The sequence below is a fragment of the Hydractinia symbiolongicarpus genome, chromosome 2 (assembly GCF_029227915.1).
Source record: "Hydractinia symbiolongicarpus strain clone_291-10 chromosome 2, HSymV2.1, whole genome shotgun sequence".
Taxonomy (NCBI): domain Eukaryota; kingdom Metazoa; phylum Cnidaria; class Hydrozoa; order Anthoathecata; family Hydractiniidae; genus Hydractinia; species Hydractinia symbiolongicarpus.
In genome coordinates this window covers 31058356-31120703 of record NC_079876.1, presented here as the reverse complement: position 1 = coordinate 31120703, position 62348 = coordinate 31058356, and the positions used below count along the sequence as shown (strand labels likewise).

The 62348-nt window shown below is 33.7% G+C and overlaps 7 protein-coding genes across 9 annotated transcripts in view; 2 read left to right on the top strand and 5 right to left on the bottom strand.

The window, feature by feature from the left end:
• Positions 1-2783: 2783 nt before the first annotated feature.
• On the bottom strand, positions 2784-14066 carry LOC130630657 (uncharacterized). Of its 2 annotated transcripts, XM_057444233.1 has the most exons (4): positions 13907-13922; positions 13378-13462; positions 10623-10828; positions 2784-4177 (listed from the first exon to the last, which is right to left on the bottom strand). In XM_057444233.1, the coding sequence occupies exons 3-4, from the start codon at positions 10778-10780 to the stop codon at positions 3166-3168; spliced, it is 1170 nt and encodes a 389-aa protein (XP_057300216.1). In that variant the 5' UTR covers positions 10781-10828; positions 13378-13462; positions 13907-13922; the 3' UTR covers positions 2784-3165. The 2 variants fall into 2 exon arrangements, with proteins under 2 accessions (XP_057300216.1, XP_057300215.1); XM_057444232.1 differs by lacking the exon at positions 13378-13462 and having other exon boundaries at positions 13907-14066.
• A 6235-nt stretch (positions 14067-20301) lies between these two features.
• Positions 20302-24834, bottom strand: LOC130630655 (transmembrane protease serine 11B-like protein). The gene is made up of 6 exons (XM_057444229.1): positions 23815-24834; positions 22785-22934; positions 22502-22681; positions 21741-21923; positions 21089-21406; positions 20302-20494 (listed from the first exon to the last, which is right to left on the bottom strand). The coding sequence occupies exons 1-6, from the start codon at positions 23846-23848 to the stop codon at positions 20364-20366; spliced, it is 996 nt and encodes a 331-aa protein (XP_057300212.1). The 5' UTR covers positions 23849-24834; the 3' UTR covers positions 20302-20363.
• A 2389-nt stretch (positions 24835-27223) lies between these two features.
• Positions 27224-30062, bottom strand: LOC130630654 (bifunctional peptidase and (3S)-lysyl hydroxylase JMJD7-like). Its single transcript, XM_057444228.1, has 3 exons — positions 29798-30062; positions 28774-28980; positions 27224-28217 (listed from the first exon to the last, which is right to left on the bottom strand). Exons 1-3 carry the CDS (start codon positions 30060-30062, stop codon positions 27397-27399), a joined length of 1293 nt encoding a protein of 430 aa, XP_057300211.1. The 3' UTR covers positions 27224-27396.
• On the bottom strand, positions 29796-35608 carry LOC130630652 (general transcription factor IIF subunit 1-like). Its single transcript, XM_057444227.1, has 10 exons — positions 35450-35608; positions 34936-35008; positions 34165-34364; positions 33612-33882; positions 33172-33256; positions 32781-32912; positions 32260-32520; positions 32026-32160; positions 31718-31855; positions 29796-31331 (listed from the first exon to the last, which is right to left on the bottom strand). The coding sequence occupies exons 1-10, from the start codon at positions 35530-35532 to the stop codon at positions 30970-30972; spliced, it is 1740 nt and encodes a 579-aa protein (XP_057300210.1). The 5' UTR covers positions 35533-35608; the 3' UTR covers positions 29796-30969.
• Positions 35609-35752: 144 nt separating this feature from the next.
• LOC130630656 (uncharacterized) lies at positions 35753-37887 on the bottom strand. The gene is made up of 2 exons (XM_057444230.1): positions 37775-37887; positions 35753-37372 (listed from the first exon to the last, which is right to left on the bottom strand). The coding sequence occupies exons 1-2, from the start codon at positions 37799-37801 to the stop codon at positions 36725-36727; spliced, it is 675 nt and encodes a 224-aa protein (XP_057300213.1). The 5' UTR covers positions 37802-37887; the 3' UTR covers positions 35753-36724.
• A 14697-nt stretch (positions 37888-52584) lies between these two features.
• LOC130630651 (uncharacterized) lies at positions 52585-56708 on the top strand. Its single transcript, XM_057444226.1, has 2 exons — positions 52585-52774; positions 55457-56708. Exon 2 carries the CDS (start codon positions 55458-55460, stop codon positions 56439-56441), a length of 984 nt encoding a protein of 327 aa, XP_057300209.1. The 5' UTR covers positions 52585-52774; position 55457; the 3' UTR covers positions 56442-56708.
• A 4844-nt stretch (positions 56709-61552) lies between these two features.
• Positions 61553-62348, top strand: part of LOC130630650 (uncharacterized) — a 1713-nt gene continuing 917 nt past the window's right edge. Inside the window, exons 1-2 of one of the 2 annotated variants that reach the window (XM_057444225.1) lie at positions 61553-61930; positions 62119-62348. The exon at positions 62119-62348 is cut by the window's right edge and continues 917 nt beyond it. In XM_057444225.1, the coding sequence (XP_057300208.1) occupies positions 61893-61930; positions 62119-62348 (268 nt within the window). In that variant the 5' untranslated portion in view covers positions 61553-61892. Of the gene's footprint in view, positions 61931-62109 lie in introns of both variants that reach the window. The other variant, XM_057444224.1, reaches the window with a different exon arrangement.

Sequence of the window (62348 nt, the reverse complement as noted above, 5' to 3'; positions counted from 1 at the left end):
TAGAGTCTGCAAGAAAGTTTTTTTCAAAAGGGTATTATCCCTTATACACCTGTTTAACACCGTTTAACTGTACTAAGCGCTCAGTCCGGTGTCACGATTATTTTTGTAACATTGCAAAAACTTATTCCGCAAAATAAAATAATATTGACCGATTGATTTTGCTATGACAGAGTCACAACGGTTGTAAACTGTGTTTTTATTACAGCCTTTGTTGCGGGAAAGTTATTTTTTGAACAATATGTTACAGTCGCAACACTATAATGGTGTGTGCGCTTTACTTGATTTACGACATACTGCATACCTGTACTAAAGCGCTCCACCTGACTGTGTCGCACAGTTTGCAGTTCTTTTTAAGCGCTCCTTAGGGCGTTCAACAACAGTTACTTGTGGCTCATCCCGGCGATTCGACGCCGGGTTTCCCGGCTAGTTCATTTTAATGCTTAAACTGTGAACTGCCATGGATAACGTGAATAACGTCAATACATTTGCATCAACGTTTCGATCATTAGCATATCGAAGACGAATATCTACCCAGTGCACTAGGTAACTGGGAGAAACCCAGTTCTTGAATTCACCTTGTCCCGTTATGCACAAGCTATTTCCTAATCTATTATGACTGCGTGAAAATACCCTAATCAGAATGGAGTCGGTTAAAATTACCCAATTGCATCAGCGAAAAATTCTGGACACACTCACCCTACTAACTTTTGTAATAATTGGATCAATTCATTTCCTTTGAAAGAGTAGACAAGCCAGGCTAGCACGTGCAAATTCTCTCTGCCAAAACATCAACGCGGGGTAAACTAGCTGTGTTCCTAATTCTTTTTCGACTACTCTATTTTGTTTCAGTCCTGCTAGCTAAACCTAGGTACAGTGCTTTTGTTATTTATTATTTGCAGTGTTTTGTTATTATTTTGTTATAGAGTTTTTGTTCTAGTCAACATTTACATTTCCCACTTACATTGCGATTGTATATTATTAAACGTGTTTGGAAATAAATATTTTTCGCAAAATAGAATGATGTTTCACCGTTATAAATACTTTTAGGGTATAAGACAACATTTTACCCCTTGGAAAGAATAAGTATTAGCTATAGCTACATCATATATTAAAATTTATTTTGAAGTTTTTTCCTGTTATTTTTCTATCAAAACATCTTGAAAAACAACAGGTGCTTTCTTTAAATTGCTAGATTTGAAAACAAAATTTCAAATAATTATGCGCAACGAAGTGTAATGAAGTGATGTTTAGTTAGCAAAACAAAACAAACACAGTCTCAAAGTTCGTCTCTGTTTACATGCTCTAGCTTGCTGTTAAATTCTTGAAAATTATTTTTTTTACGGTGATCTTGTCGCACTGGAATTTAGCTTGTTTTCACCATTTCAATCACCATAGGATAGTCCAAGAAGTAAGTGAATCTTCACAAGTTCTGTTGAGCTATGAACGCCGTCTGACGTCACAAATCAACAGAAAATGTACGCTCCAAGTTTGGTTTTGTGCGATAATGGTGGCGACCGTCAATGTAATTATCGCTTTTGGGGGACAAAATTTGCATATAAAAAATGTAAATAATGAAAAAATTTAATGCAAAGTTGTTTTCAAGATATTTAAGTTTTTCGTTAGTTCTCCTTTAAAACAAAACAAGAGATGAGCACGATTACCATAAATCCTCGACGCTTTTTTAAAACTCAAGATTTTTAGTGCAGGACTTCACCGAGGGAGGCGCTTATTGAAAAAAAAATTTCAACAAATCTTTTCTCTTTTGTTAAGATGGCCATATATTACAGAAATAACTATAATTAAAGCATATATTTCTCTAGCCTAATGTCCTCGATTAAGCCGTGCATTTCTTCGATTAATCGCCGTATTTCAGTGTAGGATCTCGAACTAATCTTCTGGTCCCGTCAAAATCCCTTCACAAACTCTCGTGACTCACTTCCCCTAATTCGAACCTCCATAATTCGAATACCTCTATATTTCGAACCATATTTCCGGTCCTTTTGGATCATTTCACCCCGTAAATCGAACTTTTAAAGATCGAATTACGTAAAATAGGCATTTTATTTCACTCTGCTAATCTTTCATCGAGTGTAAACAGGGTTTTACATGTTCGATTTTAAAATCGAAGGATTCTTTTCAAACTACAAAGGATATATCGTTGTTATTAATCAACAAGATGGCGACTCTTCCAGCAAAACGTCGCCACAGTGAAAAATTTATAAAAACAAAATGCAAGGCACTCCAAAAAATTTATGAACTTCCCCTAATTTGAACTCTCCCTAATTCGAACTTTTCTTTCGATCCCCTGCGAGCTCGAATTACAGAGAGTCCACTGTATTTGATAGATTAATGTTCAGTTTTAATCATGGTTCATGAAGTTCCTGTTTAACAGCGAATAAAATAATTCCAAGATAATATATGCCATTCCTTAATTTATGACAAAAACATGCGCGAGTTTATTCCTAATTTCTTTTCACTTGTTGTAGACATCGTTCCGCAAAATATCAATTTAAATGAAAATTTCCTTTAATGTGCTATAAATCTAAGCTTGCCCATCTAAATTTTTTTCTGCGGTAGAAAACACCGACACCTTGATGAACCCTAATGACTATATTTGAATAAAATAATAATCGGACTATGAATATTTATGGTTAATTGTTGGGGGGTTCATAAAATTATTCCTTTGGAACAAATTTAGCGACAAGTTCTCGTTTGTCAGGAAAACAATAACTTCTCCAAACGGGTTATTAACCCAACAGGGATAAAATATAAGTTTTTTGCACTGTAGCATTGAAAAATATAGCATATATTTCTCCCCAATAAATGCTGGAATAATTCAAGATAATACAAAACTTTAAAAATGCATACGTGGAAATAAATAAAATCGTGACACTCCAATAAGTGACACTTAAAATACTCTTTTAAAAATATATTATTGCTTCTGGTTTTTTGTATTCATCAAATAAAACGCAAATAGGCTGGAACCTATTAAACGAAATAACAAAGTAATTTATCACAAAGTAATTACTCTCTCTTTCACGACCCAAAGACAAGACTTCCGCAAAACAGTAAAATGGTGCTTAGTTTTGTCATAAGGATTATTGAAGCCATTACACTTAAAATGATAAATCTACGTTTAGTGGCGTTTTTACAAAATAACAATATTTACTTTATGTCTTTCTTACAGAAGTAATAAATCCCCTTCAAATTTTGGCTAATTGTCTCCGCCAGTTTTGCACTTTTAATGCATAATTGAGGATTTTTACATGCACTTAAAGAAGGTTTCCCTTCGATTTTTTCTGTTCCATCGCCACTCATTCTACCATAAATGCTTGCGGCTGCTTTAAATCCATCTGGGGGCTTACCCTTCTCACCACCTCGACAGTAGGTGACAATTTCATCCCATTTTTCTTTACTGGTTGTAAGATCCAAAAACTCTTCTTCGTTGAATTTGCACTCAAATATAAGCACAGCAGGTGAAAATTTATTGAACGACCATTTTTTGGCTTGCTCAAAATCTGACGTCAAGTAGAATCCATCGTTATGGGCAAAATCTTTCTTTCCCCCTCCTTCTTTCAAACTAATGCCCTTAATTCTGATTGATTCAGCCGAACCGTGGTCTGTGCCGTGATACCAAAACCCTTTTTTGTATGGACTTGTGGTGTTTCTATGGTCAAATTTGTTGTCTTGAGAGCAGAAATGACTTTCTTTCACTGGTACATTTGCGATGTATACCAGCTGTCCTTCTCCTTTTTGTGATTCTGGCACTGTAAACCATTGTCCTGTTAATTTTTCTTTATGTGGAAATGACAGAGAAAGATGCAGTGCATCATTCCAAAATTCCACATATTGTTTTGTCCAGTAGGACATACTCTCATGTTCAATCAAATAAATTTTAGAAAGCCAAGTTGATACTTCATGGGCTTTATCGTTAGTAAACAAAAAGGGCCGTGCTAGCATTTCTGTTACTTTATCGAAATCAGGAATTTCGGTATAGTTATCCAAGTTGTCTTCAATCAATTCTCTAACGTAGTACAAATAACTCTCATGACCTGGCAAATTGTCTTGACACTGTTGAACGTGTTGTACGGCTTCTTGTGTTAAACCGAAGGCTTTAACCCCGATTTCTTTTTGTGGGATAAAAGAGGCAGCATTACTAACTGTTAATTCACCATGTCTAGAAATAAATAATTGTAATGAATAAGCAACGGGTGTTATTAAATAGTTAAAATGTATTTTTTAGGTATGGGAAAGGCAATTGAGTTAGTTGTTCTACTGGACCGACCGACTGTATTTTTCCAAAAAAGTATAAAATAACAACACACATTTTCCTAAGTTCTTCACAAATTTTAATGTTCTTACATCAAACGCGCAGAAAGAATTCCGCATGAACAACCTCGTCCCCAGGTTCTTTTGCCTTTTTGACATCAAGGCAATTTATTCGCGCGCCATAATATATGCAACGATTTACTATAAAGATGGCGGATTTTGTTACAAAAAGGTTGAAAGATAAGAGAGAAATGTTCAAAAAGATTACCTAAACGAATAAAATAAAATTATATTAATTAAAAAAAACGGTGAGCCAAACAGTAAATATTTTTGTGATAGATGTATTTCCATTGTTGACATTTTGAATGAAAATAAAGGTTGTTTTTAAAGTTATGTAAAAACAAGACTTTTGACAATTTAGCTGGATAAGAAAAGAAATGTAGCTAGCTATCTATCTTGCTAACATGTTCATAATAATAAGCCATTATTAAATAAAAACACACTTATTTTTTATTCATTTTTCTACTTTAAAAACAAGTGCTCTTCCAAAAGTGCAATTTTAGGTAACTGATGTGACCATTTCTGTAACGAAAGAAATATACGTTGAGGAAGCGTGTAAAATTATATCTTCTTTCTTCTTAACCCTATTCGGTCCGGGGGGGGGGGGGGTGGGGGCGGATTCCGCCCTCCCCTGACGGTTTTTTTAATAACTCCTTATTGCTTTGTTATATGGCTATGATACTTACTGAGTTTCAATACTTATCTATTAGACACCTGCATGCTAAATTTTTAGGTCTCATACCTTTCAGAGGCTTTGATATTGGCCATTACTCGAAACTACCCCTGACAATCTCTATGAAATCCTTATAAGGGTAAAATATAATAACTCCTGTTAGGACTATCCTTAGAAGTTGAAACTTCCAACACAACTTTGTTTCATCAAGAAGAATCATTGTGAATAATTTGGACACGTGACTAATCCGATTTCCTGATTTTGTCGGATTTTACCAAAAATCGGAAAAAACGGATTTTCGGGCAATTTTTGGCAATTTGTTATCCGAGCCATGTAAAAACCGGATGATATGTTAAAGAAATTTTATTTAGCTTCCAGAAACTTTAAACAGAATGTAAGAATTCGCTCTAGAACAAAAGTAATTATATTTTAAGCAGATAGTGGCATTTTTAACAATTTTTAAGCTTCTGATGACCAACCTCGTCCCCAGGACCTCTTTTCGCTTTTTTGATATCGGGGATGGCGCGAAGAAGAAGGCCCTGGTCCCCGCCGGTCGGATTTGCAATATGATTGGTAGCCTCACTTTTACTAATTATGCTTAAAATTTATAAACATTCCGCGAGTGAGACGAGTCGCCCGTATCATCAAGTTATAAACAAAAATGGTAGCCCCTCTGTCTGGTTGAGTGTCTGGTGCGCACATGGGAAAAGAAACTTGGATGGAAAATAAAATAAAAAGAAGAGGCAATTTTTTCATTCTGAAAATATAAAATAAAATGTTATAATTGGTTTTTCTACAGAAATGAATAGAGATATTTATGTAGCTAGCTATTTACAAGAAAAATAATGGTTTGTTGTTGATATGTAGTTTTGCAAATATATACATCATATATATACACTATGTGGCAAGCTCAGTACTAGCTAGCAGTAAAAATATTTTGCCAATGAAGGTGTTGTGATTAGCTAGATGATAGTATATCTATAAAATAATTAAGAGTAATATAGCGAGAAATAGTAAGTTTGTGTACTCTACAAGGTATTTTCAAATTGGTAATCCCAAAAACTTAATTCAGAATGAACAAAGAAAATAACAAGGTAAAGTATATATATTTTTTGCCTATAACTAGCTTACATTTTTTTAAAATTGAGGAAAAAATTATATTTTTAGGTACAAACTACACCAAAGAAGTTATATGTACGAAAAGAATACGATGAATGTCTTTGCAGGGTATGTGCCAAAGCCTTCCAAAAAAAGCATATGGTGAATATATTTTCAAATAAAGCAAAAGAAAAACAATTGGAACAAAAAATTATTAGAACATGTGGACTTGATATTACACAAGAGGATTTTTTAACAAATGTAATATGTAGAAACTGTCACACGTTTATAAATAAAATGTGGGAATTTCGAAGGTCATGTCAAACTAATCAAATCGAGCTCCGACAAAAAGTTTCCATTAAGCGGCTGAACACTTTTTCACCCAGGAAAGACCAGGACAAAAGAAAGTGTTATTGGACACTACACAATGTTTAAATCAACCAAGAAAAAGGTTACAAATGTCTGTTTCTGACAATAAATCTAAAGAAAAATCAAACAACAATATAGCAACACAGGATATTTACAACAACACATCAACAATAAATATTAAATCTGTATATAATAAAGACAGTGACAAACTTTCATCTGAACATTTTAATATATATCAGCAAAATGCCATTGAGAGAGCAATCCATACCAATCAGCCATCTGCTTTATCACATGTTATCACACAAGTACTGCAAATGGATATATTACTCAAAAAGGACATAACAACTAAAATCAATAATGCTGGCAAGAAACTGTGTAAAAGGAAAGGCAACTCTAATGTTGATGGAGGACTTATGTGAATAATATTAGATATATTTGGAGCATCAACACCCATACCTAGAGCAGTTGTAGCAAATACTACTCTAATTCGTGAATCTGACTTCTTCAACTCCTTCAATATATCCTCTTTCATTTGTGTAGTACAAGAAGCATGAAACTGTGCAAACAATCTTGCTCTAGGACAAATATTGTCACCAACATAATGATTTCTTATAACATTTTCAAATAATTTGTACCCATACCCACAATATCTTAAATGCATGTAAATTATTGTCATGGGATAGTGTTCTCTTTGCACGTTTAATTTTTCAGCCAACGGTTTGAGAATAACTTCAAATCCTTTCAAACCCAAGTTAGAGTTTGGGCGTCTTTGTATGTTTAAATACACATTTTTTCGATTTGGCGATACAGCAATGACTTTATACGTAATAAGGGCGAGCGATTTAATCAAATATTCTACAGTGTCTGGTGTAGCAGTAGCGGTTAGAGTCAATGTAACAGCATCTGGGAAAAGTGCCTTTAACGTAGACAACTCGCTAAAATTTTTTCGGAAATCCTCACCCCTATAAATCAAATAAAGCACATTAAAAGTTTATATTTTTTGAAGATACACATTATATATAGTATATGTTATTTTATGTAGCAATATACAAAGTTTTAAATTTATGAATTTACTTGAACGGCATAGTTTTATTTATAATATATAGTATGTATGTATGTAGTTTTAAGTAGAGAGAGAAAAAATATTTTGTTTATAATAATTAAAAATACACACTGGAAGCTTGAGTTCACCATTGACAAAGTCAGGGTAGGCGAATTGATTCGTGAAGTGGAGACAACATCCAAAATAAAGTTTTACATTGTCGCATAACAAACATTTTAAAATTTGTTTCTAGCATAAAAGTGTTCGGCAGCCCTGTCTTTTTTTAAAAAAAAAACACAAAAAAAAATGATTCACTGGAGTGTTTTTACTTACCACATGCTTACACAATGTGCTTCATCTATAACACAACTGACAACATTTTCTTGGTAAACAGAACTTTTTAGCAATTCTCGTCCTCTGACACTAAACAGAGATTCTGGGTGAGCAAAATCCTAGTTTTAATTCGCCATTTTTAATTGAAATTGGTATTTCAGGCTCACCATTCTCATCACACGAAAACAATTTTTCAGGCACAACTGTTTGCTCCAAATGAAGCACCCCAGCACTAATACCTCACTGGTCCTCTATGATAGAATTAAGAGGGCACACCACCAATACTATATTTTGGACACTTTTTTGGCAAAAAGTCTGCCAACAAATGAAACAACAAGGATTTCCCAAATCCAGTAGGTAAAACACCAATAACATCATATCCATTTAAAAGAAGCTTGAAACATTTAACTTGCTGTGGCTTTAAGATAATATTATTTATGTTATTAATTAAAAAAGTTTGTTGCAATCTACAAAATAATTGCAATATCTTGTCCATTTTGAAAAACGGAACCCTTTTAACACTTTAACTCGCCGTTCACTTTTTGAAATAATTTTAAATTCTTAGTTTTACTCCATATATGGATGTCACATATCCATATAAAGAACGTACTATAAGTGTGCCAAGTTTGATTCAATTTGAACAATCCTATGAAAAGTTATTGAGGGGGGGGGGGGGGGGCGGAATCCGCCCCCCCCCCCCCCCGGTCATAGTATGTTAAAGTAAAAAAAAAAAAAAATAGTGTGTTGTTTTAACCCTATTCGGTCCGGGGAAAAACCGGACCGAATAGGGTTAAAAATCAAGTATCATTCTTCTAAAAACTTTAGGTATCATAAATATTTACCCTATTTATAAACGCTAGAATATACTAAAATGATATAAAACAATAAAAAGATCTAAAAGTAAAGATAATGTGCTGCAAATGTTATTCTATATACAAGTTTATGTTAACGTTCGAAAGTGGTCTTCAGCCTTCTCGATAACTTCATAACAAGTTTAAAACTTTGGTAGGGTTAGGGTTAACAGACACATCACACTTGTGTAAAAATTAGCCACACAGGTCACACACTGAGTTTGAAAAATGGTAACAGAAAATATTAATTTCGGGTAACTCAGACTTTCCGGCAGGAAAAAGAGAAGAAAACAATTTCAACAAAATATTTCAAAATTACAGATAAAAGTCCAACATACAAGTATAAGCACAAATTTATAAATATTTACGTATCTAACACATAGAATAAAATGGCAGGAGTAAGTAAAAGACTATACAGTCTTATCATCTTACACCTTATTTAGCCATCATTAAATGAGCCGTTAAATAGAAATTGACGATTAAAAATGTAAATAAAAATGGTAAACGTTAAATGTCAAATAACAAGAAAACACTTAATTATGACACGTAGCTAGTTTTTTTTTCAGAAGGAAAATTTGTTCGTTGTTATTACTTCATAAGAGCTGATTTTTTAAGCATTTTTGAATTAACTTGTAGATCAAATGCTTTTCATCTATCACTGAGTAGAAGCACGATCCTTTGGACCACGGCGTGATATCGAAATGTTTTTTTATATTAGATATGATTTTTGGCCTAACAAAATAGTTACCTGAAAATCTAGTTGGGTATTTATGTTGACATTTCTTAAATATCTTAAAATTCTGGGTCCATTCAATCGTTTATTGCCGCTGATTCCAGCGCTTAAACGTCGGCGCCTAATATGCTTACTCTTCATTACGTTAAATATGGTAGCGTTTTCTAAATTCTTATTGGTTGTTAAAAATGTTCTTCATCTAGAAATAATAAATAGTTCCGAAACATAATCAAATATTGTGCCGGATTATAACACAGATATTGGATTTCTAATTTTGTGAATCATACAAATGTTTTATACCTACAAAACCATAAAGAGAGTGCTAAGCAGGTTTTGTTCACGATACCAGTTTTGTTTTATCATATGTGAAAAGTTGTTGTTTTGAATTCTCAAAATCAATACACAGTAGAACCTCAAGTACAGCATTCTCTCGCTATAGCGGCACAACGCTGGTTTCATCGCATACGTGGAAACTAGGTATTAAACTGTTATTCATTCACAGACAGGGTTTGTTGTATCGAGAATCTACTGTATCTGCGATAATCTTTACAAAATGGAACATGTATCAGACACCCACAAAATAACGCAGCAGAATGCTACTGCAAACCCTTAGCAACAGTAACTAAGAGTATACAAACATACCAACACTCATAAAATATAATACCAAGACAGAAATATACGTGCCATGCCAAACACAAGCTATATTAGCAGCAAAACGTTATCATGTCTAAAATTTCTCAGACAATCAGAGACATAAATATGTGGCCAAACACCAAATATACAAGTTCATTATGCAGAAACTGTCCCCCTGCCCCCCCCCCCCCCCTCCCCCCCTTATATCAATGTTTCAACGAAATTCAGTGCATGACAGAAAACATAACATTGATAGTGGGGGGAAGGGGGCTACAGTTGTTATATTCACTATTTTTAATGGCTTGGCCACATTTGTTGTCCCTGATAAATAAAAAGCTGCATATATTTTTATAAATATATTCTTTTTCAGCGGATATATCTCGTACAGGATTTTTCTAACCAGTAAAACCAGTAGCCCAGTACGATCTATGATATTTTTTAATAAAAACAAAAGGGAATTCAATAACCCTTTCTGATGAAGAATGAAGATCAAATTAAGAACATTTCAATCTTGAAATGAAAAAAAAACAAAACAAATAACGCATAAGTAACTATCCTTACTGAAAGTTTACGTCCTCGTCGTCAATTTGTATTTGTTTGGGTTCCTTCTCTTCTGTTGTTTGCTTACCACCATATCTCTCCGCACAACTTTCCTGGGTGAGATCGGAAGTCAATAGACTGATTTTTGCCAACTTTTGTGGTGGGAAAATTACAGCCATATTTGTTTTTTATCCAAAAACATTGATGAATATTTCTAACCGGTACAACTAAAGAGTAAAATATAGGGACAAAAAAGCAATGATGAAATGATAACCTTTAGATGTATTTTCAAATTCAATATTTTGTTTAAAATGCTATACCGAGTGTAGCAATAATGTTGCTCACACACTTTAACATTTTATTTTGTTTCTTAAGGAGTTTCATTCGATTATATTCATCTTATTGTGAGATATTTAGCATGGCGTGTTCATCGTCCTGCTAAGCTGATTACAGTCTACAAGAAAGGAAAATTGAATTTTTCCCACAGATAGAAGGGTTCAATGCCAACCCAAAAAACAAGAAAAGAATCTAATTTTATCTGTGTTTACGTTACCAGTGAGACAACATATAACAACATATGTTGATTGTGCTTATTTTTTCAATTCATATGGGGCATGTGGGGCATTGTATATTAAGAAAACATGAATGTTAGAGGAAACGCATTTGGTTTAAATAATTCAGAATTTCGACTTTAAAAATATTGCGCTATTAGCACGAGTCATTGTCATTGGATAATATAAATATTGTAATGACAGGCTAAATGCAATTTGGAGTCAATCTATGTAATAAGTGCAGAGGTATTGTTATCCCCACCACCATTATAGTTGAAAAGGGAAATGTTTTAAAGTCTAACAAAACAATGTTGTGAATTTAAAAAAAACACAAATCGTTCAAGTTGACATTTTAGGAAAGTTTCCAAAGCTTTGGTCTGGTAAAAAATCGCAAAATAGACATGGGAACGAGGTTGCTGACACGGTGCTATAGCAACATGTGATGTTGATGTTTTTTTAATTGCTTTTTCTTAATTAATTCTCTCTTTTTTAATTCATTTTGGCAATATTAATCAGATTAATTTTTTAGACGTGAACACACAAAAAAGATTATGGAAAAGAATTAACAAAAAATCAGCAAGGACAACCCGTTTTACTTTAAACGATTATTATCAGGCTAGAAACACTTTTAAAAAAGAGGTTTATTTTAAACCAATGACCTATTTATCAGGGTCAAAAATTTATATCAAAAGAAAAAAACCTAGCAAAAAGTGTAAAAGAGTGTTAATAATATGGGACGAAATTTCCAAATTTTAATAATTGCTAATTGTGATAAAATTTTTGAGTGTTTTTCTGATGTAATCATGTTTTAGTTGACTCAACTCATAACATGACATAACAAACACCACATTTTCATGATTTTTTTTCACAACTAGTTTTATGTAAAAAACAGAAAATATGTTGAATATGTTGAACAGAATAAAAACAGAACGTGCACAAGTACCATTTATATAGATTGTGGCATCTTTCCGTGTTTCACTTATGATGACATTAACAATTTATTGATGCTGATTCATTCCTTTTACCTGATTCGTCGCTATGAGTTCCCGTATAAAAGTTCTTTGTGAAGTATTATTTCTTTACCTTTTTAAAAAGGATTATAAATCCTTTTTAAGAGTTAAAACTATGTCATGGCTTTATACCAGCTATAGTTTTACCTTATTCGTCTTTACGACCTTTGTATAAAGTTATGTGGCATGTTATATTTTTTACTCTTAAAAAGGATTAAAAACTCTTTTAAACATTTAAGCTCTTTTCTCCATAAAGTATATTAAAAAGTTTTGATAGCATCCTCCCTGTTTTGAAACACGATTTATCGTTAAAATTAAAATGCTATGATGTGAAACTGGACAATCGGGTTTGTTAAATGCACTTAAAACTTGACCTTTGAGATTTAGATCAAATTGGGTTCTCGTATGATGGGTAATAAAATACACTTCAGAAATACAGGCCTATAAGAAGCCCCAGGTTTTTTCCACTCAAAGAAACTACTAAATTTTTTTGAAAACTGTCCATCACAAATACTCTTATGGAAATGTCAATCTCTCCCCCAGAACGCATTTTAATCTTCAAAATGATGCTGTTAACAAGGAAGTAGGAAATTTTGGATCTAATTTATTCAATAGTCATAAAGGTTTTCAAATAACCCATTATATTTACTAACTAACTTTTACTATATTATGAACAATGTACATTATCAGGGAAAGTTGGAGTAGAAAAACATCAGAAAAGATTGTGGGGAAAAATGTAGATACTATCATTTTACAGTTTAAATTTTTTATTTTATTTTTTTTTCTAAAACTATATTTTATCTTGAGAAAACCCTGCTCTCATGTAGGCCTTTTTTATTTTTTTACAAGAACCAGTAGATTTGACCTTTCTTCAATTCTTTTTTTCTATTTTATAATTCTTGAAATGGTTCTATTCTGAATCATTTTTTAAGTGTTTAAGGTAAGAAAAGGGTTAGTAATACCATGTGTGGAATCATGACATCTGCATAACACTGTAAAAGTGTGTGGAAAACTTTCTTTTCGTATATGCTTGATGGAAAGGTCTACAATACTATTTTTTTGTTCAACTTTGCTATATATATGTGTATGTGTGCAAATTTAGCCAGATTTGACAACATCTAAATTATACGAACATACTGAAAGAAAGGAGATATTTATTATTAGAAAAGTATCCCATTATTTTTAGGTGAAAAATTGCAAAGCTTTTCTACTCACCAAAAAGGTTTCTAGTTGTCTATCGTTTTTCTTAAGCTGAGAAAACACCTTGCTTTAAAAGGTGTACTCTACATTTTTAAAATGTCTGAAATGAAATTATTACATACTAAATTTCGTAACTTCTCTGGCTATAACACTTCTTTATACTTCAAAAATAATATCTCTGTTTTTATCAGAGAACAGAATAGACATTGACCAACGTACAACTTTACAGGGCTTTTCCTTCAACTTATTATTAAAGAAAATAAGTAATACTTAAAAGTAAAAGTAGATCAAAATACATAAAACCTTCTAAAATATAAAAAACTGTTAAACTTAATTTATTTTCTCTAACGGATTCATAGACGAAGGTAACTACAACTTATTCACTTAATCTCTTTTTTTACCAGATGCATCATAACATATTCTTGTAGGGTATATACCACAATGGATATTTTTAAAAAACAAATGCATACCACTAGAAAAAGAAAACTAAAAAAATGTTTTATAAGCATAACTTAAATAAAATACACGACTATAAAATTCTTACCTTTTTTACCTTTCTTCGTTCTCAATTTCAACTCCTGCCTGTTTTCGGTAAGCTAAAACTTCCTGTGGTAGAGTAAAACGTACGGATCATTAGAAAACAATGTTTTGACAGTGTAATATACCATTTGATTGGTTGTTTCTAATCAATAGATTTCTTGTTTTAAAAAACTAATGATGTCATAGTGTGAACAGGCCTATTGAGAAGTATTTCTTTTACATGGCACAACAGCTGACAATTTGCTGATTATATTTTTAAATTAAAAGTTATAAGAGGAAATCGACTTCATGGAATGAAAAAGAAAATTTGATTTCTGATAAACTTAGGGAAAACTACAGAAGTGTATATTAAATAATACGGTTGCAGAGTATAAACAACTTAAAAGCACAAATTATCGGTTACTAATTTTTGGAATAATTTCGTCGCAACTGCTGTTTTAAGTTTTTTTACAAAATCCATCACCAGTCTCTTTTGGACGAAGTACCATACGGAAAATAAAAGTGACGTGAACATTAGGTAGCTCTTTTGGTGAATTTTGTTGATGGATATAGGTAGCAGACTACAAAACGAGATAAGACGCGTGTATTAAGCGTTGGGTTCAATAAAAACTCGCTAAGCGTGTTCACATTTACTAAAGCAAAGCTAGACATCTGACAATGAAAACAATGAATAAATTATGATGCATTGCGAATTCTTGTACTTGTCAAGAATGTATATGACTTAATGTCAATAACGGACTTTGTTCATATATCCACTTTGCATAATATAAATTAAAGATTAAATTAAGCTTTCCAAACTTTAATTAAATTTCCGCTGTTTTGTATAATGCGTTTATCTGTCTTTATACGACAAAAATGTCATCAAAATATATTATTGTAAAGAAGAATATGGACAATGCAATCAAAAAAAAAAAAAAAAAAAACTCAAATCGTACAAACAGAATTATTTTAAATAATTTAGGACTTGAACGCACATTAAGTACAGGTAACGTTAGACAATAGCACTAATTAGTTAGAGGAGTCACGTCCTAAGGATGCGGCGTGTTTGATTATTCCCTAAAGCACTTGTGAACAGGGTTATTTTTATAGGAAGCATACTGTTTAGCGTAAATGGAAGAAAATGTTTTGGAACGGATTCCCCCCCCCCCCCTGACGGTTTTTCTTGAATAACACCTTAATGCTACTTTGCATGGCTATGAAACTTACTGAGTTTCAATATTTATCTATTAGACACCTGCATGCCAAATACTTAGGTCCCATACCTTTCAGAGGCTTTGATATTGTCCATTACTCGAAACTACCCCTAAAAATCTCTAAGAAATCCTTATAATGGGAAAAATTTAATAACTCCTGCCAGGATTATCCTTGGAACTTCAAACTTGCAACACAACTTTGTTTTATTAAGAAGAATCATTTTGCATAATTTGGACACGTGATCAATCCGATTTCCCGGATTTTCGGGCAATTTTTTGCAATTTTTTATGCGATCCACGTAAAAACCGGAATATATGTTAAATATCTTTTATTTTTTCAGTAGCTTCAAACATAATGTAAAAATTCCCTTTAGAACTAAAGTAACTGAAATTTATGGAGAAAGTGGAATTTTGAAAAAATTTCAAGCTTTTGATAAAAATGTGCTGACGCAAGCAAAAATTTATTTTGTTCCTTTTGTGACGTACTATAAGTATGTCAAGTTTAATTTAATTTGAACAAGCCATGAAAAGTTAATGAGAGGGGGCGGAATCCGTCCCCCGGTCATAATATGTTCGAATAACCCTGGACCGAATAGGGTTAAAACGATATGCTTCAGGAGTCATTCCAAAAAAATGGAACGGGAGGGAGGCTAAAAGAGCTTCCCCACAGGTTCGAAATGGGTTGCAATACAAACAAAAACACGTTCCAGTTATTAACGAGATGACTAGCTGTAAGTCATGTGAAAGATTCACTAGGGAGACGAACAATGGAAAAGATAAAGCTTTGTTGCCAGGATAAAGCATTGTTTGCATCAACAATGACCCCCTTATATGTTACGGAAATGTGATAAATTTAAAAATTATGCATGCTAACTGATTATTATGCATATCTCTATTATAATAGCCGTATTCCGCCTTTTTGTGCGTCTATTTGTCTTTTTGTTACAGAAACACGATAGGCGATATATAAAGGACGGGCGACCCTGTGGATTTGTTTCACGGGCTTACAACTAGTTAATAATAATATTCTTATACTCACTACCCAGGACTGAATTTCCAAATGATTATATCTCCATAAAATATACACAAAAAATGTCCCTGAAGCTAAAGGTTTTTATGGTTACTAGAGAATTAAACAGACTTTTATTCTCAGCATGTGTAACACGAGAGGGTAAATTTTAGTTATTTGCCATTCATTGTCACTTTACTGACACTGGAAATGTGTAACAAAGGTATCTTCATAGACTCATAGAATTCATAGAATTTTTTTTCACATTATAATGTCGTTACAACGAAATTTTAAAATTGGGTAAGCCACAAGTAAAGGTGTTATTCGGCATTGAACATTCTCTGTGGAGCGCTTAATAGGAGTCGTAAAATGTGCCACACGATCAAGTGGAGCGCTTTAGTACAGGCATACAGTATGTCGTAAATCAATTGAAGCTCATACACCTATTTAGTGGTAAAACTGCAACATATTTTTTAACTTTCCCGCAACGATATATAGCTGAAATAAAAAGAGTGTTTACAAACCGTTGTTACCCTGTCATAGCAACAAAAAGCAACTTAGAAGGACGCAAAAAAACCCAGAAAGAAGGTGACTCGACTTCATACAAAATGCTTCAGAATAGATTCAATGCTTAAATCAAAATAGCTAATTCGAATTACGCTTATAACTGAGCATGAAACACGCAAATTTTAGTAAATATCCGGAAGATTCTACAATTACACTTTATTGAAAGTGGTGCCTTTTAAAGCTATGCGAGATGCAAAGTTCACTGGATGTTCACAGATTTGCTGAATAATTGCGTTTGTATTCGTTTTTTAAAAGCCATTCAAGGCTGTGGTCTAACTGGCTTTTGAATTTTATAAACCAATCATTTTTAGAGGATATGTAAACATTAAAAGCACGAGAAAACATATGTGTTTTTGTAGGTTGTAAAAAAATTTAAAAAATACGTGTTGCAGAAACTGGTTTAAAACACATGCGCCGTTGTAACTGTGGCACAATTAATGTGTAAGAAAATATCTTTAAAAATTTCAAGTCCATCTAATGATGTTTGCACAGTTCACTTCTGACATACTTTTAAGCAAAATCTTTGTAAAGCGCGGGAAGAGCCATTATGAATCTTTTGATATGATGAATAATTGTTTTGTTTTATTTCTGTATGCTAAAGTTTATTTAAGATCTCTTGTCGCAAGAAAAAAGCATGATTTTTTAGAAAGCATCTAAAATTAACGTGTATTAGTTAGCCTTGAAAAATAAGATTATAAATGTAAAATGTTTAATGTGAACTTAGAGTGAAATATTTGAGACCGTCCGTCCGTCCGTCGGGCTATTAGCTAGTTTTTTATATTTAGCTACAAACATCTGCACACAACACTTTGCATGAATTAAATTGATTGATGAGTTCGTTCTAAAGATGAGTTCGTTCTTTTTTAATGCAGCACATGTTTTTGCATCGCGTATGATTTCAATAGCTCTAAAAAAGATGTATCTCCTCATGCAACATAAAATCCACGAGATTCAAATAAGTTAAATTATGTCCTAAAAGGCTTCAGTACATTCTCTATGTCATCTGGTATAGTCCTAAGTATATAACTAGCTTTTCCTGTCATCGACTTTACATGGAGTCTTCCTAAAGCAAGAAGCTCAAAGTTTCAAGTGAATTGTGTCTTAAATTTTTTTGTACGGAAAGTTAAGAGACAAAAAGCCACAAGAACAGACAACCTTTCTCCTGGACTTTTACCAGATGGTAGTAATTTATATCTAAACAATTAGCACATTTCGAAAATTTCTAAAACAGCATTCATATACCAATCCAGTAACATTTCTGTTCCTGGAAACTATTATTTAATATCTGTGTTGCCTGTTGCCTTAAGATTCTCGAGAAAGCAGTACACGAAGCTTTTATTGAATCCCTGGAAAAGGAACAGTTACTAGATATGGACGATACGGTTTCCGCAGCAAAGGATTGACAAACATGGCTGCAACATTATTGTGTGACAACATACGCCACTTTTTTGCTTGTTGGAGCGTTTGATACAATCAGTTATAATGTTTTGTTAAACAAGCTACCTCTTTGTGGAATACAACATCGAGAATTGGTGTGGTTCACGGACTATTTAATTAACAGAACGCAAAAAAATTCCTGGCGCAAAATCAAGCACTGAATCTATATCGAGCAATGTGCCACAAGGCTTCATTCTATGCGCCTTTAACAAATATTTCTAAATAATTATAAGTTTCCATCCATTTGCAATTTATTGACCCTAGAAGAATGTCGTGCTTTTTTAACGTATTGACGTCGTGGCAGACTGTCAACAAGGTTAACAAGTAGAATATTATTTTTTTGGGATTTGTTAAAGCGCACCCAGTTCGTTTGTCACGCATACACGGATTTGGAATATTTTTGTATAGGACTAATTGATTGGCCCATGGAAAACCCCCTTTTACTTGTCCACACAGTAAAATATATTGTTTTAGAAATTTTTATAGCCGTAACTCTATAGTGTAGACATTGAAATGCTGATAAAAAGTAATCTAGAGGATCACAGTCAAGACTTTATTGATGTTATGTTTATTGAGTTCTTGATGATGTAACGAACCAATTTCGGTCCAGGTTGCCTTTAGTTACCACTGGAGAAGACGTCAGTTATTTCTACGCGTTTCTAATTTATTTGACAGTGGATCTGCCACATAATCTTGTTCTGTAACCAATGCATTTTATTTTATAAAGCAACATTAACACTTTTTCTTTCGTTACTATCAAAATCAAAATATCTTAAACTATTCAAAAGTTATTTGATGTGGTCAAATCCACCCATCTCCTAGAAAAAACGTTCTGTAATAACAAAGTTAATACTAGGACGAAAATTAGACAAATTTCCCAAAACTAGGGGAAATTATCCCGTTTCAGAACTTTCAGGTTGATCGTCACTAAAAAAATCTTCGCACATTAACCAAATTAGCAATGAAGGAGGAAGGGCATTAGGTGCCCGCGGCAAATAAAATTTTAACTTCTTTTGAATTACATGCTCATTTTTTGAAAGTTTATGGCTAATAATATTTTTATAACTTGTATATTTTCCAAAACATTTGGCTCCACCCGGTAATGTCGTCACAATTTTTTAGACAATGGTCATCACAATCATAGTAAACTTAATTGACGGAGTCATCAAAATTGACGGCGTCATCAAAATTGGATTTTTCAGCGACATTATAACTAACGTCTCATTTGAAATAATTAATGTCTCTTCCCGCGTAGGTAACTAAGGACCGCTTTGGACCAAAGTTTTTCAAATTCAGCACAGCCCTCCTGTTGTGGAAACGACGGTCTTTTGCCGTCATACATACCCTGGTGGCCCCTAGCTACCCAAGAAGGAGATAAAGTCGGTTTTCTTACCAGTTCCTAAGTTACCGGCCCTAGAAACATATTTTTCAATAGTCATTAGTCAATAAAGCTCCAACAACATCCAAGTCCCTTAAAGTGTCCCCTAGTAACAGCCAAGACGCCTGGGGACAGTTTAAACATGCTGATTGAATAAAATATATATCGAACCTCCAGGATTGGCTCTTTTGCCAACTGGGTAAAATTTTGGTAATATTTAGGCAAACTTCGCCCTAAGGCGTTAAACGACTTTTTGCATACACAAAAGGGTGGTCTAAAAAAAGGAGAATAGCTGATTGACATGTACGTTTGGACTGATATTTCGGTTGAGCTCTGAATCTTGCTAGTTCTCACGTCTCCCTATCTTTTCATCTAGTTTCTGTTGCGTTCACTATCAACATATAGGCATCCAATAACTTGTTGATTAATAAATAACGTGTTGATTATCAAAAGAGCTTTAACCTTTAAGCGGAGATGGTGTAATAGTAATGCACTCGGTTTGTAATCGTAAGATTTCAGGTTCGAGTCCCCACTGCAGCGCACTTCAAATGTAGTGTTGTCAGTTCATTTAGAGGCAACTTTTAATCGCACATGGGCTTGTGTTACAGCAATGCTATACGTATCTTTAGCGGTGATATAGCATACTTTCAATTGGAAGGAAAGAAGAGCCAGCCGTTAGGAAAGGATCCCCTAGGACGTTAAAATTCACGTCACTTACTTACATACGCACTTTAACGCAATTTTATAAAGAATATAAGTTTTGAGTTAGAATTTTGCCAGTCGATTCAGAAAACAAACGAATCAAACACAACAGATTTCATGGATCATTCTGCTAAAAATTTATAAGGTATTCTTTTCGTAAATATTGGACAGCTCATTATTCTGCTTTCAATAGAATGTTCTCGATGATCCATTCTTTATACTCTGCTACATTAGTATATAAACCATACGAATGTGGTCTCGCGCATTCAAAACCAGAGGATACGATTCCAGTCGCATACCAACGATCTATGAGTAATAGTAAAGTTTAAAAACTCTAAAATCATACGTTGCAACAAATTTGATAAAAATATATCGCATTTGCTATATAATGTCATGAAATATAAAATCGTACAGAGAGAGAAACCGGTACCTTAGTTTTTGCGCGCGGTTTTAATTTTCACGCAGGTGGGTTTCACCAAAATTTTTTCCTGTGCGAAAAAATTATTTTATCGCGCAGTAAGTTGCACAAAATTTAATTGGCGCGAAACAAGAAAACGTGTTTTTCTCATGGATGATGTAAAAGGTGGCCTAACTTTTGAGAGTGTCGAATCCAGAAAAAGTGTAAAAGAAGAATTCGATTTTTACGTCAGATTGTTATAAATGGTTAGCGAAAGTCAAAAATAATTGGACAACTAAAAAAAACAGCAATCTATATCCATATTTTTAGAAAATGTTTTTGTTACACAGAAGGAAGAACAAACAAACATTATATGCGTGGAAGGAAATGTGATAAATTTGGGTATTATGCATAGTAACTGGTTATTATACATTAACTGAAATCGGTAAGATAATAGAGAGGAGTTGCGAGTGAAAGCTGATTGTCATAAAATTGCGACAAACCTTTCTTGTTGCAAACCAGTGCTCCACCACTGTCGTAATTACACGCGTCTATGCCGCCATCTTTATAACCAGCGCAGATCAACTCTTTTGGATTCACTGTGTTGTTATAAGCGACCTCGCTGTTGCAGATGGAATTCGGTACCGTATAAACTTTTGCGTGACGCAATTCATCAGGTTGCGTGCCGTTATATGAAGTGTGTCCCCAACCAACAGCGTAACAACCATAAAGATCTGGAATTATTTTTTGGTTGTCTGGTAGACAGATGGCTGCTTTGTTGGAATGTTTCAGTTTGATAGCAGTTTTTAGCTGTAATATGGCTGCAATTATAGAAAGATGCGTGTTTTTACCTTTTATTTACTGCTAGCTTTTAAAACTTAAAAAAGATCCACAAATCGAGCTCGTTCGAATTTTATTATTGAGAATTGTTCTTGTTCTATAATAACCATTTTTATCGTGAAATTGAATAAATAACCTTACGACCCGGTAGGCACATATTTTTATCAGCTTTAATTTTTCGCGCCAAAACTATTCTCACCACATTCTTAAAATTACGTGGCTTTGGGCCTACAAGAATTGGCCTATATATTTCATGAATAATAAACTCAAATTTATTTAAATGAGGCTAAATTAATAAAATATCTCTTGTCTTACCGACGTCGTTATGAAGGACTCCCCAATATTTCTGTGTTGTTTTATGGACACTGTAATTATATTTTGGATGTAGAATAATCTTTCGAACTCTAACTTCTTGCTCTAATTTATCTTTGGCTAACAATTCATGATCGCCAGCATGAACACGCCAATCTGCGGGATTTATGCTCGAATATCCAGCGTCTAAACAATGATAATTACTTATATTATCTCGCCTTACTGACTAAATTTCCATCTCCAGGGTCTCTTATCTAGAGCTGTTACCACGGGCAGTCATGTTCATTAAAGAAGCAAAATACCGTGGGAACGAAGTTTTCCTAATTTCTGTTGTGAATTCTACAAGCCGGAGAGCATTAAAGCTATTACTTTGTTATGCATTTTGTACTTTAAGTGGATGACAAATCCTTTGCTGCTAAAGACCTGCTAATTTTTTGTGCAGCCTACTTACAAACGTTCTTTTCTTTTGCTAATAATTCTTGTTTTTCCTAAACTCGAACCCATGAGATTTTGATGTTGTAGCGAACTTCCAAAAAGCTCTAGACCAGACGCGCGGAAAAAAAGGTAATTTGTCACGGGGCTTTACAGAGTGATAGGACACTGAGAATCACCTGATACAAAATTGAATTTTACTAAACACAAATCATTTGGGTAACCCATTTTATGAAAACAAGACGAAGAAAAACAAAGAAGTTATAGGAAAGATAATCTTAGTGACACAACGAGGGAGTGTTTGATAAGCGCAGTACAAAACGAAGACTCACCAAAACAATGGGCAGCAGACAGTACAAAATGTTCAGATAAAATCGCACCAGCGCACCATTGCGTTCCGTTCAATCGTAGACTGACTTGCCAGGGCCATTCTCCTGGTCTGCTTTTTACACCCCCTACTATTCGACGAACTCGTCGGCCGAGTGGTGGACGTTTTCCGCAAGACAAAAGCTCTGGTAAAAAAGTCAATTTATCGATGATAAGTTCGAAAACAATTCCTGACAGACAAATAATTTGAATCATTCTCTCCAGCGCAAGTCGAAAAAACAACTTTACCTCTTGTTCCACCGCACAAACCAAAACAATATTGCGCAGCTGTTGGATAATCACATAAATTAGGAACAAAGTGAGATAATTGTTTACATATTTCGTGCTTCTTGTTCATGACATCAACATGGTATGTTCTTGAGTATACCAGATGTACAACTGCATAAAAATATCGTACAGATCTTACAGTTATTTTACAACATATATATGTAACCTTACGACGTGCAATTTTCTCATGTACAAGTTTTTTTGATAAAATGGAAAAATACGCAAAATTTCCAAATAAGTGATAAGCTAAAAGAACAGCACAAGAGGATGCGAAGAGCGTTTATTTTTATACTCCGAAATAAGATTGAATTTGACAGAAAAATAATGAACCTTGCTTTCGAATAACTTGATTCTAATAAACTATGGTATTGATAGTCATGAGAGGAATGATTCAGAATTCAGCCAAAATTCATTTAGTTTGTTTTCCTGCCTAGTACTTTACAATCTTAATCGTGTTTACGGAGCCTCCAATGTTCCATCCCCTAAAGGTTACCTCCTGCGAAAAAAAAGTTGATTTCCTATGAAAGAGTTTGAAAGGTTGCCTAGCAAAATTCTTGATTGGTTCTTTAGAATTTGGACAAAGAGGATTAACTAATTGTGCATGATGTCATGAACTAGCTTTGCAAGGGTATTATATTTAACATTTTTGACAAGCCATATAGAGTTTCAAAATATTTTCTGGCGGTTCATTTTGACGTTTTGAACATTTTACATAAATTTCAATATTTAGCTGCCATAATTATGCTCAATAAAAGAAAATACATGTTTTACAGCTAGATCATGACGTCATAATTTCGCATAATTAGCGCAACTTTTAAGACAAATATCTCGAGAACGGATAAAGACTTTTCAAAAAAAATAAAAAGATTTCTAGAGGCCTTTTAAAGACCTTTCATATGTGCTCAACTTGATTTTTTGCCGGAGGTAACTTTAAGAAGTTGCGTAAATAATGCAAGTCAACTCGTCTAATTTAATTTTTTTGCACTCTTACCTCCGAAAAGAAAAAAAACACTGTTCATCTTCATGTAGCTAATACAATCTTTCAAATTTGGTGACAGTAACCCTAACCCTAAGCATACGTATTATTTTTATTTTTTAATAAACACATCAAAAGGTGAATAAGGGTTTGGGTCAATTTTAATTTCGATTGTTTACCCATCTGTTGTTTACATTACACGTTCAAGTAAAGTTTGTTGAATCATACAAACATCACGATAAAAGAAGAAATTAAATTTTGAATCTCACGCAAACAAAACAAAATGGCTTTGCGTTTTATCTTCAAATGCTCTTTAGATTTGCTTTTTATTATAAACTAGTCGTTAGCCCGAGGAAAATCCACTGGCTCGCCCGTCCTTTTTATACCGCATTGCGTGCTTCTCGCTATTGCGCAGCTAAGCTACCATTTTGCGTGACAGACAGACAGACGTATACGGGCATTATAATATAGATTTTTTTTATCATTTTATTATTTTGAAAGTACATATGCATATGGAGAACACCTAAAGACAAGAGCCGTCGAGCACATTGATCGTTCCGTTCTTACGGGTAAATCTGTGTTGCCTTGTAACAGTGCTGTTAGCGATCAGTTATTGGTTTGTGAAAATCGACAATGATTGTATGACGATTTCACTGTTTTGGCTCACGGGACATCAAATTAAAAGAAAGCCTGCTCATTATGCGTGATCTACCCATTTTAAATAAAAGCATACGTTCTTTGCCACTATCGTGACAAAACGTAATTTTGAAATTAATATATTCTTACGCTTCACACATAGTTCGTACTATATAATTTTTCAAATCGTAATCATTAGTTGCGTCTTGATAACCCGAAAAGCGTGGAAATCCATGTCATTTTTATTCTCCAAGTTAGTCCTTGCTAAAACCAAAACTTTGATCACTACATATTCATCTTTTTAAAAGCAACCGAGTTGCTAAAGTCTAGGCCTAAAATTGGGCCAAAAACGAAGCAAATTAACTAACAACTCAGACTTCACCTACCGTTTCCTTACTGAGCAACTTTCAGTTTCCGGTTTGGATTCTGACAAAGGACTTTTCAGAGTCATGAAAGTAAACTTTAATGGATAGACCTATTTCTGTATCCCTTTTTGTTCCGCGAAATATACATCCCAAAATACCGCAAAATTGATGGTTTGTTTACCTGTTTTATTTACAAAATTGTTTGTCCTAGAATCTAATTGTGAACATTTGGTGATATGAGAGAATAGCATGTATCTGCGAAACATTGGGTGCTTTTAATGATTTGTTTATCAGTCTAGGTGTTATATAAGCAGGGTGTACTAGGTTCCTTTGAATATGATGATATGAGTAGATGGCTGGCTGTCTTGTTCCAAACAAACACGAGATTTCAAGCTGTCAATGAAAATTAGTGATGTTGCTTGCATAATCCTGTGCATACAGTTATTGAGTGTACCTTATTTTTCAAACAACTTCTGTTAAAAACTGATAGATAAAAACAACAGTGACTTGGCTTACTGACTGCGTTTAAAATAATAGTTAGCTAATTGATCCATTGTAAGGAATTTCTTCACCAGTTTATTTTTTTCCAAGCGAGACAACAATAGTAATTTTAGCGGTATTTAAAACTTATATTTCGCACATTTGTGATTTCAGAATTAGAATGCTAATCTGACATTTTTATCATGGTTAGGCAAGTCGGACTTCAAACCTCTTGTTTTCGGTATTGAAATGCTAAAATATAAAAAGGATCTTCTGAGCCATTCACAGCTTTACTTGGGGTGTTCTTGCTTATTTTGTCACGTTTTAAGTCTTTCCTAGGCCACGTTAAGTAAATTATAACAAGTTGACAAGACTGATGAATCATAATTCTGAAATTTTGCATTAAGACAAGTGCCATCTTAGTATTTTTAGGGCAAATTCAATTTTCCAGTAATTTTGCTAAATCAATCAATTAATCTATATTATAATGCCCGTATACGTCTGTCACGCAAAAATGGTAGCTTAGCTGCGACGGGCGAACCCGTGGATTTTACCACGGGCTAACGACTAGTCTCTATAATAATAGCCGTCGTCTGTCTGTCTCTGCGCGGACCCCCCGCTGAGTTTGAAAATAATGTTACGGAAACACGAATATCAAATGCGATATATTTTTATCCACTTTGTTGCGACGGGTAAATATAAAGGACGGGCGAACCCGTGGATTCTTCCACGGGCAACGACTAGTCTCTATAATAATAGCCGTCGTCTGTCTGTCTCTGCGCGGACCCCCCGCTGAGTTAGAAAATCATGTAACGGAAACACGATGATCAAATGCGATATATTTTCATCCGCTTTGTTGCGACGGGTAAATATAAAGGACGGGCGAACCCGTCGATTTTTCCACGGGCAACGACTAGTCTCTATAATAATACCCATCGTCTGTCTGTCTCTGCGCGGACCCCCCGCTGAGTTAGAAAATGATGTTGCGGAAACACGAATATTAAATGCGATATATTTTTATCCACTTTGCTGCGACAGGTAAATATAAAGGACGGGCGAACCCGTGGATTTTTCCACGGGCTAACGACTAGTCTCTTTAATAATAGCCGTATTCCGTCTGTCTGTCTCTGCGCGGATCCCCCGCTGAGTTAAAAAATCATGCTACGGAAACACGAATATCAAATGCGATATATTTTTATCCACTTTGTTGCGAACCCGTGGATTTTTCCACGGGCTAACGGCTAGTCTCTTTAATAATAGCCGTATTTTGTTTGTCTGTCCGCGAAAACCGCGTCCTGTTACAGAAACACGAAATGCGATATATAAAGGACGGGCGAGCCCGTGGATTTTTCCACGGGTTAACGACTAGTCTATATTATAATGTCTGTCTGTCACGCAAAATGGTGCCGCGCAAGTAGCGAAGTATAAAGAGCACGGGCAAACCCGTGGATTTTTGTCTCTGGACACCGACTAGTGAAACAAAATTTTTGCTCGGGCAACTCCCTTTACAAAACATGATTGACAAAAATGTGTTTTCTTAGTTCTAACAATGTGTGCAAGGCCAGTGAAAGCGCTGAAACAGAAAAAAATTAATTATTTAAACAAAAAATCATGTGTTAGAGGGTTACCACCTTAAACCATTTCTTGTGAAAATTAAATTTTATTTTTAAACAATTTCTCGCGAGAATTAGTTCGCGCAAAAATCAATCTTATTTTTACACAATTTCCCGCGAAAATTAGTTTTCGCGAAAATTAATTCTCTCAAGGTAACAAAAGGCTTTTTATATACCAATGTCAACTAAAAATAAAAAGTAAATCTATCTAGATATTTCGGTTAAAAAAGGAAAAAGTCAGCAAATAATCAAGTCGGAAAAACGCTGGTCAGTAAAAAGAAGTCGTTAAATTACAATCACCGAGCTAAAATTTAGTCACTTTTTACTGACGTTTTTACCGAAAAGTTTTTCGTACAATTTTGCTTGCATGTTTACAATTTTTTTGTAAATTTTGTAAAAAATCCGCTTTCACCAAAATTTTTCCCCTTGACAAAGTCCTATTTCCTAAATGTCTTTAAACAAGCGCCTCTGTCTTAATCGTGAATTTAATGTAATGTAAAATTTTAAAAATTATTTTTAATATTTTCTATGAGTTTAAAGTAATTATACTTTATATCATATTCCATGTCGTACCAAAAATTGACAGCAATCGTTCCTTCACTCTGTTGAACGTGATGAAACCACAGCGAGGGAAGGTACAACACGTCTCCAGGCCGCAACGTCACTTTCAATGAATTAGAATGTTGGTACAATGGAAATCGTTTCAAATCTGGTGACAATGGATTGATACTTATCCATGGAATTGAAGTCGTTGAGTGACAATGACATATGTTTTCGGTTCCGGTTAAATTAAGTGGATTTATACCACTTTCAGACTCTCTAATTCGATTTTTGTTTTCGTCACAAGGATTGTGTTCACTTTTGCTGCATGCATTTTCTCTCTGTTCAGTAGATGCATTCTTTTTACATTTACTGGCCGTTTCGTCTCCCGCCTTACAGAATGCATTTTCTCTCTGCTCACTGCATGCATTTTCGCCAGGTGTACTTTCCTTACCTTTAACAACTGCAGCTTCACTGGATGCAGTTTTAAATTTACATTTTAATTTAACACATTTATCGCAACAGTCCGTATTTCTCTGCTCATTGATAAAATAACCACCATTCCGGTCCTGTTTGTATCTAGCAACTTTGTATAGTTCATACGGAATACAGGGAAGATCAGTGGGTGGATGAAGTATAAACGTTTTCGAGCCTCGAACGACAGCGTAAATGTTTTCGTAAGGGTCTTTATGCATGGACGTTATTGAGCGTTCATCACCCATCCAAAAATTGATCGCGTCTGGAAGTTTACCAAATGCCTCAGTAGCCCAAGGTATGTCAAGTGCTATGAAATACAAGAATGTGACTATGTTAATAGTGTATTAACTCATTGTTTGAAATATTATAGTTTAAAAGCCAACAAACGTAGGCGTTTCCAATTTAACAAAACTCTCTTCTTTTGTACCTTGTTGACCAAACAAGTAACAAAACTAAAAACTGCGTGAAAAGGAAGAAAAAATACTAGCTAATCAATTACTCGCCCCTACGGTCTCTTGACCCTAGAGCACATCGCCTTATCAACCTAAATCTTTAACAAAGGCAAAATGTCTTAGGAACGACGTTGATATTCATGACATATAGAGGATATAGTCAAAACCGAACTTGAACCACTTGTTTTTTTTAACTAAAGATGGCAGAGTTAAGACCGGCGTAAAAAGGCCCAGTGTTATTATACCACCAGCGAATTAAGTCCGAGAAGGTACGCTGGGATTTTCTGAAAATTCAAAACTATTTTCTGATCAGCTCCAGGTTGATGGCCAACAAATAAAGTCGTTATCATGCGTTGGCCTAATATTTTTGCAGATAGTACGATAGGGTGCTATATGTCGAACAATACTCGCCTGCGTCAGGAATAAGTTCTGCAAATTCTTCAAGAAAACTGTTATTCTGTTTCTGTAGATACATAACTTCTTTATCTCCTTTCTGTTTCATTAGACATAAAAATTCATCGAAAGGCATTTTTCTTTCATCAGGAAGAACAAAACATTCTCCAACTATAGCATCAGCATACCCAGTAGGTGTTAAAGCCACAGTCACTTCTTTTTTACCTAATTATAGAAAACATTATTATAAATGCAGGGAATACTTCACTCATCCACTTTAGGGGACAAATATAACACTGGCGCAGCATAGAAAAACTCGAAAAAGATTTTTCTTTTATTGGACATGCCAACACAGGAAATAAAGAAACAAACAAATAAGAAAATAAAGTAAAAGAAAAGAAACAACAAACAAGGTAAACAAATAAAGTAAACACACAAAGAAAATAAACAAACGATAACGGAAACAAATAACAAACAAATTAAACAAACAAAAAAAGCAAACATATAACGAACAAAATAAACAAACAACAAACAAAGTAAACAAACAAACAAACAAGAAAGGAAACAAATAAGAAACAAAGTAAACAAACAAAAAAACAAAATAAAGTCAACAAACAACAAACAAAGTAAACAAACAAAAAAATTTAACAAATAACACATAACATAAACAAACAACAAAAAAGTAAAGAAATGACGATGAACAAAGTAAAGAAATAACAAGCAAGGTAAACAATCAACAAACATAGTAAACAAACAACAAATAAAATAAAACAAATAACAATCAAAGTACACAAACAACAGAGTAACCAATGAACAAACAAAGTAAAAAAAGAAACAACAAAGTATACAAACACCAAAAAAATTAAAGTAAATAAATAATAAACAAGGTGAAAAGACAACAAACATAGTAAACAGATAAACAACAAAGTAAATAAACAAACAACAATGTAAAAAAAACAAATTAAACAAACAGAGTAAACAAGCAGCAAATAAAGTAACCAAAAAATAAACTTTAGTAATAAAAAATACCTAAACTACTGACCCAGTGTTTGTTTCAAATATTCATCTGTCCACTTCGTCAGCGCTGGCCAGTGGGCAACACTGTTTTCGACAACCACGGGTAGATTTGGTGTGACATAATTTCTCAGAAATGTAATCGGCGATGGTACAGTGGGTAATCGAGGTATTTCTGTAGGCAGATAAAGTTCTTTGGCTTCTCGTGACAAACTAATCAAGGTATCCATGATTTTTAGCTCGCTCATCTGTTTTATTTGTATCATATTAACTTGTATTAAAAATGAAAACATGAACTTTAAAATACATTTATCACAAGCTAGTTTCCATGCTTCTAAAAAATTTATATATTTTTTATTTTTTTTGCTAAAATATGGACATGCTAAATGTTTCTCATTTCTCTCTGTCAAGTTAAACCCCTTTTCAAGGGCTTTTACGTAGGAAACATAAAATGAAGACTGCTGAAGTTAAAGTGACAGGAGAGATAAGTAGAGAAACTTAGTAGAAATCGATTTTTATAAAAAAATCCAAACTTTAAGAATTAATTTCGCGAATTTAAAGATAAGTTATTGACTCAATAATTTCCGCGGGAACTAATTTTCGCCAAATTGACAAAACCTCGCCACATTCGCAACAATTTATTTCCTGCTAAAAATAATTCACTAAGACAATTTTTTTCCTTCTTATGCACCTGCTCAGATCTCATCAAAGAACCAATTACGCTTAAGATGCCATAAAGACATTATAACAAACCAATTATAATAGGCGATTCACCAAAAAAAAACATTGCACGCTAAAACATTCTTCGTTAAGATTTTATCCACAATTTACAATTTTACTCACAACCACTCACAATGATTCCTGTGAGTCGTGTGAGTCTAAAACACTTCTATTATCTAAAAAATCGATGTTTTATGCTATGGAATATTTAACGAAACGTTATGTAACACAACATAGCGTAACGAAACGTAACGTAAGGTGTGGGATTAACGTTTCGCGCTCACTTTTCGAATCGTGAACACAGCATTGTTCTTATGAACCACGGTCAGTAGTAAGCAGGTTAAAAAACGCGCATGCGTGAAATAGAATTTTTTCTGACATAATTTCCAACTCAATGAAAAGGAAATACAGCATGCAAGACACAATTTTATGTGTATTTAAGATATGCGTGTCTTTTTCCACCAAAAACCTTGAAAATCTTTATCTTTTTGTTTTGATTGACAAATATAACTTTCCATCAATCTTCTCTTGGTGTGGTTGTATTTTCTTTAAGATTGATCCAATAGCATTCACAGTTTGTTCCTTACTTAATCCTGTCTTTTTTAATTTAAACTTTCTCATTAAGTCTGTAGTGGTCATGGGCTTATGTGTAAGATACCTTCGTATAGCCTCCTCAGTTATCGTATTCCCTCCATCAGAGGGTGTTCCAGATCGAGATCCACTTCTTGAATCCGTTAATAATGGACTGTTTCTGCTACCGGTAACAATGGATCCAAGTTTTTGTTTCTTGCCTTGTGGACTGGGTAGTGAACGATCCATACCTCGCTTGGAGCCAGTCTTACCTACAAAAATACAAGGAGGGTTAAATACCGTGATGCTTCGAATAAACGCCCCCCTTCTATTAAACGCCTCGTCTTTTCAGTCTTTTTTTAAATAAACGCCTCCTCTAACAGACGCCCCCTTTGAATACACGCTCCCCAAAAATGTCAAAAAATTAATTAAACGCCCCGGGCGTTTTCTCAAAGCATTACGGTATTTGGTTGTTAAGTAAAAATTGCGCAGACAACGAAATCCGAGATTCAAGTTCTTGTAACAGTTTGAACCAGTTACGAAAAAAAAAATGAAATCAATCAAGAAGAATTATTTAAAACAGAAACAATTTGTTGTTCAATTAAACTTAAATATGTTTTCGATGCAGAAAACCTTGCAAGAGAAGGCAATATCTTACTTCCTCCATCAGAAGGTGTTACAGAACGAGATCCACTAGGACTATTTCGGCTACCGGTAACAATGGATCCAAGTTTTTGTTTCTTGGATTGTGGACTGGGCGATGAACGATCCATACTTCGCTTTGAGCCTGCTTTACCTTCAAAAAATTAATAATGGTAGAATATGTGTTTTAGTGAAATTAAAAACTTTTGTTTAGTCTGAAAAAAAAATTGTAAATAACCTTTTTCGCAGAAAAAAAATACACGACAGTTGAAGTGAAAAGCGACGGACAAATCGAAAGACGTCAAATTGACGTCAGGAATCTACCTTCTTTTAAAGACTTAGCAGCCTGTGACAACGTATCAGCAGATTGATCATTTTGCACTGGAGTTGATGATCTACTTCCGGGTTTAGAACCAGAATTGCTGCCTGATTTTCCTTTCTTCTTTTTACCGTCCTTACCTATTTGTATGACAGCAACAAAGATAATTCCGATAATTCCAAAAGTTATGAGATAAGTAACCCGTTTAAACAAACTGGTAATACTTGCACAATTTTTACCTTGCATAAAAACAGCTGACTTTGAAAATTCGTTGTCAATATCTTCATCTTCTTCTTCCTCCTCTTCTTCTTCATCAGAACTTCCTCCAATGCCAGATTCCTTCTTCAACATAGATTTCAACTGTTTGCCAGCCTCATTTAAATCACTCTCCTCCTCATCGTCATTTTCAGAATCGGAAAATATGTTCAAGTCGTCTTTAGCTTTTCCCGATTTTTCTTTTTCTGGATCGGGTTCATCGTCCATCTCAATCAGCTCGTCCTCTTTAAACAACAAAAAATTAAAACTTAATAAAACAAACTTCGTACTTAGTCCCCTTATTTTATTAACTGCTTAATTTTTTATCTCTCCATCGCGGCATTGCAAAGAAATCTTCTCTGCCTTCGAATCTTTTAACATTTCTACACTTTCGTTTTTCTCTAGCCATAGCGTCAATTCAGTCAAAAATATATCTTGACGTTGAGCTGATAACTTTTATGTTTCAAGGAATAATTCAAAAAAAGTAAAAAAAAGGAGAAAAAACCTGATGAAGATTCCGACATATAATCAACTTCTTTTGATTCGAAGTTTTCAAGTTCTTCTTCTTCATCCGAATCATTTCCTTCTTTTTTATTTTTACCACGAAATATGTTCTTCTCTTTTTTGGATACTTTCTCTGCAAAAACAACAATGATAAAGATTAAAACATATACGCATCAAAATCATGAGTGTATTATTGTCACGCAAACATCACGCCCACGAATACATCAATTACCACGAGTGCACCAATTACCACGAGTGCACCAAATACCACGAATGCAGCAATTACCACGAATGCATTATTTACGACACATGCCTTAAAACCATGCATCATATACCACGCATGCCTCAATACAACGCATGTAACATTTATCACGCAATAAATCTAGACTTACTTTTCTTTTTTTCGGTTTCCTCTTCGTTCTCCTCTTCATTTTCTGCTTCTTGATCTTCTTCATCGATCTCATCATCGTGAATAATCTGAAAATAATACATTGTCAAAAACTGCGCAAGTGTTCACATAATTCAGCCATAACCCGATTCGGTCTAGCGGGGCTGGGCGTATTCTTCCGCGCTGCTATATTTTAGTAAATCTCCGTGGTACGTTACTATGACACTTACTAAGATTTTATTTTGTCTATTAAGTACCTACCTAGGCATACATGATATTGTTTCATCAAGAAGAATCATTTTATAAAGTTTTTCTACGTAAGTACCCCGATTTTCTGATTTTTTCGGATTTTAACAGCATCTTGAACAGTCGCCTTTTTTCAGTGATTTTTGGCATTTCGGCAATTAAAATTAAAACAAAAAATGTAAATAAGGAGCTCAGTACCAAATTGTGGTCGTCATCTTTTCTTCTCACTTTACTAAGCTCTTCTTGCTCTTCCCCACCTATCTGATATTTTGTTGTAAAATAACTTAACGTACGATCACGTTTAGAAAATTCTTGCTCAACTTCGTCTGAAGTAAGCGTAGAATAGTCGATATCAGGTAAGAAATTGTACCACGCTTGTACAGGTACTGCCTCAAACACACCATCAGGACATTGTGTTAGAATGTAGTAAGCAGAGTGTTCCAGGATCGGTTCTTTTCGTCCAGTGTATCTTAATAAAAGAGAAAAAGAATATGTGGTGAATAACCCCGGCTAATATTGTAGGCGCATACATGCAATTGTTGTTTCAAACTCTGTTACTAATCTTTGAACAAATACAGCTAGTTAACTAGCATTATACATTTCCTTATATCTGATCTTTAGTTTAGGATAGCTTTATATCATTATATCGAATAAAGGAATAAACTGGAAAAATTTCCAGAATAAACAAGCCTGATGTATCGTTTCCGTCTCTTATAAATGGGCTGGCCAAGAATTTCTTATTCTGTTGTACCTTTTACCTCCCTTTCCACCTAATCGAAGCGCATAAGGAAGATCATCTAGATTGATTTCTTTCGAAATGTAGCCTCTGCGTTTTTTTCGAGCTTCTTCTTTTCTCTCGTAATTGTATACACTGCCAGCACCGTATGTTGGCATGGATGCTGCCTCTTCTTCCACGTAAACTTGCTTTTTAGTTTTACGAACCATGTTGGCCTGAAATACAAGAAATTACAAAAACGGATGAGAAAAGAAATAGAAAGCATTTAAACTTTAGACAATTGACAATCTATCGACATAGAGAAAATTACTCTATGTTGATACACTACTTTTTTAAATAAGACTAGCTCATAAACACCTCTTGTATCAAGTAAAAACGCTGTATAGCTAGGTAATACTTGGGGAGAAATTTTCGCGAGGCTGGGAACTTGCGCAGTTATTTCAATTACCTTGGTAAAAATAATAGACATATGAAATTATTCAATAGACATATGAAATTATTCAAATTATTACATTTTGTGGAATCTACTTTCAGAAAGCAGAAAAAAATTTCGAAAATGAAAATATTTAAATTTTAGCTGTTACATCTTTAATACGAGACCAAAAATTAGCAAAGACGTGTTTACACAAAATGTTTTTATTGCAATTTTGAGGTTATTTTGACGTTTTTATGTACAACACCCACCACCAAAGCGCACTGGATTGTTGAATGTTGACATTTAAAAATTGTTGCAAATTTGGATAACTATGTTAGCAATAAAAACAGTGAAATACAACACCAACAAACCTCTTTAATGTCACCCAATTTTATTGGTCTTGGTGAGTTCAGTTTCATCACATTGTATCGTTTGACTAAATTTCTACAACAAAGAGTAAAACAAAAGCTTGAAATAGCAAATTTGGTACATGCCACAAAAAGATATAGAGATAGGTAGATAGATGTGCATATTTTACATGGCTAGCCTCACAAATATCGAGGGATATACCCTGTCTATTATTTCCAGGAGGGGCCATGGCTTAGATGGAGAGTCCTAGAGTATTTATCCCTTATCCCTTAACCTGATTTATTCAGCTACTTCCTACCCTTAAAGGTGAATGAATGTATTTTTTTAATTTCATCTTGTGGGGCGATATTTTGCATTTAGTATGGATTCATTTTGTGAGACCAGAACAACTCGAATAGTTTATCAGAATTGGCATTACTCTCTCATTCTGATTCGCATTATGCATACCAAATATACTTATTTGACCCTCCCAACCCCTACATACATACTTTATGGTTATCTGCTTGAACAACTTACTTTGGTACTCTCAATTTGTATTCTGTATACTGTTCTTGTTTGGCTGTCACTTTGCCAATCATCGGTGGACCACTTTTTTGCATCTTTATTATTTATATATCAAATTTTATCGTTTCTTTTTAGTTCAAAAATACTGAAACGGAAAACAGAATATAAGTTTAACAGTTTCTTTCAAAGGCTTCTCACAACACTTATTTTTTACAAATGTCAACATTACCTTTATAATAAATATGGTTACCTACTTTAATGCAGAAAGTGCAGAACATCAGCAAACAAGGGGGGGGGGAATAATGGCAAGACAACTGAAAAAAAATAAAACAAATTCTTTTTCTTACAATGCTACGGATTCACATGACTGCACACAAGTCAATATATATCAAACATGATTATTTTCCTATTGGAAGCACATAATCTGTCATCATAAATGCATTATAAAAAACTTAATTTTGTCTTCTATTTACTCATACTTTCACTTTTTAATATCTCCAACAAGTTACAAAATGAAATTGAAAACAAGAAAAACAGACAAGATTACACTAAAAAAAACTTTGGTTTGTATTTATGAAAAGCTTTTCATATGTTGAGTTCAATTACTTGTGTGAAAATCACAAGAAGATCTAATGTGGCATGCTGAAAAAAGTTTGACAGCTGACATCAGACAAAATTTTGTTTCCTATTTATATATATATATGGCATAAATTATCTTATTTAAAGGTTACCTCCCGCGAAAAAACAAAGTTAACTGCACATGAAATACCTTAAAAGGTTGTCTTGAAATTTAAATATTTGTTTTAAAATTCTTGATTGGTTCTTTAGAGTTTGGACTAAAAAGATTCACTAATTTGCATGATGTCAAAGTATGCTCTGTGGGAGTGTTATATTCAACATTTTTGACAAGTCATATAGAGTTAGGAAAGTTTTCTGGCTGTTCACTTTGACACGTTTTAACATTTTACATAAATTTCAATATTTATTTACCGTAATTATGCTCAATGCTAACTCATGACATCTTAACTTGGCATAATTAGCGCAGCTTTTAAGATGAATATAATCAGAACGGATAAAGATTTTTCTAAAAAATAAAAAGATTTCTACAAGGATCTTTCTTTGCTCAGCTTGACTTTTTCGCAGGAGGTAACCTTTAAAAACATTTGCAGAATAGTCTATAAAAAAGTGGATTGTAATAATTTAATCAAAAACCAGAAAGCACAACAAAGGCCTGCACAACAATTCAATTTAAATGATTTTGAATGTTTAAACACCATCTAAAAGCTTTTAGTCCAAATTTTGAGATAACAATGCCTTTATGTCTTCTTCAGCCAATAATGGTTCTTGATTAGGGCCATATCGCTTTACTGGAATCCCTTGGCGGTCACATAAAAATTTCGAAAAGTTCCATTTTATGCTATCACCAAAAGTGCCTCCTTGTTTTCTTTTGAGATATTTATACAACGGGTGAGCATTGGCACCGTTAACATCAATTTTACAAAACAAATTAAAGTATGCTCCTCTTTGTAGCGCAAACTCTTTGATCTCTTGGTTCGTGCCAGGCTCTTGGCCAGCAAACTGATTGCATGGAAATGCAAAAATTCGAAGACCTTTCTCATAATATCGATTGTGCAGATCAGACATTTGAGCATAGTTCTTCTCTGTTAAACCTCACTTAGATGCCACATTCACAATGTAAGTAACCAAGCCTTTGAATTCCGACAGACTAACTTTCTTTCCATTTATATCCACCACTGTAAAATCATATATCGAGTTTGCTTTGGTGGGATCAGGTGGATTTAAATCAGGTAAATTAACATCGTTAACTTCTTTAGCACTCAATGTTGGGGATAAAACATTCATTAGCTTTCCAAATATAAAATAACCCATGCCAGCAACAATACAAAATAAAAGTAATGTGGATACTTTTACACCCTGAAAGTTAAATTAAATTTATTTTTAAGGCCAAGTTACACTAGCACTATATATCGTACAAAAATATTGAAGTAAATGCTTGTGTAATCTATTATTGTGTCATAAATTTTTTTTAAAAAAGTTTGAGTATTTTGCGTATTATAAACTAAATTGAAAAATTCAAAGATTAAATGAAAGGGAAGTGATTTTTTTTTCAGCATGGAGAATATGTGATCAATATTGTTCGTAGAATTTCAAAATATTTTTACTCACGACAAACATATTAAAAAAAAGTAAAATAAATGAATGTGTATCTGGTCATGTTAAATTTAAAGCATGTTTAGCTGAATAACAACAACAAAAGCTAAAATCTAGTAAAAACAATCGAAATTAAACATTTATAAACAGTGCAATACTTCTTACCATTAACGTTTGGCAAGGAAACATCATAAAAGTGGCTTAGAGTTTCTTGGCAGTAAGCATATCTTAGAAGTAATATATCTATATAGACCTGAAAGTTATGTTTAATTGCAAGTAACAATTACATATAACTGCAGCTGTAAGTGGTAAAACCCATTCAGGCAAACATGCAGTTGAAAATGTATTGATTTAAATATGATATAATAGCAATGACACATTCATACAAAAAATATTTTTTCTAAAATATTCGTTGGCCTTTATTGTGTAGCAACTAAAATATTGACCAAAAAGTTACATAAGAAGATATTATGGTTTAAAGACTGTTTTCTGAAAATAAATATTAATTCACTTTATTAAGTGTGAGGAAAAGCATTCTACAACGCTCTCAGGAAACCAATTTTCGAGTAAAAGTTTAATTATGCAAAATCTTTGGTTTTTCCTATTGGTCACACCAGGCTAAGTTCTGGTGTAGGAAACCCTATGTTTAAAAGAAAAAGGTAAGTTCAAAATCTTTTTATGTTGAAAACATCTAATTCCCCAGGTTTGAGATCACAATAGATTACAGATAGTGTACAAATACTACATTGATAATTATAGATCTACTCTGTTTTACGACTGACCTGGCCAATTTTGGAATGTGACAAATGGTTAGAAGGTCTTAAGGTAGGGTTGTCAAATCTAACAATCACACTTGCAAAACCAAAAAAACATTAATTATAATAATAATTTCAGGCTGTAATTCTAAAATAGCATTGAATTGGAACTTTTTTTCCACCATAGCTTAAAATATTCAATCTAGATGATAGTTTATTTTTTAAAATGTAGCTTAAACTCTACAACCTACAAATGCTAATGCATATATAAGTTAGGGACAACTGCAAATTAAACATTTCTCCTAAATAAGCTAGTAGCTAAATTGGAAGATTTTTAATAGCTTAATTTGGAGAAAATAGTCTATTTAGGAGATTGAAATTTTAATTGACAATATCTTCCCAATCTTTGCTGGTCGCGCCATTATTTTCCTTGTAATCCTTGCTGACTTAGTCATCTTTGCTTCGGTCAAATTTCATAGAATTTGAATGGTGGATATAAAAGTTATACATGTAAACGTACCCAACATTGTTTGAGGATTTAAAGTATTATCGGACATAGATTGGTGAAGTCTGATTTATTTTAATTTTTCGAAAAATCTAAAACAATGCTATTGTGTGACAAATGGACTATAAATAACTTAACTTCACGTAAACAGTAACCCTGAAAGGTCTTACTGCTGAAAATGTAAACAAAAGGGATTCATCTATTGGAATCTATATATGAATCCCTTTGTTTACATTTTCAGCAGTAAGCTCATTCACATTTGGTATTTGCGTGGCACAAAAAAATAGGGGTGCTAGGTGAAGCAAAGTAATTATTAGTCCATTTCTTAAATGGAGCTAAATGAATATTTAGCTCATGTTAATTGTGGTGACTTCAGTATACCTTCCAGTAGCTGTCCTGTAGAATGCTAGATACCACTCTGGCTCTGGCCTGGTACTGTACCTCAAATAAGGTTTAAAAATAAGGCACTTCTGATTTAGTAAATAGGTAGCCATGTTGAAGAGCATTGTCTCAGTTGCCCCAGGTCAACATGCACTTTTTTCCCCTCGCTTAATAATACAAGTCAATAAATACCAGACACATGGGTCAGTCTCATTTTAGCCATAAAGAACTAAGGTTGTTGCAGATTAAAGCTCCTGAGCTTTTAAGCTCCCACCAACCCACCCACTATTATCTGTGGCACTGTCTCCATTTTACACTAATAATGTTTATTTTATTTTATATGATGCCAAACCTGACAACTCTTGTTGGATATGATTGACATCTGTACCCACTGGAGGTTTCTTTCACGCACTGACCCGGCACAACCGGCATAGCTTCTGGATTGGCTCGCATCAACCCGCTGTTGATCAATTGTCATGCAACACTGATTAATTTAGCTGCACTGTTGCTCTAGCTGCATGGCTTCCTTATACAACCATTTGGCTGCAAGAGTTGTGAAGGTTTTTGTCCAGCAGTGGGAGCAACAGTTCATTCCAATTACCACTTGCGCGTTTACTGATGGGGATGTCTGGCTTCCTACGTCAGCCATAAAACATGTGGACAGATGCATGTGTGAGGCTTGTGTATCTTATTATGACTTGATAATAAGAGGAAGAGGGAGGAAGATAAAGATAAATTTTTATTATTTACTTAGAAGCTAAGCGCCGCGCTCGTATAGCAGTGTATAAGGCAAAATCAGAAGCAGAGAGAAACAGATTTGCAGATGTGTTAAGAAGGGAAGACCAGCGCAATGAGGTATTCAAGATAGCAAAGCAAATGAAGAAGACTAATCAAGATATTGTAGGTGAGAAGTGTATACGTAATGATGAAGGTGTTTTGGCTAGCACAAAGGAGGAGAAAAGGGTAGCTTGGAAGAATCATTATCAGAGGTTGCTTAACACTGAGTTTGATTGGGACAAGGATAATTTGTCTGCTGATGATGTTGTAGAAGGGCCAGCTACGCAGATCAAGACAGAATGGGTAGTGGAGGCTATTAGGAAATTGAAGATTGGCAAGGCTGCAGGAGTATCAGGTATTGTTGCAGAGATGGTAAAAGCATCTGGATATATTGGAGTTGAGCTTATTACAAGTCTTGCTAACCAGATTATAAAGGATGGTGCTATTCCGAGTGAGTGGCATTCGAGTGTAATAGTGAATTGTTTCAAGGGCAAGGGTGATGCATTAGAAAGGGGTAACTATAGAGGTTTGAAGTTGGTTGATCAAGTAATGAAAGTTATTGAAAGAGTGATTGATAAGTTACTTAGAGAACGAATTAATATAGATAAGATGCAATTTGGTTTTGTTCCAGGGCGTGGCACTACAGATGCAAAATTTTTGCTCAGACAGCTTCAGGAAAAGTATTTAGGAAAGAGAAAGAATCTCTATTTTGCCTTTGTAGATTTAGAGAAAGCTTTTGATAGAGTGCCACGTAAAGTTATTTGGTGGGCTATGAGAAAATTAGGTGTGGATGAGTGGCTAGTTACGATGGTACAGTCTATGTACAGCAATGCTAGAAGTCGTGTCAGGATTAACGATTCACTTAGTGATGAATTTAGTGTAAATGTTGGTGTACATCAGGGTTCTGTACTTAGTCCTTTGTTGTTTATTCTAGTCTTAGAAGCGCTGTCAATGGAGTTCAGAACAGGTTGTCCATGGGAGTTATTGTATGCAGATGATTTGGTTCTCATAGCAGAGTCGATGGAAGAATTAGTTAAAAAGTTTGAGAAGTGGAAGAAAGGACTAGAAGAGAAAGGGCTAAAGGTAAACACAGCAAAGTCTAGAGTCATGATTAGTAGCATTGCAGCCAAGTGTGACCTTGTAGTTGAAAAGTGGCCTTGTGGAGTTTGCAGGAAAGGGGTTGGTAGTAACTCAATTTTTTGTCAGACTTGCAAGCATTGGGTACATAAGAAGTGCAGTAGTATTAGTGGAAGGTTAAGAGCTGACATACAGTTTGTATGCAAGCCTTGCAAAGGTGAGATTATAGAGAATGAAGTATTTCCAGCTTTAATGATGTACAACAGTGGCTCGTTAGAGATAGTTGAGAACTTCTGTTACTTAAGTGATATGTTGGGCAGTGAAGGGGGTGTTGGAAGAAGTGTTACTTGCAGGATAGGTTCTGCTTGGAAAAAGTTCAGAGAGTTACTTCCTTTGTTGACTAGCAGAGTCCTGTCAATTGAGGTAAAAGGTAGGTTGTATGAGGCCTGTGTAAGAAGTGTTATGTTGTACGGTAGTGAGACATGGGCAATGAAGCAGGAAGATCTTGACCGTTTAGAAAGGAATGATATGAGAATGGTTAGGTGGATGTGTAACGCCAGTCTGAGAGACAGAAAGAGTTCAAATGAGCAAAGAAGCAGGCTAAGTCTCCGTAGAATTAAAGATGTTATCCAGATAAGAAGATTGAACTTACTGGGGCACTTGGAAAGAATGGAGGAGGATAATTGGGTAAGAAAGTGTAGAGACTTGATAGTTCCTGGGGCAAAGCCCAGAGGCAGACCGAGAAAGACTTGGCAGGAGGTTATAAGGACAGACTTGATACAGAGGAAGTTGAGCTTAGATCTAACACAGTCTAGATCAGATTGGAAGAGGGTCATTAATATACCCCGTCCAACCCATGCTAGCATGGAAAACGGACGTTACGCCGAGAATGATGATGATGATGATATTATTATCACTTCATTACCTTGAGGCACACCCTTTGATGAATCCTGATATTATTATTATGTGGTAATACACGCTGGGCCAATACTGTACCAGCCTGTGCATTCCACCTTTAGCTCATGATTATTGATAACACATATTTATTGGGTGCAGAAGACACGTTTAGTTTATACCCGCAATGATGTTCCATAGTAAAAGATAGATAGATAGATAGATGTGCATATTTTACATGGCTAGCCTCACAAATATCGAGGGATATACCCTGTCTATTATTTCCAGGAGGGGCCATGGCGTAGATGGAGAGTCCTAGAGTATTTAAGGCTCATTTTGAGCTACGCAGACCCAATTAGAGCCCGCGCTCTACTAGACAACTCCCGGCAACATCCAACGGCCCACACAGTGTGCCATCTTCCCAATTTCCCTCACATGGCTTGGGTTAACCCGGGGCTATGGTAACATTCACTCGCCCATGTTGAATCGCCGTCGAGAGGAATCGAACCCCGGTCTCCCGCACAGTACAAGAGCTATAACCACTAATCTACGGCGCCACCTAAAAGACATTTCTTCACATGCATTCTAGCATCTTTTTCCCTGCCCACGCTGAAAAGTAAACAAATGACGTCACACTGGAATTTATCTAATGTGATTTACAGTTTTAAAATCTTATAAAAGTTTGACCGTAATATATAACTGCAGTGAAACATTTTCACTGCAGTTGATTTGCATTGTCATTTCTGCATAAAACATCAAACGTTGCAAATATGTTGTTATTTCTTGTTGAAAATGACCAGAAAGTTTAAAAGGACGCTAACCCGGATCCGATAAAATGCAGCTTATCGACACCTTAACAAAATGTAGGGGCTTTCAAATATGTCCAGTGACTTGAGGCACATGCCTTTACAGCTTCGTTTTCCATTTTTGCCACATTTGGTTTGTTTATGATGTATCCGTTTTCGGCATATGCTGTAACCCGAAATCGGATTCCCGTCAAGCCTCTGGACAAGTTTTATAAGAAACCACTTTTAAGAAACTGACTAGTTGCCTTCCAAAAAAATTAAAATCGCCTTTGTACCAATACACCAATTTACGCTTTCCCGCATTAGTGTTTTCATGTTTACAAAACACAAAAATTTCGACCAAAATTTTCAAAACAGTAGGGCATTCGTACGGAAGCCGATAGGTGCAAAAAATCTTTCCCGAAATAGGTGAAAATCTCTTTTAAATTGGTGAAAATCTTTTTCAAAATGGAGAAAATCTTATTCAAAATTGTGAAAATCTTTTTCGAAATGGCGAAAATCTTTTTCGAAATGGCAAAAATGTTTCCCGAAAAATGAGAAAATATTTCTCAAAATACATGACCCTAACCTCGTTTCCAGGGTATTATATATCTTGTATCGACCACAAGAACACAGCGAAAGGCTGGCCGCAAGGCGTTATATATCTTGTATCGACCACAAGAATACAGCGAAAGGCTGGCTCAAGGCGTAAAAAGGCTTGGTAACGAGGTATAAGACCTCATCTCTTTGAATCTCCAGAAAATACAACCGAATTGGTATTTGGTAGGTGAATTAATAAGAAATTAGCTATTTTAGCAAAATTACAGAGTTAGGGACTTGCCCCTTTTTACCCAGTGCAAATAGCCCCACCCAGGAGAACTATTGTTGGAACAAGTTTTTACTTTTTCGCCACAGATTCAGGACGCTAATCAATTAGAATAGAGAGTTTCAAAACAAACGACCGCTTCGCTACCTATTGGAAAACAGACTTTAACGGAAAAACGATTTCTCGCTCCTTTAAACGTCCTAGTAGTTATTACTGGAGAAAGTGTCAATAGGGATTCAACATGGGCGAATATTCAATTATTTAACTCTAAAAAAGAAGTAACACAAAGAGAAGTTCATCTTCATTTTTTCGCATGTTATAACATGACGGTATACAAATGCTTGGCCGAGTGGAAGTTCTTAGGTGGCGACATTCCAAGAAAATCAATCAAGTTTACTTTACTTTTCCCGCTAAAAAGGGAACGTGAGGGTACCGCCATTATACTCAGCACCAGACCTTAACTTATCCCAGTTCTATTTAGAGAAACATTTTCACCATCTCTCGGGAAACATTTTCACCATTATGAATAACATTTTTACTATTTTGAATAACATTTTTACTATTTCGGCAAACATTTTCACCGTTTCGAATAACATTTTTACTATTTCGAAAAACATTTTCACACAATTTCAAAAAAGATTTTTTGCACCTATCCGTACCGTACATTCGCGTATGTTTTCACTGTTAATGGTCAAATAGGGTTACATTGTGTGCATTGAGAAATTGCTCTAATGGTAGCTGCAAGTTAAAAAAGGTAAAGGATAGTTTTTGTGAAGTGCATCAGACAACAAAAAAAGAATGTTCGTGTAACTTATTTTCATTGATACCGTTTCCAACGATCAAGAAAGATCCAGCTTCCAGAAAGAACTGGACCAACCTTGTGAATCATTTAAAACAAAGCTCAAAAACTAAGTTATTTGAACCTTAAAAAATTCAAGAATATGTTCAGCACAGTTAAAAAATAGTTAAAAACCAACTAAAGCTGACCCTTATCCTACTCAAAACCTTGGTTATGATGCCACAAGGAAGTTGAGTTCATTATCATCAATGTTAACACGAAGATCTTCAGTAAAAAAATGCTTAATTCTTCATGTTCTTTTAAAAATCATGAAGTCGAAGAAATGGATATTGATGTAAGCAATCAGAGTACTAATCCAGCCACTGATAACTGTAAGAAAGACCTTTCACATTGTGGTGTTGATGCTAATGCTAACATTAATTCTTTACAATTATTTCATGAACTGCATGATATAATAAAACCAAATGTTCATTACCGTTTTCACATTTGGAAAAAATAAAAAACCATATCTAACCCAATACGTAAGAATTCCAATGTAAAATCACAAAAATGCTCAACTATAAAAAAACGTTGACCCTGTAGAAAATTAAAGTCAGAAGATGAGTTTTTATTGGTGCTTTTGAAACTTAGATTAGGACTACTATATAATGCTTTGGCAGATAGGTTTGGTGTGTCAGTTGTTTTATGTTCAAAAATATTTGGATCATGGATCAGGGCTATGTCCCAGTGTTTAAAGTCCATAGTTTTATGCCTGGCCAAGAAAGAATTAGAGAAAATCTTCCTGATAAATTGAATGAGTTTCGTGAAGTTGTTGGCATAATTAATTGCTCTATGAGATTTTTTTAGAAACGCCAAAAGATCTGGAATATTACAATCAGCCACATGGTCAGAGTACAAACACCATAACACAGTAAAATTCCTAATTTTAGTTACACCAAATTCATTTATTACTTTCATGTCGGAGCCATACACAGAAAGAATATCAGACAAAGCCATTACGATAGATTCTAATTATTTAGACAGTGTTCCTCCTTACTCAAGAATTATGGCTGATAAAGAGTGTGCTTCTAATCGAATTTATTTAACAGTACCATCTGGTAAACGTGGAACTTCTCAGATGACGCCACAAAAAATAAAGAAAACAAGTCAAGTAGCTAAGGTTCGAATCCTTGTGGAACAAGTTATTAGACGGGCGAAGACGTTTTAAATAATAGCAAATGAATTACCATTAACTATGTTGCCTCATTTACACGATACTTGATAATATGTACTGCATTAGCTAACTTGAAAAACCCTATTATGAAAATTTAAACATTATATAGCATGGAATATTTTATATGTCATTTCATACCTTCAGATAAACCTGAGCTCTGGTTGTTTATGCTTTGTATGTACAGATAAGAACTAAGTTTTGCCTTTTTTCAAATTGCTTCATTCAAATTGCTTTTTTATAAGAAACTGTGTCTTCTTTTATGTACAAATGTATATACTAAACATTCTTTTAACACATGTTAATTAACACATATGTCCATTAATTAACAGATATGTCCATTATATATAATTTTGGCCAAGTACATATGCCCTCTCTTTCACCAACCCATCCATCTTTCACTGTCATTGGATCAGGCAATAAAATATCATCAAACTTTTTTTTGTACTCATTGAGTAAAGAGCGCTCTCTTTATTTCAATTCTGTATCAACTGGAAATCCTTCTTCGTAAGCAGCGTAAGCTCTGTAAAGATAAATATTAAAACTAGAGAAAGGTATTGACAGCTCTTGGCTGATAAGAGCTATAGCTAGCTAGCTACATTGAATAAAACCTAGTTTATATTGAAAAATGATTTTCTTACCTTGCAACCAGTGTTTCGACGGTTGCCACAGTAGATTTTTCCGTACAGGACAAGTAATTTTTTAATGCCAAAGAACTGAACAACTTAAAGTCTTCTTCTATAGTTAAGATTTCTTGAAAAATTTCTTCATTATTCATCTGCAACCACACGTGTCTCCACATAATTAATTTTGTTTTGGTCGAAATTTTTAAATTCCCTCAAAAACAGTGTGAAATTTGCGTTTTTAAAACTAGAAAAAAATGTATTCCTCTGGTACATGTTTTAGGACAGATATCATTTTAGATAATTAATAAAAGGCTAAACAGCCATTTTAACTGCCTCAAGGCAAGTTTATTTGCTTATTAGTTATATGTTTATGTGTGTGCAGTACCTTAGCTTGTTTTAATGTGTTTGTACCTTTAATAGTCTATTTTTATGTTGTTATCTATCTATCCCTATTGTCCATTTTTGGACTTCTGTTTTCTATGTCGTATGGTGTGTGTTCAGTTGCTATTTGTAATCTGCAGTGTGTGGATGTGTGGTAGCATGTGAGATACTTTGTAGGCATGATGTGGCTAGCTAATTAGTAAGTTTTTATTACATATATGTCATTTTAAAGTTCTTCTTTTTTGTGTATACTTAGTTTTTTATGGCGCGTGGCTTACTGGTTATAACTCTTACAATTTGTAAGGGAGGGCGGGATTTATTTCCCCATGGCGGCGGTTCAATATGAATTTTATGAACATAGCCTTGGGTTGACCCAAGCTATGTGAGAGAAATCAAGGTTTGGACAATAAGTTAAAACAAGGTACATTTATCAGAACAAATTTATCAAAATACCTAGTGTAGAAGGAACCAAAACATTAGTATCTTTAAAAACTATGGATGGAAAGATGAATGAGAAATGCCTGTTTGTTGAAAACCTTAAAGTTTCATCAGTGCTTAGTAAAAACTATTCAGTGAGCCTATCTCGGCAGTAGTAGACGGCTTCCTGTAGACTCGCATGATGTACGAGCAAGGTTAAGAAGTGGAGTTATCTCGATAGCATATAGTTGATCACCTTCCTAAGGATAATAAAAATATATCTATTAGTTTATTAATAGGCAATATAAAACCAAACACATCTATATGTCGCAAATTGTTGCTTTGTGACGGATTTTGTTCTTCTATTTATTTTGTTTTTAAGTCTTAAAACTTTCTCTTAAATTCAATACTCCTAAATCTTTGAAGCACAACAGGAAGTTTTTATATGAGAACTTTTAATTCACAGTCAAACACATGAAGATTTTGGCACCAGTTAAAACAGCAGGTTTATTTCAAATTAATCAGGAAATTTGGATAATAAACATCTTTGCGAAGTCTTTACGTCATGTGAAAAGATTAATCTGGTGGATTATACAAAAGTCAATACGGATGTTTACGCAGTTCGAATAACTCAACTCTTTTGCCAACTGGCATTAGAAAGACAACTAGCTATGGGAACTCTTGTTGCATATTAGGTGGGTCATGTTCATCTTAAAGTAATTACTCATCAACACAATGAGGTTTTGGAACCACGTTTAACAACAAATTAATTTAATGTTATTCAGGATGTCTGTCTATTAAACTTTATTGTAAATTCATTCTTTAAAATGTTAAATAAATTTTAGATATTTGATTTTTATTATTGGAACTGTGCTTTGCGTAAGAATCACAGGTCCTCAATAATAATACTTTTGTCTCAAGGGAGTCACCTACACTAAGAATAACTGCATTATTCGATATGTTGTATATATGTTCCATATATTATAAATGTACATGGAAACTAACTTTTACAACTGCACCTTTTTTATGCGAAGTATATCTACGAAAACGAAACATGATTTAACAAAGTACAAACACTTTTTGATGACTTGATCAACCCTTAGCTTTATCTTTAACGTTAATGCCTTTGGGAAAATTGACCAATTAAAGCCTAAGTAGTACCTCGTGGGCCATAATTGAGAAAAGGTCAACCAATTCTATCCCTTATTAAGTTATATTGCGCAACAAGTGAGAACTGTTGCAATGGGTGATGAAGGATTATGAATGGTTTATTTACTTTTATAAAAACGACATTATAAAATATAAATCTTAATGAAAAGATCTGATGCAATAAAAGCATTTAATAATGCCATATCTAAAGGAAATACACAGGCAAATTGTTGTGAAAACACCTATAAAACAGAAATAAAAGATATAACGGTATCAAAAACGGTATAAAAACAAAAGTATGTAGTTATAAATTAGACAAAAAAAATGTTTATATAATGCCAAAGCGTAGCTACTAAGTAATTGGCCAACGAACCATGTCGTATGCATGCTTGACATCCGGTTGCACTTCAATCTGAACTTCAATATCACTAACGCTAGTTTTTCCATCTACTCACGTTGAAAACAATTAGCACTTTTCATGTATACCATTTACTTGTATACATACCAGCAAAGTGTGGTTAAATTATTTGTGGAAACTGCTGTTAAGTTTTTAATCTCATGATCATCGTGAAAACTGAAGGTGCTTTCATTAGTAGTTTTCATGTACAGTGTCTTGTGAATGTAGTGAGTTATGATGCATAACAAACATTTTAACAATAAAATTATCGTCTAGTCAGGTATATATATCGCCAATTCTACGATCTAACGTGTAATTTGTTTGATGTATTCTATAAAACATACAAGTTGTGTAGTTCCTCCACCCTCCCCAACTTTTGACTTTCATTGTAATCATCATTTGTGTATTTTCTTTTGAATACAACATTTTATCATCAAATGAGATGTTTAAATGTAACTAAGAAAAAAATGCATAATTTACAAAAGATTTGAGTATACTTTCTCTACACTTTCTTAAAATATTTTGAAACAGAATTTGACCGACAAACAACACATTGTTGCGTTCAGTAGACTATGTCGAATTAAGCAAGAAAATTATGTGTCGTGTTCTTGTGATCTCATCTTCAAGGAGCGCGTACAATAAGGAGATAGTGCATTTAATTTGTTAAATGTCAAGAGTTTCCACTCGTGATAACGCAACATTTTACAAGTCATAACTAAGTGGAATACTTCCTTACAAAACTAAATTCTAGTATTGTATATTTGCAATTTTTTGCCTGTTGTATTTAAACTTAACTTAATGAAGACGAAGAAAGAAAAATAATTTGGAAAAAAATAATATCTCTTCTCTCTTGTAAGTGTTTCGCTTTGATCTTATACATACATAGAGATTCCCATGTAACATGCCCACAAAGATGCATCCTTCGAGAAGTAATTTATGACTCAAAAGAGGAAATGATTTTTGTTTTGTTTGGATCAATAAATGCGTATTAAAAAAAGATTTAAAACGACTTTGTTATACACGCTGTACCAAAAACGTTTTTACAAGCAACACCAAGTTTGGCGAAAGTTCGATGCGGCTAAACTTTCTGTCATATAAGCTTACTTGTTCAAATGATGGTTACATGTTATTTGCTGACATCAACTACTAAGACCGAATTAACGTGTTCTCAAATTAAGCTTTAAGTTTGCACAATACTTTTTTGCTCATCTTTGTTTCGCAAATTTCATTTTTGAAACCTAAATTTAATACACATTTAATTTGCGCACACAAAAAAGAAGCGTTATGAGCACATCAAAGAAATTAAATAACTTTTAAATTTTTCATTTGCGATGAACAGACTCAACGTTGACCTGTCAATTTCCTGTTTCTTCGTTTTAATAGATTTGAGCTTCGTATATTCACACACAAAAAAAATCAATTAAGATCTAATCAGGATCTGGCAGCTACGTTTTATCCACACCTTCGTAGTTACTCTCCTTATAACGTAATCTTGTAGCGGTTAATCTATGTTGATCTAACACACAGGAAAATTATCTTGGATTAAATTTGACTATTATATCAGCGAGAATTCCCAGCTTCTTTTTTCCCTGAATTTTTAAATATACAGCTGCTACTGTAAAACAGGTTTCTTTAACTACCCCCTCCCCACTTACCCCCCGACCAATTTTGTTGTGTGAAATTGCCACCAGCTTCACAGTTTAACACTTATAACCACATACAAAGTTTAAAGTGCAAATTTCTGAATCTTTTTCTTAACTTGTAGAAAGACAACATTTCTCAATACAGTTTTCCCACAAAATGCACTTGAACCAAGCAAAATTTCAGGGCCCGTTGCAATTCACCAAGGTCGTCGAGACATCGTTATTTTAGCAAGACAAACAAAGTTAAAATTAAAACTTTCTTTTCTAAAAGATTAATAATATGTGAATCTAATTATTGTTATTGCTAACAACAGATAGTTGGAAATTTGTTTTTTCGCTTTAATCCGCCAGGAAGGGTTTAAATTTTTATATGATCTAAACGTGCGGATATTGTTTTTAATAACAACATGGATATTTTTTCCGTTTCTGGTGTTCTTGTACCGACTATTTTCCACTAGTTGAAACTTAAATCCATTTCAAGGAAGTTGAAAAATGTGAGTAAGAGGAATTAATTATAATAGTAATATTAAGATCAACGAAAAATAATAAAAAAAGTAAATTATTATTTATTCTTGCACTTTATGCTAACAGCATGTTTCTATGCTAAGGTTGTCTAAGTTACAAATATTTTTGCTAATTTTCTGTTCATAGTCTGCTATTTGATTCTTATTTTCTTTTCTTTTTCTTTTCTAACATTCTCATAATTTTATATATATTATTTAACACAAAAAACAATTTTTGGCTTTTTGTTTACTTTGTTTATTTTTGTTTTAACAGGTCACTCGTTGATAACAGTGCAGATATATTATATCATACTGAAGATGTAAACCTGTATAAATATGATTAATAAAGTAATCTCTGCCTGCATTATCACTTGTTTTAACATTTAAAAAGTAGCCACGACAACTTTGCAGGGAATATAACTTAACAACAAAACACTTTGAATGCCACAACGACCTTTGTACTAATGACACTAATTTTACAACAATTAAATATAACATGAGTTTGTTAAAATTTAAAGATTGTTAAAAAATTAGTTAACGAGATTCGAACATTACTACTACTGCTACTACCACTACCATTACTAATTTATTTTGTAAAGCAGGCAGTGGCAGCTAAAAGCTGATGTCGACCTACAACAAAATAATAAAAATTAACTAAAAAAGCGTAAATAATAAAAACGATTCAAGCAGAAGTATAGAAAGTTGCTATTCTTGGTGTGTTACTCGACTGGTGTAAAGACAGTTTAAGTTTTTTTTACAGAATTAGGAAAAAAGCGCATTTCCATAATACCATGCTTTGCGTTTTGCCGATTTTTATTTATACCCTACCAATTATTATGTATTTTATATACATAACGGAAAACTTCAAAGTCTAACGATAGGCACGAAAACATTTCTAATACCAGTTTGACAAAGGCACGAAAAATGCAACCTCTCTAATCGAACGCAAGAGATCCCGTTTAGCGTATGTTCATCCTATGTGTTCGATAAAACCTCAATCAGATTTTCATTAAGATTTGATTAACAAGATTAAGAAAGGTTCCAAAACTACTTAAATGCATGTGGTTTGAGCGTGAGAGTTTTTCTTGAGTGCAATTAAAAAACAATTTCCACCGAAGAGAATTGTTAGACACACTTTAATGAACCGTACTGTACCGTACAAATAAATGCAACTCACCAGTCGGACTAACCAAACAAAATACTCGGATTAACGAGACAAAACAATAATTTTCACTGAAGAGAGAGATAGCAAAAAAACTATGAAATACCGAAGTCTTGTGAGGCAAAGCTTTAAAAGCGAATACTTAACGTAAAGAAGTGGTAATACGTAATATGTAATAACATGTAAAAACTTTAAAAAAAATTCTCTTAGCAACATTCTTTAAATTGTTATCGTCAAAAATATGATTCAAAATTACTATACATTTAAATCAAACAGCTATTCAATTGTTGCGTTATGCTAGGACTTTTAATTTGGTGCTTAGAAATCAGTTTCCTAAGTTCAATACGCTATAAACGACATATGGACTTTACTAGGATACAGTAATCTCTTCAGACACAGTCATATACCTGACCTCGTGATTTAAATTACGAACCAATTTTGCTTACATGATAATGTATTCGCTCACATAGGGAAGTCCCGTAGTAATTTTAAAAGCTCATGGTATTAACAACAAGAACTCCCCGTTGACGTAATAATTAACTTTTGTTACTCCGAGATCATTTTCCTGTATGTTAATTTACTGACTAATGGCTTGAAGATGACGTTAATAAATGACACGCGTGTCATTGTGACAAATTGGACATGCCCAGATGACAAATAAAGTGTACAATGTTCAAAGTAAAGTGGGGGATCACGTTATCTGTTCTTTGATTAGCTGAGTAAGCATATTGAGTACTTTAAGACATATAAATAAAATTAAGATTTAAGCCAGATTCAGAAGAATTTGTTCACTTCGTAGTTAAACCCAAAGGACGCAGAAGAATTTTTGAAACGTGGATTTTTTTGGATAAAGACTTCTATTTCTCGGTTCTAAAAAGGTTCGTGGAAATCCAGATTTGTCTAATTAGCTGTTTTACTTAGAAACAGAACTGCTGTTGTATTTTCTTTATTATTTAATGTATTCGTTTAAAGCGATCTACTTTGACGAGGAGTACTTGTCATAGGATTCTCTCTTTATAAATTTATTTGAATTTGTGTGTGTTGCGCCTAAAAGAAGTGTAGCTAAGTTGGCTTGGATAAAATATAGATATCAGATCCAAGGTAGATAGGTAGATAGTTAGAAAAGTTGTTAGAAAATTCCTTCAGGTTAGTTTAATTTCAGGTTGAGGTTTCACTGGGCGTACAGTTAGCGTAGGGGGTTGGGGTTTAAAAACAAAAGTAAGCTTTGTTGCGTCGAATTTTTATCTCAAAACAAACAAATATATTGAAATATATTCCTTTTTATAAGCAACATTTTTACGCAACATGAAGCTCAAATCTATTAAGAACTAAGAAACTGGTGATATCTACATTAAATTATGAAATCTTCGTGCCGTATCTTTACTAAAATACTAACTCGCGTTTGACTGTGCGTAAATTGAATGTGCGCGAGCAATACACCTTTCTCGAATTTATTTTCTTTGATGTGCCGCAGCTCTTTCTCAACTTTTTTAAAGAAAATGAATGTAGTTCTCGAAATCTGCACATGAAAATTGATAAATAGTGAAATTTTCATATTCATACATCAAACAAACAACCTGCTACAACAGTTTTTTTAATTTTGTACTAATTAACCTTTGCTCGAAGATGAGGCTTATTAGTAAAGTCGAAAATTAAGAAGGCTTTCACCGTAACCATGATGCCACCAAAACAGCACTTTCCAATGTCGGATTAAGTTGAAAATTTATACACACACCAATTTACTGGTGCTGAATATAATGTTAAGGTCAAAACATCAAAATTCCAAAATTTAAAAAAACATGAATTCGGGAAACGTGTATTATTTTTAGAAGGACTGCTGATATTAGATCGCGCGAAATTAGAAAAACAACATACAAAAAATGTAATTAATCGTAAATTTGGATGCCATCGCTAATCTGTGTTGTGTTAATCAATATTGATGAAGCTTTTGAAAACGCTAGTCAAACCATTGAAAGTTTGAGGCGTTTATAACTCTTCTTTTTTAGTAATACACCTTTCCCGAGACTTATTCTTTTGATGTGCCGCAACTTTTTCTGTTGAGTTTTATGAAAAACGGACAACAGATTTGAATTCCTTATCAAAAATGTCATAAACAAAGAAAATTTCGAAACAATGCAGCAAGTAAACAACCTGCTATTCTAATTTAAAGATTTGTGGCACGTCCAACCTCTTTTTGAAAACGAGGCGGGACATGGTAACTTGAGCATTAAGAAGACTTTAACTGTGATGTATATCTCCTCAAAATAGCACTTTCCGTTGGCGTATCAAGTTAAACTTTTACACATAAATTAAACAAACTATGCTGAATTCAAATATGGTATTCATATTATACGAGTTTAAAAAAAGTATGACTCATGGTCTCGGGAAAGGTGTATTACATGTAAACAATCTGCGCAAATTAAATGTGTGCTAAACTTGAAATTGAAATTTGTGAAAAAATGATGTACAAAATATTTTTGGAAATAAGTTATAAAAAACAGGAAATAGTAAAAACAGCAATAGCTTCCGAATCAACTTTGTTTATATTTTCTATGAAAAGTATTAAACAAAAAGTTTTATTTCCGCTGGCAATATCCTGACTGAGCTAGAGAGTAAGTTAATTCTGTTTTAGTTGTAGATAGTTAACCACCAAAGTGTAACCATCATGAAGAAGTAAGCTTATACGAGAGAAAATGTAGCCACATCGAACCTTAGCCAAACTCTGTGTTACTTATAAAAACGTTTGTAGAACAGCGTGTATAACAAAGGCGTTTTATCTTTATCTCGAGCAAATTCATGCAGAATCTGTTTGTTAAGAAATAATCATTTCCTCTTTGAGTCACAAATTGATTCTCAGAGAATACATCTTTGTGGGGTCTGTTACATGGAGAAGGATGTTGATGAATATGTCTTTCATATGAGAATATCATTAAGTGGGAACATCCTACGGAGAATGAGGTTGAATGTGTTAAAACGGATTTTTATTGACACCGTAACGTCACTCACATGTTCCGCCTACTTTGGTAAGAAAGTATAAAAGAACTACCAACGTAGTTAGATATAAGCTTAAAGCCGAATGCTTGCAAGATAGGGGAAGTGCTATTTGTTACTTAGATTAGATCCCTTCCTTTCCTCTAGCGAGTCTTCATTTTTTTATCCAGGTGAGATACATCAAAATCTTTTTATTTCTGTCGTACGCAAGTACATTGAACAGACAGCAGTTGCAAAAAGGAGATTATATGATGTTAGTACATGGTTTTGAAAGACGATATTGTACTCAACTAGGATTCGTGAATAATGGCGTTATCATGAGTGGATAAGTCTTGATATTCAACAAATTAGAATGCAATTTCTGCTTATTGTACGCGTTTAATGAAGATGAGATTAGAAGAACACGACGCAACAATGTCTTTTTTGTTATGTTTTTGTTTTTAATTATGCCTTAAATCCTTTCAAAATTTAGAAATTGTATAGAAACTATACACTTAAACTCAGCATATATGTTCTAATAAAAATTTGTGAAATATGCATATATTTCTTGGTTTTATTTATTTTTTTAGAATGTCATCCAAAAGTTTATTTGCAACATTGTTATTGTTGTACATTTCAATACACGTGGAAGCGCGATATGAAAATATATTTTGTTTTGTGATGGAAGATCATCATTTACACTTAAATATCTCATTTGATGATAAAATGTTGTATTCAAAAGAAAATACACGAATGATGATTACAATGAAACCCAAAAGTTGGGGAGGGTGGGCGAACTACACAACTTGTACGTTTCATAGAATACATCAAACAAATTACACGTTAAATTGTAGAATTGGAGATATATATACATGGAGCGATGATGATTATATTGTTAAAAGGCTTGTTTTGCATCGTGGAAATAACTCGCTACATTTACAAGACACTGTACATGAAAACTACTATGAAAGCACCTTCAGTTGTCACGATGATCATGAGATTAAAAACTTAACAGCAGTTTCCACAAAGAATTCAACTACAATCCGTTGGTATACAAATAAATGGGATGATGAAAATTTGCATATCTCTTGGACAGACATCAAAATGAAAGAACATTACAAAGCGGAAGTTATTTACAAAGAATTGCAAAAGTTTACAGAATGCTCCAATGGTTGTTCATACACTGAAAAAAACCTTAAAAAATGCAAGGTATATCTAATTTGCGTTAAAAATGTATTTTCCTACACAGGTTTTACCGAATCGTGCATTACCACGAAGACACAATGCGAACCACCGCACGATGTTAAAAAGTTGATCAACAACACAATTTCTATCATTGTTGCGGTTGCAACTGTACTGTTATTTATTTGTTTGATCACAGGGATAATGATCGGAAGATTTTTAGAAAAAAGAATAAACAAAAATAATGCTAATGGATTCCAAAGTGAGGAGATGGAAAAACTTAGTGTAAATGATTCTGAGGTTCAGATAAAAGTGCAACCGTCCTGTTCCATGTCAAGCATGCATACCAATGGTTCATTGACCAATCACTTAATACGTGTTGACATTGTATGATTTCTTATTTTTATTTCAATATAAGTTATAACAAGGAGGCTTAAAAAGAAAAAAGGTACATCTAAGCAATGTCCATTTCAATTCTATTCAAATTTCCACTGTTTACGTCCTCCTTTGAAATCTGTAGCGCAGCTTTGCTGTATTTTCACATACCGAGAGTAAAACGAGTAAGTTTATTTCAGTACTTGCAAAACGATCCAATTGGTGCTTGAAACTTGTATTGTGTAGATTGATGCCCTGGGATATGATATAATTTTGTATCTTGTAGATATGTATGTTCTCTCCTGTTACCCCAGTTGAATGAGTGATAACACTTCTAGAAAATATTACTGCAGGAGGGTTTTCATATTTTTAAAAAAGTTAACCTTATTCCTGCTTGGTCTTTTAGGGGCTCCTCAATGCTGGGGGTAGGGTGGGGGGGGGGTGGTGGTGGACTGATTCGACCCTCTTGTATAATTTCTACAATTGTTGTCCGTTGGGCTTGAAACGTACCACAAGTATTGCCCGGGTATTAATAAACAATTTGATGAAAAAAAATTTGATGACGTCAGCATTTTTCGTGATGACGTCATCAAATTCGGTGACATATAGAAAAAAAAGCACTAACTTTGAATTTTGTTAACGATTTTGAAATGATATTATATCATAATACCTGTTATAATAAAATAACAATATAAACTAAGAAGCCACATAAAGCTTTGAAAAACACGTCTTTAACTGCTATTTTTATGTCAGTTGCCAAAAGGGTTGAGCTATTTAAGACGCGTAAACATCCGCATTAACTTTCTTATAATCCACCCGAATAGTACTTTCACATGACGTAATGGCTTCACAATGCTGTTAACTATACAAATTTCCTGATTAGAATTGAAATAAATTTGTTGTTTTAATTGGTGCCAAAATCTTCATGTGTTTAACTATGAAGTAAAAGTTCTCAAAATAATTTTTTTCAGTTGTTTCTTGTTTCGTCTACAGAGTTTACAGTTTTAACTTTAACAGGAAGTAAACAGGCCTAAAACAGAACAAAAAAGAACGAATTAGAAAAGTTCATTACCATTTACCATTACTATTTTCTCGTTTCAATTTACTGTTACCATTTACCGTAATCATAAGCTGTTACCATTTATCGTTGCCATTTACCGTAATCATAAGCTGTTACCATTTATCGTTGCCATTTACCGTAATCATAAGCTGTTACCATTTATCGTTGCCATTTACCGTAATCATAAGCTGTTACCATTCATCGTTACCATTTACCGTAATCATAAGCTGTTACCATTCATCGTTACCATTTACCGTTAATATTTACCGTTATCATTTCCCATTAGAGGTTTTACGGTAAAATGTAATATATAATAAATTGTTATATATTACATATAAAATATAATATACACAAAATATAGTTGTCAGTGAGTTAAACACAAATAAAACGCAAATTAATAGCCTTTGCACTGCTTTTTAGCTTCGGTTATGAAATCCATCCGTATTTCCATCACAAAAATAAAAAAGGAAAATGGTAAAATTTTCCAACGATCAAGGAAAGTTCAAAGTTTCACAGATATAATGTTTATGTTATGAATATACAAAAGTTGTTCAGAAAGTATTGTTTGTAATTCGTTCCGTCAATGAGTTTAATACACCTACCACGGTTTTATTTCTGCATAAAGTTTTTGATCTTCATTAGCTTGTGTCTACAAATTCTTACTCCGCCATTTTGTATTTGCAAGACATATTTCTTTTCTATGCTTCTGGTTATAAATTATCTGTATGCAAAATCTGTAACAGAAATATAAGTTATTAACCTATTTTCGCTTTTCGTACCTTTGATGCTCAAGGCGTTCAATCGACTCATCGTTACTTACGTGTCGGGCAAGTTTTATAAACAGTGTGACTGTTATTTCTTCTTAGCTTTCTAGTTAGTTATCATTTCGCGTCCAAGCCGATATAGGAATTCAAAAACAATGTGTTGTGTGCAGTTGACGTTATAAAAAATACTCAATAAATTACACACTTCTAGCTGACTAGTCATAATATATGAATTTGTATCTTGTCTTTTGTTATGCAAATACAAAAACGCCAGGAGCAACTTTTACTAAAATCATGATTTTATATCATAAATAATGAAGGCAAACTGACATATATCAACTATCGAGAGAAAAAAACATTCACAAGGAAAATGAATAAAATTCGTTATGAGCTTCAGGAGTATGATAAAACTGCCATGATCGATTTTTTCCTTCCAAAGATATAATGTGTATATGGTAAATAAGCAAAAAGCGATTCGCACAATTTTGCTTGTAATTCGTTTCTAGTTTTTTGTACTTAACGTTACTAGGTGTCATATAAGTTTTAGAAAAAGTATGACTGCTTTGTTGTTTTCGTTAAATACTATCGTTGTTTTGGGCTAACTGCACCAACCTCATTTATACTAAGCTTGGATTATTAGTAGCTATGTCTAGCTCTCATAGCCAGCGAAAAAGGAAAATGCAATTGGCTGTAATAAAAATTTTAAATAGTCAATTAAGTCAAAATGTAGTTAAGTAACTCTAAAAAATAATATGACTTATCTGTTCAGTCATTGTCATAGAATATTATAGATATTACCATATCATTAAACAAACTCACTAGTTCATGACATGATAATATCTATATTATTTAATACACCTTCAATTTAAGGTGTTTTGTTATCCGCTACTACTTTATAGGGTTGTTTCCTTGCTTACAATTATTTTGCAGCACAATTCTGCAAATGTCACAAAACTTATAAAAAAATTAAATTGATTATTTTAGCTGGACCGTTTTTTGTTTAATTATATTCATGCAGCTCTTTGTGGCTTAAAGGTGGGTAGGAGGTAAGGAAAGCGTACATTGCTGTTAACACTACACACGAATGTGTAATATGTTTTACCCGTACTAAGTAGGCAAACCGGTGTCACTCGCAATTGATTTTTGAACGTAAATGGAACTTATTTTATCTGTAATTTTGGTAGTTGTGGGCTATTTTTTTAGCTAAAACAAACAATATTATTTAAATAGACGCTAAGTGACTATTCCTTGAAAAAACTTCCCTTTAAAATAGAACACTACCAAAAACGCTTCACTGGGTGTTTTACACTTTGTATGGTACACACTATGTCAAACATCCATCTATATATATCGAAACTATCAAGACGCCCTCAACTTCGTTTACTTTCTATATAAAAGAGTAGTAAGTATTTGGTTAATATCACAGTTATTTTTATTAGAAGCGATGTCTTTTTTCTTGCCACGGAGATAATCAAGGAGGAGTCGAACACGTGGAATAGAAATAGCAATGAATGCCTCGTCACAACATCGATAGCTAGTTAGCTAGTTATTTCAACTGTTAAAAATTGTAACTCACAGTCAAATTGAGCAGAATATAAAACTAAAATCAGCTTGTAATCATAAGGTTTCAGGTACGAGTCTCCACTCCAGCGCACTTTAAATGTATTGTTGCCAGCCCATCTAGTGCCATCTAGTGCCATCTACTGACCGGTTACCGCCTTGTGTGGCATGCAAGCAAGTTAGTGTCTTAAGCTTAGTTTATTTTGTTGGCGATGTGGTCCTTGCTAAAAGTTTGTTTATGCGTCGTTTTCTACGCTTTAGATTGATTTTCATGCGCTGAAATCGACAAAGTGTTGCTTTGTTTTCTTCACGTTGTTGTACAAGAGATCGGCTGTTTTCAAGATTGTTATCTACTGTTTTACTTTGAAATTCCTTCACTTTAAAATTATTTTTACGTTAGTGTGAATTGGTGCTCTCTTTTAAGTCTAAGGCATTGCACCTTGTAAAACTTTGGGTTGTGTCGTGTTTAAAATCCATTTTATTCAAATAGTGATAGAAATTTAATAATAGAATGTGTGTAATCGATAGTGGGATTCGTATGTAGTGGATGCGTTAAAAAAGTGTTATTGGTGAAGTGAAGTCCAGCTTGCTGCCATCTTTATGAGAAAACATATCAGCAAACTTTTGAATGTTTGGCAATAATTTTTGATTATTAGTCGAGCCGTCTGGGCTGAGATGTTGAAATAGCTGAGATGTTAGCTGGTTCAGTTTATTGATCTCTGTTGTAAAACTAGTCAGCGCTTGTTCCAACTCAGCAACAGTTTATTTGTTGATTTGATTACCTGGCTGGCGATAGACAGTACAAAAAAACAGATTTTTTGTTGTGGAGTATGTAGCGACCATTTTGACGGCATTATTTAGAAATCTGAAGAAAGTTTCCATATCTGATGCCAGAGTTTGAACAATTCCCTCTAACCGGATCTGTTTTAAATATACTCTAGTCTTCTATGTGAATTTCTGCGTCCGTATGATCTAAAGCCCAGGGCTCTGTTAAACGAATGAATAGATGGTTGTCACATGTTTCAGCATTTTGGTTGACAGAATTAGCCTTTTATTCCGCTCGCAGAATATCTTTTTAACTTTACTAAGCTCTTAGGCGTAGACTATCTTACCCAGTTCCGGCAAAAAAAATTTGTTTTAATATTTTATATGATGAAGTTCAATCCGCTGATTGATCAAGAAGCAGTTTAAACTAGATGGTTGGTATCAGAAGAGATTTTGAGTGGGATCATTAGGAGAGTTAGGAATATGGAAACGAGTGACTTTTTCTCATTATATTTTTGTCCTGTAATGCAACCATGTAATTAGTTATGCAATAAACAACAAAAGATTTAATAAGCGGTTTTCTAATTATAAAAATATTAGAATTAATTACCCTCCTGCATTGTGCTTTTCAAGCACTTCTGCGTTGGTGATGGAAACAAAGATACGTTTAAAATGTGTATAACTTAAATTTGAAATGCTGTGACAAGGTAGAATTCTACCAGAGTTAATGTATTTTCATTCTCAGGCATAAGATATTGTTGCTAGAAGTCTTCATATGAACATATATAATATGTTCTATTATAATGATCTTGTTTCTGAAACAATCAAAAGGTATAACAAACTTTGTGTGTCAGATAGGTTTTAGGCGCCCTATGATATATTTTCTTCTTATTTTGATGAATTGGCAATTATATAGATAACTAAAGAATTCGGTGAGATGAACGGAAAGGGGTGAGATGGGGACGGGGGGACAGAGGGCGGTGGAACAGGGGGACGGGGGGACGGGGTGTTAAATTAAGACACGTAATTTGTACCTTTGAAGCAAAAATATAGCACAAGTTAATTCTTCTTCACAATATACTTTCTTTTCCATTGTGGTAAGAAAGTAAGATTTGACATACGACCAAATGGAGCTACACTAGTCTATATAATTTGATTTGATTTAACAGAATGATGACATGATGGTGCCAAAGCATTCATAGATCTAACAACCTGATTAGAGGGCTATTATTTTACGTTTCCATTTAAAAACAAAGTCATTTATATCGTTTCGGAAATCTCATTAAGGATAAGCTCTATGAACTTCATGATGCGCTGGCTATGAAAAACAAAAAACAAATAACGTACACACAGAAGAAGTAAATAATATTTCTTTTCTTTTTTATTTACAAATATAAATTACACTTTATTTTGATGTATATGTGTTTATAATAATGTATTTATTTGTCAAGAATTTTTTGTTTTGTTCATGTTTATTATATCTTTAAACATATTGTGACCTTTCATGAAATTAATCACATTTGATTTATTATTAAAGTTTTTTTAGAATGTCATCAAAAGGTTTATTTGCAACATTGTTATTGTTGTACATTTCAATACACGTGGAAGCGCGATATGAAAATATATTTTGTTTTGTGATGGAAGATCATCATTTACATTTAAATATCTCATTTGATGATAAAATGTTGTATTCCAAAGAAAATACAAGAATGATGATTACAATGAAAGTCAAAAGTTGGGGAGGGTGGACGAACTACACAACTTGTACGTTTCATA

Bases quoted from the DNA above. Each gene is read 5' to 3' on its own strand.
- LOC130630657 (XM_057444232.1), bottom strand. From the start codon at position 10,780: ATGGCTGTAATTTTCCCACCACAAAAGTTGGCAAAAATCAGTCTATTG. The intron at 4,178-10,622 runs GTAAGGATAGTT...ATTTATTTCTAG, and splicing joins GACGAGGACGTAAACTTTCA to ACATGGTGAATTAACAGTTA.
- LOC130630655 (XM_057444229.1), bottom strand. From the start codon at position 23,848: ATGAAGATGAACAGTGTTTTTTTTCTTTTCGGAG. The intron at 22,935-23,814 runs GTAAGAGTGCAA...ATTTTTATGCAG, and splicing joins TGTTTTTTTTCTTTTCGGAG to TTGTACATCTGGTATACTCA. The intron at 21,924-22,501 runs GTGAGTCTTCGT...ATCATTGTTTAG, and splicing joins GTCTGCTGCCCATTGTTTTG to ACGCTGGATATTCGAGCATA.
- LOC130630654 (XM_057444228.1), bottom strand. From the start codon at position 30,062: ATGTTTTCATTTTTAATACAAGTTAATATGATACAAATAAAACAGATG. The intron at 28,981-29,797 runs GTCAGTAGTTTA...TTCTATAATTAG, and splicing joins ATATTTGAAACAAACACTGG to GTAAAAAAGAAGTGACTGTG. The intron at 28,218-28,773 runs GCGAGTATTGTT...TGTATTTCATAG, and splicing joins AGAACTTATTCCTGACGCAG to CACTTGACATACCTTGGGCT.
- LOC130630652 (XM_057444227.1), bottom strand. From the start codon at position 35,532: ATGCAAAAAAGTGGTCCACCGATGATTGGCAAAGTGACAGCCAAACAA. The intron at 32,913-33,171 runs GTAAGTCTAGAT...TTGTTTTTGCAG, and splicing joins GGAAACCGAAAAAAAGAAAA to AGAAAGTATCCAAAAAAGAG. The intron at 32,521-32,780 runs GTTTTTTCTCCT...TGTTGTTTAAAG, and splicing joins TATGTCGGAATCTTCATCAG to AGGACGAGCTGATTGAGATG.
- LOC130630651 (XM_057444226.1), top strand. From the start codon at position 55,458: ATGTCATCCAAAAGTTTATTTGCAACATTGTTATTGTTGTACATTTCA.